We start from the raw sequence: 72,089 nt of genomic DNA, 5'->3' as shown, positions 1-72,089 counted from the left end.
ACCTAATAGCTATTTTTCACTTAAAAATTGCACTGTTGGTTAGGGCCTGTAAGTAAGCATTTCACTGTAAGGTCTACACTGGTTGTATTCAGTGCACGTTACAAATAAACTTTGATTTGATTTAACCTCCTTCCTCTTGGCAGGTCTCTATAGGTGACCAGGGGATTCTCTCTACCACATGTGAATGCCTCCGTGGAGCTAGCCATGCATGCAGCCATGCAGCCTATTTTGGCGGTTCATAATATCGGCCATACGGCTGTGGAATGCGAGTGGAGGGAAGCCAGTCGTGTCCAACCAGTTGCAGTCGGTGGGGGATCTGTACCTGGCCGAAGACTACAACCCTCTGTCCCAAGAGCCCACAGAGGACGATCTTCAGTGCCTAAGGAACTGTGTCCGGGGCAGGTTCAGTGGAATGGCAGTGGAACCTGAGCCAGAACAACTGCTACCCTCCCTGTCATCCCAGTCTGTACCAGACATTGTTAAAAAACAGGGGCACCTCGGGCATGCAGGCATCCTGGCTGGCATGGCGCTGTCAGTGGAGCAGCAGGAGGCTATATGGCTGGCAACAGTTGGACAGCACACCAACCCCAACTGGCACACCATGAGGAGAGGGAGGTTGACAGCCAGCAATTATGGAGCAGTGATTAGGGACAAATGCGTTACTCTGTCGCTGCTAACAGTCGCTGGATGTGGTGTTGTCTGTAAAGTGGGGGACAGATAATGAAGAGGATGGCATCAAGGCATTCAAATGGCTACAGCGATGGATGTGCCGGAGTCAGGGCTTTGGGTCACAAGGTCTGGGATCCTTGGTGCCTCATTGGATGGTCTGGTGGGCACCACAACAGTGGTGGAGATCAAGTGTCCCTATGGTGCAAGGGATCTTACCGTTGAGGAGGCAGTGAAGTCGAATGATTTCAATATCAAGGAGGGAGGTTCTTACAGCCTCCGTGAAGACCATCCTTACTGGCACCAGGTCTGAGGTCAGCTCCGATTCACTGGAAGCGAAACCTGTTTCTTCATTGTGTGGACCATCAAAGCATCCATCACCATCCCTATCCAGCGTGACAACCTCCGACAGACTCATGTCGTGGAAATTCTAATCAAAAGGAAGAGAGACTGCAGATTCTTCAAAACAACAACTTGTTATTATAAGATTTGCAAATCTGGAGCTGGTTAACAATCCACTCAACAACAGTGCAGAGTTAAGAGGTAAACAAACAAGAGTTGGGTCTCAGCCTTTATAGGAAAATACAACCTCTGTCTACTTGGCAGTTTAGCAGTTGTGTGAGATCATGGTGGGAACATAGAGCACAAACCACTGATAATGCCAGTTTTGTCAGTGTTTCTCATCATTCACCATTATTCATTGCATTTTTTTGTCTGCCCTTCTCTGCTTCTCTTTCCCACTTCCTAAAATCATCCCAGTCTATTCTACTTGCCTTTCTTGGTTTATCTCTCAAAGTCCTGTAACTTCTTTGTACATTCTGTTAACAAAACTTCACTTAATGTGCCCTTCAAGGGAAAGTCTGTTCCAGAATGTCCCTGCATCCACCATTACCTTACCAGTCCAGTCAGCAGGTCGGGCATACAGGGTTCCCCTGCTGCTCTTGGCTCCCATTGTGAAACACCATCTATACACACACACTCAGAGATAAACAAAAAAACAACACACAAAACAAACAGTATTTAGTTAGGAACGTCTTCCTTTCTTAAAATGAATTATGGGTTAACGCAAAAATAAATTGATCATGAGTTAACTCAAAAGGGGGCATTTCTTTGCCATGAAAAAATGTTTTAATTTCATTATGTAATCTAGAATTCTGTACCCATACAGTATTTCCCCCTATACAAAATGTTGTATGTGTTTTATGCACGTAAGCAATTATTTCCCAAGTATATCCAAATCTCCTTTTTCCATCTATGTAACATTGCAAAAATCAGAAACTTTCTGTCCACAAATGAAGCAGAAAAATGTATCCATGCTTTTGTTACTTCTAGGTTGGACTACTGCAATGCTCTACTTTCCAGCTACCCGGATAAAGCACTAAATAAACTTCAGTTAGTGCTAAATACGGCTGCTAGAATCCTGACTAGAACCAAAAAACTTGATCATAATACTCCAGTGCTAGCCTCCCTACACTGGCTTCCTGTTAAGGCAAGGGCTGATTTCAAGGTTTTACTGCTAACCTACAAAGCATTACATGGGCTTGCTCCTACCTATCTTTCCGATTTGGTCCTGCTGTACATACCTACACGTACGCTACGGTCACAAGACGCAGGCCTCCTAATTGTCACTAGAATTTCTAAGCAAACAGCTGGAGGCAGGGCTTTCTCCTATAGAGCTCCATTTTTATGGAATGGTCTGCCTACCCATGTGAGAGATGCAGACTCGGTCTCAACCTTTAAGTCTTTACTGAAGACTCATCTCTTCAGTGGGTCCTATGATTGAGTGTAGTCTGGCCCAGGAGTGTGAAGGTGAATGGAAAGGCTCTGGAGCAACGAACCGCCCTTGCTGTCTCTGCCTGGCTGGTTCCCCTCTCTCCACAGGGATTCTCTGCCTCTAACCCTATTACAGGGGCTGAGTCACTGGCTTATTGGTGTTCTTCCATGCCGTCCCTAGGAGGGGTGCGTCACTTGAGTGGGTTGAGTCACTGACGTGGTCTTCCTGTCTGGGTTGCCGCCCCCCCTTGGGTTGTGCCATGGCGGAGATCTTTGTGGGCTATACTCGGCCTTGTCTCAGGATGGTAAGTTGGTGGTTGAAGATATCCCTGTAGTGGTGTGGGGGCTGTGCTTTGGCAAAGTGGGTGGGGTTATATCCTTCCTGTTTGGCCCTGTCCGGGGGTATTGTCGGATGGGGCCACAGTGTCTCCTGACCCCTCCTGTCTCAGCCTCCAGTATTTATGCTGCAGTAGTTTATGTGTTGGGGGGCTAGGGTCAGTCTGTTATATCTGGAGTATTTCTCTTGTCTTATCCGGTGTCCTGTGTGAATTTAAGTATGCTCTCTCTAATTCTCTCTTTTTTTCTTTCTGTCTCTCGGAGGACCTGAGCCCTAGGACCATGCCTCAGGACTACCTGACATGATGACTCCTTGCTGTCCCCAGCCCACCTGGCCGTACTGCTGCTCCAGTTTCAACTGTTCTGCCTGCGGCTTTGGAACCCTGACCTGTTCCAGACCTGCTGTTTTCAACTCTCTAGAAACAGCAGGAGCGGTAGAGATACTCTCAATGATCGGCTATGAAAAGCCAACTGACATTTACTCTTGAGGTGCTGACTTGTTGCACCCTCGACAACTGTGATTATTATTATTTGACCATGCTGGTCATTTATGAACATTTGAACATCTTGGCCATGTTCTGTTATAATCTCCACCCGGCACAGCCAGAAGAGGACTGGCCACCCCTCATAGCCTGGTTCCTCTCTAGGTTTCTTCCTAGGTTTTGGCCTTTCTAGGGAGTTTTTCCTAGCCACCGTGCTTCTACACCTGCATTGCTTGCTGTTTGGGGTTTTAGGCTGGGTTTCTGTACAGCACTTTGTGATATCAGCTGATGTAAGAAGGGCTATATAAACAAATTTGATTTGATTTGATAGTTTATCATATCACAAATACACCTTGGACAACGTGACAACTGGTCCCTCAACTCCCAATCCTCATGCCTCATTGTTTGTTCTTGTTTCCCAATCAACAGTCTGGATCTTCCTTTTCTGCCATGGTGGATGAGCTATCTTTTCTGGTAAATGCAGGGCCCTTTCTCTTTCCCACCGGAAAATGGCAGCTACAGACCCAAGTGTTGTCACTGGGTTTCCGGTTCGCGCATCTGAAAGCCAAAAATAAAAAAGTTACTTTTACTAGCTAGCTAGGTTGATTACTAAAATGGTAACATCTACACTACCGTTCAAAAGTTTGGGGTCACTTAGAAATGTCCTTGTTTTTGAAAGAAAAGCACATTTTATATCTATTAAAATAACATCAAATTGATCAGAAATACAGTGTAGACATTGTTAATGTTGTAAATGACTATTGAAGCTGGAAACAGCAGATTTTTTTATGGAATATCTACATAGGCCCATTATTAGCAACCACCACTCTTGTGTTCCAATGGCACGTTTTGTGTTAGCTAATCCAAGTTTATCATTTTAAAAGGCTAATTGATAATTAGAAAACCCTTTTGCAATTATGTTAGCACAGCTGAAAACTGTTGTTCTGATTTAAAAAAGCAATAAAACTGGCCTTCTGGAGCATCAGCATTTGTGGGTTCGATTACAGGCTCAAAATGGCCAGAAACAAAGACCTTTCTTCTGAAACTCGTCAGTCTATTCTTGTCCTGAGAAATGAAGGCTATTCCATCCGAGAAATTGCCAAGAAAATGAAGATCTCGTACAATGCTGTGTACTACTCCCTTCACAGAACAGCGCAAACTGGCTCTAACCAGAATAAAAAGAGGAGTGGGAGCACAACTGAGCAAGAGGACAAGTACATTAGAGTGTCTAGTTTGAGAAACAGACACCTCACAAGTCCTCAACTGGCAGCTTCATTAAATAGTACCCGCAAAACACCAGTCTCAATGTCAACAGTGAAGAGGCGACTCCGGGATGCTGGCCTTCCAGGCAGAGTTCCTCTGTCCAGTGTCTGTGTTCTTTTGCCCATCTTTTTATTGGCCAGTCTGAGATATGGATTTTTCTTTGCAACTCTGCCTAGAAGGCTCAACATCAGTGCTCGACCTCACTAATGCTCTTGCGGCTGAATGGAAGCAAGTCTCCCCAGCAACATTCCAACATCTAGCGGAAAGCCTTCCCAGAAGAGTGGAAACTGTTCTAGCAGCAAAGGGGGGATCAACTCTATATTAATGGCAATGATTTTGGAATGAAATGTTCGACGAGCAGGTGTCCACATACTTTTGTTCATGTAGTGTAGCATTGCGATAAAGCCGCTCTCACTACACTGGAAATTAATAGGAAAACGACTAAGATTGCAAAAATGTCTATCATACATGTAAGATGTCAATACGGACCCATGTCCAGTGGCGATTTTAGCATGTAAATCTTGGTGGGGCAAAAAATTTAACAATGTGGGATGGATGCCAACAAAGCCACAACACTAAACAATACATGAATTGCACTCTAACGGTGACAAACGGTGCCCACAGACTGTTAGCACCTACATAAAGCTGTCCTAACAACAGAGTCCCAACACCTTACCACTGCTACACATGGCTATCAGCGGAGCCTTGTCTGGCAGCGAAACAGTTTTTCAGCCTGTTAAAAAACATAGCATTTATGTCTGACTTGCTTAAACAGATTTGGTTTCTACTGACAAATGAGATGTACAAACTATTGCATAAGGGGACGAGAAGCGGATAAGAGGCAATCCGTAATTTCGATTAAGACATTAATGAGCGAGCTAAAACGGATGTAGTCAATATAACTATTTCTTCAGCTGGGGGCATATAAACAGAATGAAAGCTCTTACAATATATTTGAAGATTACATTTCTCTAAAACAGGTTATAGGCTACATATGCACCACCAAGTCAGAACATTAGGCGAAATTAAGAGAGGGGAAAATATACCAAATTATTAGGGTCACCTTGTTGTGTGTGCTGTGCTCACTTGAACAGGAAGGTGGCGTAGAGTTCCTTTTTGGGCAAATTTTGTCATCAAAGTCTGTCATTCTCTGGATTTATGGTGCTTTCAGTGATCTTCATGTCGTCGCTCTAGAAAGAGGCCCGAGTTCCCGATTTACAATTCCGAGTTGGATGACCATTCAAAACGTAATTTCCCAGTTGGATGACCATTCAAAACGTATTTTCCCAGTTGGATGACCGTTCAAAACGTATTTTCCCAGTTGGATGACCGTTCAAAACGTATTTTCCCAGTTGGATGACCGTTCAAAACGTATTTTCCCAGTTGGATGACCGTTCAAAACGTATTTTCCCAGTTGGATGACCGTTCAAAACGTATTTTCCCAGTTGGAGCTTCTGAGTTCCCACTTGTCTTGAACTCACTGAAGTCAGATTTCGCAGTTCCGAGTTAAGTTGTTTTGAGCGCGGCACAAATCATGCTTCATTGACAGTATGGCCACATTCAATGTTGAATGTATATCATTTTAAACTTGGAAAAGAGACCCCTAATCTCAGATTTGGGACCACACAGGCACTCCACTGAATAGCAGGCTAGTGAATGCTTTGCGATGCTTGCAGTTAGAAAATGATTCCTTCCAAACCACTCCACGGGCTGATATTGACTTGGGTATTATTGTGTGTAGCTACATTTGCTAGCTAGCTGGCCAGTCAGCCCATAGAAAGAGCATTGCATTGTGGGTTTTGTAGTCGACTTGAACTGCAACAGATTTCCATAACGATTTCACGTTGCTACCAACCTTATTATAATTAAACATTTGTTCACATAAAAACACAAGATAAAACTGCTGATGCACAACCACATTTTTAAATTGCACCTATTCTACTATTATAACTTGCAACAGTAAGTTGAGACCCCAAATGACTTCCTAAATTATTTATTTATAGATTGTTTAATTGATCCGAGGGCCTTCAAATGGAAGGCTGCCAGTTGCCCATCCCTAATATAGACCAATTCCCACAAGTGTAAAGTGTAAACAGATCATGATAAACATATGTATCTTTTGGTAATTTCATTTTGTTTCCTCTCTGTACAGAAACCTGAAAAGAAGATTTCATAAGAACATATTTTGTTGGAGTGTTTTGCACCATTATGCGTAGTTGACAACCACATCAATGAAATATTGATGACCTGGATTATTTGGTAGGGTTTTATCCCTAGCATAGCCGTATAGATTGTTGAAATGTAATTAACCCCAACAATGTATTTACCATGAAGATTCCCCAAATTACATTTTCATTATTGTCAACACAGTTTAATTTGCAAATTTGTCGCATCACATTTAGTCAAAGTAATTTGAGGACATAATCCCCATTCATTGCTACTCTATCTACTGATCTGTATATTCATTTCATCAGGCAGTGAAAGATTGTCACTGCCTATGAACATAAAACAAGTCAAGAACCCAGAACAGTCAATCAACCCATAACTGAATATATCATTCATGCCAGAAACACCTGCTCCAACCCTGAAAGTCACTGAGGAAGGTTGCAGTGGGGTGAATAACACCAAGGTACACAATTGACAGTTCCCTGGCCCAAACGCCTGCTCAAGATCTCATCTATTACAATAGCTGCAATTTTATAGACACAGTTGTAAATTTGAACTGTGACATGATTATTTAACTCTCTCAAATCCTATCTCAACCATGTGAATGTTATTCTATAGTAATGTTTTCTAAAGGTTAAAAGAGCAAAGTTTTTCTTCCCACATTTCAAGTAACTGCCATGCAAATTTCTTCAGATAGATAGGATGTTGGCAAAGACAAAAACAAACAGAAGAGAGTGAGAAGAAGGAGCTCTGTGCCGTTGAGCTCAACTGAGATGATTATTTTTTACGCCATTTGACTCATTGTGATAATGCTGAATGTATGTGGATAGGATTATTTTCCAATTAAAAGTGTAGCTCCATTGCAAGATATGTCTTCATTTTTGCAGACAAGTTCAGTCTGGATATATAGTATTACAATACCAGCCTTTCAGACAATATGAAATGCTTCATAATTCAGTAGGCTACAAAAAACATTCCCAACACACACACACACACACAATCTCCCTCTCACCAGCCTTGAATCTATTATAACAGGAGTCCGTCTGTCATGGTTCCTGTGATTATTGCAGGTGTAAAAGAGCAGGGCTAGTGTGGGTGTGTCAGTTTAACAGTACAAGCACACACCAGGCTCAGTCTCTCTAAAGGCCCCATGCTAGCAGCACTCCCTCTCCCTATCTCACAATTACTCTATTCACACACTGCATGCGTAATGATATCTAACCTTTCTCACAAGTACTTTCACACATGAAACCTAATAATGTTATTTTATCCTATTATCATTTAAACTCAACTCCTCCATAGCTAAGAGAGCAGCATCGAGGTCCGGTCATCCTGATAGCAATTAAATAATGTTTTACAGTGCAAGTACAAAGTAATTAATGGGGGAAAGAAATAAACTACTGTCATTTGGGGGGAGCGTGCATGTTTTATTGCTAAAGGGGAGCACTTCTACATTACGTTCTTTACATTCTAATTGACGGGACATTAGGGCAACATGCTGTTATCTTTTTAGCTCCTGTATTCATAAAGCTTCTTGGAGTAGGAGTGCGGATCTAGAAGCAATGTGTGTGTCCTTGTAATCTTGATCCTTATGATCTAAAAGACGAAACTGATCCTAGATCAGCAACAGCCCTAATCAGCACTCCTACTCTGAGAAACTTTACGAATACGGCTCCAGATCCCATGAAAGGAAGAAAATTATATTTGGTCCAGTTACACACAAGTGTGTAATGTGCGTGCTTAGTCCCCTCTGTACTCTCTGTTCACCCACAACTGCATGGCCAAGCACGATTCCCAACACCATCATTCAGTTTGCCAACAACACAACAGTGGTAGGTCTTATCACCAACAACGATGAGACAGCCAATAGGGATTAGAAAGCAAATTACGGACTCCTCTTTAAATCTGCGAATTCCTTCAAAGCTCAGTTGTCCTGAGTCTGCACAACTCTGCCAGGACCTAGGATCAAGGGAGACACTCAAGTGTTTTAGTACTATATCTCTTGACACAATGATGAAAATAATCATGGCCTCTAAACCTTCAAGCTGCGTACTGGACCCTATTCCAACTAATTACTGAAAGAGCTGCTTCCTGTGCTTGGCACTCCTATTTTGAACATAATAAACGGCTCTCTATCCACCGGATGTGTACCAAACTCACTAAAAGTGGCAGTAATAAAGCCTCTCTTGAAAAAGCCAAACCTTGACCCAGAAAATATAAAAAACTATCGGCCTAAATCGAATCTCCCATTCCTCTCAAAAATATTAGAAAAAGCTGTTGCTTTTTGTAAACGCTTCAGTCTGGTTTTAGACCCCATCATAGCACTGAGACTGCACTTGTGAAGGTGGTAAATTACCTTTTAATGGCGTCAGACCGAGGCTCTGCATCTGTCCTCGTGCTCCTAGACCTTAGTGCTTCTTTTGATACCATCGATCACCACATTCTTTTGGAGAGATTGGAAACCCAAATTTGTCTACACGGACAAGTTCTGGCCTGGTTTAGATCTTATCTGTCGGAAAGATATGTTTGTCTCTGTGGATGGTTTGTCCTCTGACAAATCAACTGTAAATTTCAATGTTCCTCAAGTTTCTGTTTTAGGACCACTATTGTTTTCACTATATATTTTACCTCTTGGTTATGTCATTCAGACACATAATTGTTAACTTTCACTGCTATACGGATGACACACAGCTGTACATTTCGATGAAACATGGTGAAGCCCCAAAATTGCCCTCGCTGGAAGCCTGTGTTTCAGACATAAGGAAGTGGATGGCTGCAGATTTTCTACTTTTAAACTCGGACAAAACAGAGATGCTTGTTTTAGGTCCCAAGAAACAAAGAGATCTTCTGTTGAATCTGACAACTAATCTTGATGGTTGTACAGTGGTCTCAAATGAAACTGTGAAGGACCTCGGCGTTACCCTGGACCCTGATCTCTCTTTTGACGAACATATCAAGACTGTTTCAAGGACAGCTTTTTTACATCTACGTAACATTGCAAAAATCAGAAACTTTCTGTCCAAAAATGATGCAGACAAATTAATCCATGCTTTTCTCACTTCTAGGTTAGACTACTGCAATGCTCTACTTTCCGGCTACCCGGATAAAGCACTAAATAAACTTCAGTTAGTGCTAAACACGGCTGCTAGAATCTTGACTAGAACCCCAAAATTGTATCATATTACTCCAGTGCTAGCCTCTCTACACTGGCTTCCTGGTAAGGCAAGGGCTGATTTCAAGGTTTTACTGCTAACCTACAAAGCATTACATGGGCTTGCTCCTACCTATCTTTCCGATTTGGTCCTGCCGTACATACATACACGTACGTTACGGTCACAAGACGCAGGCCTCCTAACTGTCACTAGAATTTCTAAGCAAACAGCTGGAGGCAGGGCTTTCTCTTACAGAGCTCCATTTTTATGGTCTGCCTACCCATGTGAGAGATGCAGACTCGGTCTCAACCTTTAAGTCTTTATTGAAGACTCATCTCTTCAGTGGGTCCTATGATTGAGTGTAGTCTGGCCCAGGAGTGTGAAGGTGAACGGAAAGGCACTGGAGCAATGAACCGCCCTTGCTGTCTCTGCCTGGCCGGTTCCCCTCTCTCCACTGGGATTCTCTGCCTCTAACCCTATTACAGGGGCTGAGTCACTGGCTTACTGGTGCTCTTCCATGCCGTCTCTAGGAGGGGCGCGTCACTTGAGTGGGTTGAGTCACTGACGTGATCTTCCTGTCTGGGTTGGCGCCCCCCCTTGGGTTTTGCCGTGACGGAGTTCTTTGTGGGCTATACTCGACCTTGTCTCAGGATGGTAAGTTGGTGGTTGAAGATATTCCTGTAGTGGTGTGGGGGCTGTGCTTTGGAAAAGTGGGTGGGGTTATATCCTGCCTGTTTGGCCCTGTCCGGGGGTATTGTCGGATGGGGCCACAGTGTCTCCCGACCCCTCCTGTCTCAGCTTCCAGTATTCATGCTGCAGTAGTTTATGTGTCAGGGGGCTAGGGTCAGTTTGTTATATCTGGAGTATTTCTCTTGTCTTATCCGGTGTCCTGTGTGAATTCAAGTATGCTCTCTCTAATTTTTTCTTTCTTTCTCTCTCTCGGAGGACCTGAGCTCTAGGACCATGCCTCAGGACTACCTGGCCTGATGACTCCTTGCTGGCCCCAGTCCACCTGGGCGTGCTGCTGCGCCAGTTTCAACTGTTCTGCCTGCGGCTATGGAACCCTGACCTGTTCACCGGACGTGCTACCTGTCCCAGACCTGCTGTTTTCAACTCTCTAGAGACAGCAGGAGCGGTAGAGATAGTCTGAATGATAGGCTATGAAAAGCCAACTGACATTTACTCCTGAGGTGCTGACCTGTTGCACCCTCGACAACCACTGTGATTATTATTATTTGACCCTGCTGGTCATCTACGAACATTTGAACATCTTGGCTATGTTCTGTTATAATCTCCACCCGGCACAGCCAGAAGAGGACTGGCCACCCCTCATAGCCTGGTTCCTCTCTAGGTTTCTTCCTAGGTTCTGGCCTTTCTAGGGAGTTTTTCCTAGCCACCGTGCTTCTACACCTGCATTGCTTGCTGTTTGCGGTTTTAGGCTGGGTTTCTGTACAGCACTTTGAGATATCAGCTGATGTAAGAAGGGCTTTATAAATACATTTGATTTTATTTGATTTAGGGATGTAGTCAGAGACCTGGCAGTGTAGGGTCAGGACAACAACCTCTCCCTCCATGTGAGCAAGACAAAAGAGCTGATCGTGGACTACAGGAAAAGGAGGGGCAAGCACGATTCACATCGATGAGGCTGTAGTGGAGCGGGTCGAGAGCTTCAAGTTCCTTGCTGTCCACATCAGTAACAAACCATCATGGTCCAAACACAACAAGACAGTCGTGAAGAGGGTACCTAGTGGTTAGAGTGTTGGGCCTGTAACCGAAAGTTTGCTAGATCGAATCCCCTAGCTTACAAGGTAACAATCTGTCGTTCTGCCCCTGAACAAGGCAGTTAACCCACTATTCTTAGGCTGTCATTGTAAATAACAATTTGTTCTTAACTGACTTGCCTAGTTAAATAAATATTTTAAAAAAGAGGGCATGACAATGTCTATCACCCCTCTCAGGAGACTGAAAAGATTTGGCATGGGTTCTCAGATCCTCAAAAAGTTCTACAGCTTCACCATTGAGAGCATCCTGACTAGTTGCATCACCGCATGGTATAGCAACTGCTCGGCAAGGCGCTACAGAGGGTAATGCGTACGGCCCAGTACATCACTGGGGCCAAGCTTCCTGCCCTCCAGAACCTCTATAACAGGCGGTGTCAGAGGAAGGACCTAAAAATTGTCAAGGACTCCAGCCACCTGTCACGACTTCCGCCGAAGTTGGTGCCTCTCCTTGTTCGGGCAGCATTCGGCGGTCATCGTCACCGGCTTTCTAGCTACCACAGAACCACGTTTCTTTTTCCATTTGTTATGTCTTGATTGTTCACACTTGGTTCCCATCTCGTTATGATTATTTTCCCTATTTAACCCTCTGGTTCTCATTATGTTTGTCACATCCTGACCAGCAGAGGAAGCAATTGGATTAGTTTTGGTCAGGATGTGACAGGGTTTTTGTGTGTGTGTGAATGGTTGTTGGTGATTAGGACTCCCAATTGAAGGCAGGTGTGTTGAGTTTCCCTTTGATTGGGAGTCCTATATAGGAGTTTGTGTTTTTCTTTGGGGTTGTGGGTAATTGTTTCTGTTCAGTGTGATATGCTGTCAGTACTGTTTAGCTGTCGGTATTTTCTTGTTTTTGTAGTGTTCCAGTGATCGTTTTTTAATTAAAATTATGAACACTAACTCTGCTGCACCTTGGTCCACTTCTCTCCATGACGACAGTTGTGACAGAATTACCCACCAAACCAGGACCAAGCAGCAGAGGAACGAGGAGGAAGGATGGACGTGGGCAGAGCTAAGGAGGAGCGTTTCCAGGGCGATGGAGTTTAGTAAACTCGAGAGGCAGCCCCAATAATTTTTTTTGGGGGGGGCACAAAGGCTATTTGGCGGGGCGAGATTGGAGCCCCAGGCCAGCTCCCCATACCCTTGTAGGGCAGACTGGACAGGTCCCGTGCTTTGGGGTTGGGGCTGTGGTGAGGCCTGGGATTTTCAGGCCGGTAGGCACAGTACCAGCGCACCGCATGTGCCAGGGCGAAGTAGGCATCGAGCCTGAAGGGGTGATGCCAACCCTGCGCTCAAGACCGCCGGTGTGCCTCTACGGTCCGGTGTTTCCCGCTGTGCGCACTAGCGTGGAGGTGTGTGTCTCCAGTCTGGCACGTCCACTACCAGCCCCACGCATCAGGCGTCTAGTGTGTCAGCCCAGCCTTGCCAGTCAGGAGTCGCCAGAGCTGCCTGCCAGTCAGGAGTCGCCAGAGCTGCCTGCCAGTCAGGAGTCGCCAGAGCTGCCTGCCAGTCAGGAGTCGCCAGAGCTGCCTGCCAGTCAGGAGTCGCCAGAGCTGCCAGTCAGGAGTTGCCAGAGCGGCCCGACTGCCCGGAGATGCCAGAGCGGCCCGACTGCCCGGGTCTGCCAGAGCGGCCCGACTGCCCGGGTCTGCCAGAGCTGCCCGCCTGTCCTCCGGGTCTGCCAGAGCGGCCCGCCTGTCCTCCGGGTCTGCCAGAGCGGCCCGCCTGTCCTCCGGGTCTGCCAGAGCGGCCCGCCTGTCCTCCGGGTCTGCCAGAGCGGCCCGCCTGTCCTCCGGGTCTACCAGAGCGGCCCGCCTGTCCACCGGGTCTACCAGAGCGGCCCGCCTGTCCAGTGGCCCGCCTGTCCAGTGATCGTTTATGAATTAAAATTATGAACACTAACTCTTCTGCACCTTGGTCCACTTCTCTCCATGACGACAGTTGTGACAATGTTTTGTGCATGATTGTTTGCTTGTCATTGTGTTAGTTGTTTTGTGTCAGGATTATTTATCCCTGCGTGGATTTTGACTTATGAGTTTCTTCGAGAGTAAAGTACGTTATTTTACTCAGTTCTGTGTCCTGCGCTTGACTCTATCCTCACCTCCACATAACTGACACTGACACCACCCTAGTCATAGACTGCTCTCTCTGCTACCACATGGCAAGCGGTACCGGAGCACCATGTCTAGGACCAAATGGCTCCTTAACAGCTTCTACCCCTAAGTTATAAAACTACTAAACGGTACCACTACCCCCTGTATATAGCCTCGTTATTGTTATTTTACTGTGGTACTTTTTTAGCAAATATTTTCTTACTTTCAAAATAATTCTGCCTTGTTGGTTAATGGCTTGTTAGTAAGCATTTCATGGTAAGGTCTACAGCTGTAGTATTCAGCACATGTGACAAATAAAATGTTATTTGATTTAACAGTTAAGTTGCTGCCTAACTACATTCAAGTAAAGAAGACAACTAGATTTTTTAAATGTCAAAATAACTGTCTTTTCAAGTACAATTTACAAAGCAACCTACTGTCTATTTCCCAATGATTTTTCAGTTTACCTTTACAGAATCTGCCAGATTAAATGAGAAGTTGTCATGGACACTCAGACCCCCATTTACTTTGAACTAAGATCAGACGCTGTTGTACTAACAAAGTAGAGAAATGACTGTGTTCTGAAGGGGCTTAGGCATTATTTTAGGAGGAGTGGGCTGGGGTGGCAACAAGGCCCTCAGACAGGGGTCAGCTCACACACACACACACACACACACACACACACACACACACACACACACACACACACACACACACACACACACACACACACACACACACACACACTGTGTGCATAGGTAAACAAGGCTGCCCTAGTATAAATATGACCTGCAGCCAATGGAACTGAAATTCCTTCACACGCTCTTGCTCTCCCTCTGTCACACCCACAGCAGGTATAGTGTCACCAATAGCGTAAGTTAGCCTTGGTGTGCTTTTAGGCTGCACCTTTCAAATCTTTTGAGTGACCTAGTAGAGTCTAGGAGACAGCCTCAGCCCTCAGGTCCCAATGCAGATGATTCTTCATCAGTCTTCTGGGTGACATAGAGGCCTGCCTGCCTGTCCTACCTGGTACCTGCTTGCCTTCCTACCTGGTGCATCTCCTGGCCCATCAGAAAACACCAGACACCTGCAGGCTAACAGAAGAGGAGTCTGGGCTAACTGGACCAGACGTCATCATCACCACTAGTCTACGTTACATCTGTTGCTGTCCTGTCCTGTCTACACTCAGCAATAGTCTCATCCTTGCCAGAGACCACCCAGAGACCAGCACACCTTGGCCCAGGTAAGGAGTTGGACAGGTAGTCAGCATTCACTTTCTGTGGGGTCTGTGTGTAAGAAAGAAAAAAAAGAAACAGAACTGGCTCCAGGGTGTGTTCTTATGGCTGATTTATCAGGTGCTGTTCACTCTGTGTTGGTCTTATTGTATGTTTTCAGAAAGAAAATTACTTTGCAGTTACAGTGCCTTCAGAAAGTACTCACACTCCTTTACTTTTTTCCACATTTGTTGTGTTACAACCTGAATTTAAAATGGATTTAAAAAATAGTTTTATTTTGTCACTGGTCTAAATACAATACCACCATAATGTCAAAGAGGAATTATGTAAAAAAATAGATATGAAAAGCTGAAATGTCATGAGTCAATAAGTCTTCAACCCATTTGTTATGGCAAGCCTAAATAAGTTCAGTAGTAAACATTTTCTGAACAAGTCACATAATAAGATACATGGACTCACTCTGTGTGAAATAGTAGTGTTTAACATGATTTTGAATGACTACCTCATCTCTGTACCCCACACATACAATTATCTGTATGTCACGCCCTGACCTTAGAGAGCCTTTTTATTTCTCTATTTGGTTAGGTCAGGGTGTGATTTGGGGGGGCATTCTAGTTTTCTATTTCTTTGTTTGCCGGGTATGGTTCCCCAATTAGAGGCAGCTGTCTATTGTTGTCTCTGATTGGGGATCATACTTAGGCAGCCTTTTTCCCACCCTAGTTTGTGGGATCTTGTTTTTGTTAGTTGCTGTGTAGCCTGCAGAACTTTTTGTTCGTTTTGTATTTTGTTGTTTTGTCGGTGTTCATTTTTATTAAAAGTAAGATGTTTGCCTACCACGCTGCACCTTGGTCCAATCTTTACGACGAGTGTAACACTGTAAGTGAATTTCAAACACAGATTCAACCACAAAGACCAGGGAGGTTTTCCATTTCCGGCACATATTGGATAACATTTTTAAAAAAGCAGACGTTAAATATCCCTTTGAGCATGGTGAAGTTATTAATTGCACTTTTGATGGTGTATCAATACACCCAGTCACTACAAAGATACAGGCACACTTCAAATTTTCTTTGTCACATGCGCCGAATACAACAGGTGTAGACCTTACCGTGAAATGCTCACTTATAAGCCCTTAACCAACAATGCAGTTTTAAGAAAACTAAATGTGAAGAAAAATATTTACTAAAGTAAATAAAAGAGCAACAATAAAATAATAATGAGGTTATGTACAGGGAGTACCGGTACCGAGTCAATGTGTGGGGGTACAGGTTAGTCGAGGTAATATGTACATGTAGGTAAGGGTAAAGTGACTATGCATAGATAATAAACAGTCAGTAGCAGCGTAAAAAAAATGCAAATAGTCCGGGTAGCCATTTGATTAGCTTTTCAGCAATCTTATGGCTTGGGGGTAGAAGCTGTTTAGAAGCCTTTTGGACCTAGACTTGGTGCTCCGGTACCACTTGCCGTGCAGTAGCAGAGAGAACAGTCTATGACTAGGGTGGCTGGAGTCTTTGGCAATTTTTAGGGCCTTACTCTGACACCGCCTAGTAAAGAGGTCCTGGATGGCAGGAAGCTTGGCCCCAGTGATGTACTGGGCCGTACAAACTACACTCTGTAGCGCCTTACAGTCGGATGCCGAGCAGTTGCCATACCAGGCAGTGATGCAACCAGTCAGGATGCTCTTGATGGTGAAGCTGTAGAACTTTTTGAGGATATGACAAACCATGCCAAATCTTTTCAGTCTCCTGAGGGGGAATCGGCGTTGTTGTGCCCTCTTCACAACTTTCTTGGTGTGTTTACACCATGATAGTTTGTTGGTGATGTGGACACCAAGGAACTTGAAGCTCTCAATCTGCTCCACTACAGCCCCGTCGATGAGAATGGGGCCATGCTCGGCCCTCCTTTTCCTGTAGTGCATGATCATCTCCTTTATCTTGATCACGTTGAGAGAGAGGTTGTTGTCCTGGCACCACACTTCAAGGTGTCTGACCTATAGGCTGTCCCGCTGTTATTGGTGATCAGGCCTACCACCGTTATGTCGTAGGCAAACTTAATGATGGTGTTGGAGTCGTGCTTGACCACGCAGTCATGAGTGAACAGGGAGTACAGGAGGGGACTAAGCACGCACCCCAAAGGGGCCCCCGTGTTGAGGATCAGCGTAGCAGATGTGTTGTCTACCTTTACCACCTGGGGGCGGCCCGTCAGGAAGTCCAGGATCCAGTTGCAGAGGGAGGTGTTTAGTTCCAGGGTCCTTAGCTTAGTGATGAGCTTTGAGGCCACTTTGGGGTTGAAAACTGAGCTGTAGTCAATGAACAGCATTCTCACGTAGGTGTTTCTTTTGCCCAGGTAGGAAAGGGCAGTGTTGAGTGCAATAGAGATTGCGTCATCTGTGGATCTGTTGAGGCAATATGCAAATTGGAGTGGGTCTAGGGTTTCTGGGATGATGGTGTTGTTGTGAGCCATGACCAGCCTTTCAAAACTTAAGGAAGGAAACTGCTCAGGGATTTCACCATGAGGCCAAAGCAGTTACAGAGTTTAATGGCTGTGATAAGAAAAAACTGAGGATGGATTAATAACATTTTAGTTACTCCACAATACTAACCTAATTGACAGAGTGAAAAGAAGGAAACCTGTACAGAATAACAACTATTCTGTAATACTGCAAAAAATGTTGCGAAGCAATTAACATTTTGTCCTGAATACAAAGTGTTATGTTTGGGCCAAATCCAATGCAACACATTACTGAGTACCACTATCCATATTTTCAAGCATTTTCGAGCACAAGCAAAATCTTGAATTCTTGGTTCAGTCTGCTTTCCAACAGACACTGGGAGATGAATTCACCTTTCAGCAGGACAATAACCTAAAACACAAGGCCAAAAACACTGGAGTTGCTTACCAAAACGACATTGAATGTTCCTGAGTGGCCAGGTTTGACTTAAATCTACTTAAAAATCTATGGCAAGACCTGAAAATGGTTGTCTAGCAATGATCAACAACCAATTTGACAGAGCTTTAAGAATTTTGAGAAGAATAATGGGCAAATTTCAGCCGTTGAAAGCTTTTATACACTTACCCAGAAAGGTGCTTCTAAAAAGGATTGAAAAAAATCATCTTAAATCATGTTTTCACTTTGTAATTATGGGGTATTGTGTGTAGAATTTATTTTGAAGTCAGGCTGTAGCACAACAAAATGTGGAATAAGTCAAGGGGTATGAACACTTTATGAAGGCACTGTGTCTTATGGGGTAAAGGTCTATGGGGTTATGTTTTACGAAAAGAGATCAAGCACCATTAGGGAAGCTACTCTGAAAATATAGTTTGCCATGCTACCAATTACTTCACACTGGAAGACGTTAAGCTACACTAAAACTACCCCTAAGAAAAATATAGTTGACTAAAGTTACTTTGAAAAAGAAAACTGACCAAAAATATAAACTCAACATGTGAAGTGTCGGTCCCATGTTTCATGGGCTGAAATAAAAGATCCCAGAAATGTTCCATACTGAATGCACAGAAAGCATATTTCTCAAAAATGTTGTGAAGAAATGCGTTTACATCCCTGTTAGTGAGCATTTCTCCTTTGCCAAGATAATCCATCCACCTGACAGGTGTGCCTTATCAAGAAGCTGTTTAAACACCGTGATCATTACACAGGTGCACTTTGTGCTGGGGACAATAAAAGGCCACTCTAAAATGTGCAGTTTTGTCACACAACACAATGCCACAGATGTCTCAAGTTTTGAGGGAAAGTGCAATTGTCATGCTAACTGCAGGAATGTCCACCAGAGCTGTTGCCAGATAATTGAATGTTAATTTCTCTACCATAATCCGCCTCCAACGTTGTTTTAGAGAATTTGGCAGTATGCCCAACCGACCTCACAACCGCAGACCACATGTAACCACACCAGTCCAAGACCTCCACATCCGGCTTCTTCACCTGCGGGATTGTCTGAGACCAGCCACCCGGACAGCTGATGGAACGGTGGGTTTGCAAAAATCGCCTCAGGGAAGCTGATCTGCGTGCTTGTCATCCTCACCAGGGTCTTGACCTGACTGCAGTTCCAGTGGGCAAATGCTCACCTTCGATGGCCACTGGCATGCTGGAGACTTATGGTATGGGCAGGCATAAGCTATGGACAACGAACACAATTGCATTTTATCGATGGCCATTTGAATGAACAGAGATGCCGTGACGAGATCCTGAGGCCCATTGTCGTGCCATTCATCCGCCACCATCACCTCATGTTTCAGCATGATAATGCATGGCCACATGTTGCAAGGATTTGTACACAATTCCTGGAAGCTGAAAATGGGCCAGTTCTTCCATGGCCTGCATACTCACCAGACATGTCACCCATTGGCCACGTTTGGGATCCTTTGGATTGACGTGTACGACAGTGTGTTTCAGTTCCCGCCAATATCCAGCATCTTTGCGCAGCCATTGAAGAGGAGTGGGACAACATTCCACAGGCTACAATCAACAGCCTGATCAACTATATGAGAAGGAGATGTGTCGCGCTGCATGAAGCAAATGGTGGTCACACCAGATACTGACTGGTTTTCAATTCCATGTCCCTACCTTTTAAAAAAAATTGCTATCTGTGACCAACAGATGCATATCTGGGGCCTAATTAATTTATTTCAACTGACTGATTTCTTCATATGAACTGTAACTCAATAAAATATTTGAAATTATTGCATGTTGCGTTTGTATTTTTGTAGGTCACTACATCCAAAATACTTATTATATGTAAATCTGAAATGTCATAGACTACAAATTGCAAGAAGAGATCACTTTGGGTCATATGTTAACAGAAAGTGTAATTTAGTGTATTAAACACAAAAACAATGTTTCAAGTGAGAATTAGGCAGGTCTGATGCCAAAAAATAAAGGCAATTATTATTACTTGACCCACATTTGATTTTTTTAAAGTAGTGTGTGGTTCCAGTAGTTAGCTGCACCGCTACGAGGTAAAAAACGTATCAAGTACTGACAAACACTACCAAGATTTGAATTTAGTTAAACTACCACCAAGCTACAGCAAAATGTAGTTAAATGACTAGTTTAACTAAATGAAGCTCACTATGACCCAACACTGTCAAACACATACAGTTTGTAGCTCTTATGCTGAAAAATATGTAAATATTCAAATTTCCTGAGTCATACCACACAATTGTGGTATTTTAGTTTATTGCATTTTATTCAACATTAAGATACTTCAGAATCTGTGCTATTGCATCCATCTGTGTATTTTGGATTTATCTGCCATAATATGCAAATTATATTTCAAATAAGAGATACTGAAGGATCCCAACAGTAATACAAATTAGTCCAGAAAAGTACAGGCACCTGATGGATTTAGGTTGTACAGAAAAGTAGCTGTTTTGGTTTGGCTGCTACCCAACCCGTAACACCATAGCACATGAATATGTCTCAAAATAAATAACAAAGTGCATTTCGCCCACATTCTTTTCAGAGATAGAAAAGATAAAGGGTGCAGGGGCTCAATAGCTCTCCACACTAAAAACATCAAATTCAGGGTAATAAATCAGCAATCAAATATTTTAAAAATATAAAACAAGGTAACTGTAGCCAACCCTCTCTGAAGATCCTGGCCTGATGCCATTGCAGGTGGAAATGGTCCTGTCACAAGAATAGCAAAATAGCGTGACACAGAAATAAACCATTCACTCTAATTCATACCAATCCCTTCTAAGCAAGGAAATAAAAACCAACATCCCTCATTCAAATCCAGTCATGTAGATTCAACCACTATTGTTCATTGATTGATTTATACCAGGGGGCATTGTTACCCTGGAAAGGTTAAGGGCATACTGTGCTTCATAACATGCAGTCACCTGCAGTAGGGATATGTCACAATTAATATATTAGAGGTACTTTACATGGTGATGAAATGCTTCTTGATTCTTGCTTACCTTTCTGGGGTCTTTCCAAGTATCCATAAAGAAAGAGGGGAATAACTCAAGAGACTTGCTTGGAAAGTAGTCAATAGGAAATATGTCCAGACATGTGTCCCAGGGACATGCAAATATACAGTATATGTGAATGCTCCTGGGTGATACAGTCATCATGGTTGATTAATATTAATTAGACAGTGAGTCAAGAAGTTATGACGTTTTCAGCTTTTACTGTTTTCTGCAATTACAGTTTGTTTCTGTGTTATTGGTCATCCCCAAAATATTTATGTCCACAAAAGAAATGTCTAGACTAATTATAATTTTATACTTAAAAAAAAAAAGTCACCCTTATTTAACCAGGTAGGCTAGTTGAGAACAAGTTCTTATTTACAACTGCGGCCTGGCCAAGATAAAGCAAAGCAGTTCGACACATACTACAACACAGAGTTACACATGGAATAAACAAACATACAATCAATAATACAGTAGAAAAAGTCTATATACAGTGTGTGCAGGTAATCAAATGGCTACCCGGACTATTTGCATTGTGTGCCCCCCCCCCCCCCCCATTCATGTACATACTACCTCAATTGGGCCGACCAACCAGTGCTCCCACACAGTGGCTAACCAGGCTATCTGCATTGTGTACCACCCACCACCCGCCAACCCCTCTTTTACGCTACTGCTACTCTCTGTTCATCAAATATGCATAGTCACTTTAACCATATCTACATGTACATACTACCTCAATCAGCCTGACTAACCGGTGTCTGTATGTAGCCTCGCTACTTCTATAGCCTCGCTACTGTATATAGCATGTCTTTTTACTGTTGTTTTATTTCTTAACCTACCTATTGTTCACCTAATACATTTTTTGCACTATTGGCTAGAGCCAGTAAGTATGCATTTCACTGTAAGGTCTATTCGGTGCAAGTGACAAATTAACTTTGATTTGATTTGATTTGCAAATGAGGTAGGATAAAGGAGGTAGGATAAAGGAGGTATAGGCAATAAGTAGGCCATGGTGGCGAAGTAATTACAAAATAGCAATTAAACACTGAAATGGTTGATGTGCAGAGGATGAATGTGCAAGTAGAGATACTGGGGTGCAAAGGAGCAAGATAAATAAATAAATAAATACAGTATGGGGATGAGGTAGTTGGATGGGCTATAAACAGATGGGCTATGTACAGGTGCAGTGATCTGTGAGCTGCTCTGACAGCTGGTGCTTAAAGCTAGTGAGGGAGATATGAGTCTCCAGCTTTAGTGATTTTTGTAGTTCGTTCCAGTCATTGGCAGCAGAGAACTGGAAGGAAAGGCGGCCAAAAGAAGAATTGGCTTTGGGGGTGACCAGTGAGATATACCTGCTGGAGCGCGTTCTACGGGTGGGTGCTGCTATGGTGACCAGTGAGCTGAGATAAGGCGGAGCTTTACCTAGCAGAGACTTGTAGATGACCTGGAGCCAGTGGGTTTGGCGGCGAGTATGAAGGGAGGGCCAGCCAACGAGAGCGTACAGGTCGCAGTGGTGGGTAGTATATGGGGCATTGGTGACAAAACGCATGGCATTGTGATAGACTGCATCCAATTTGTTGAGTAGAGTGTTGGAGGCTATGTTGTAAATGACATCGCCAAAGTCGAGGATCGGTAGGATGGTCAGTTTTACGAGGGTATGTTTGGCAGCATGAGTGAAGGATGCTTTGTTGTGAAATAGGAAGCCGATTTCTAGATTTAATTTTGGATTGGAGATGCTTAATGTGAGTCTGGAAGGAGAGTTTACAGTCTAACCAGACACCTAGGTATTTGTAGTTGTCCACATATTCTAAGTCAGAACCGTTCAGAGTAGTGATGCTGGACGGGCGGGCAGGTGCGGGCAGCGATCAGTTGAATAGCATGCATTTAGTTTTACTTGCATTTAAGAGCAGTTGGAGACCACGGAAGGAGAGTTGTATGGCATTGAAGCCCGTCTGGAGGTTGGTTAACACAGTGTCCAAAGAAGGGCCAGAGGTATACAGATATTTGACTAATTCCAGGACTTCACCGTTTGAAGTTTAATAGTGTGAGGTGTATGCCCTCAGTTGGGAAGAGAGCTAGGGGACAGAACATGTTTGTGTCATTGTTATAAAGATTTCAATTGTTACTGAATGACTGATCTAAATAATGACACATTGATCTATTGTGAACTCTCACCACGAATACATAAAATGAGTCCCGATCATTGTATTTTTATCTGCACACATATCGTAATTTTTTAAATGTGTTTTCAATATCTCTTCATTATTGACACAAGCTTCTTTGGTCTTTACTTTTTGAACAGACCTCATATAAAACACCTGGTTATCAGCGTGTTAAAGATTTCCTCTGACCTCAATTGGAGTTCCTGGTTAAATAAAGGTTAAATAAAAACATTATGACAGGGTGTAAGGAGAGTCAAATGGCTGTATTAGGTTATATTTCTCTCAGCAAAGACTATTTCCTGGGAACAGCAGACTTTGCTGGGTATATGTAGCTTCCCAGCATTCTCTTGTTGCGGAAGGAGCCTGCCGTAGAGCGCAATCATTATCTTTTCTTTTCTTTCGTCTCGGAACTGTTCTTTCATTCGTCGGTTCCAAGTTTCCCATGAGAAACAATGACAACGAATCCCTGAGGCTCCAGATCTCTCTTTAAACCGTACACATTTACACACACAGCAAACATGCCTGACTATATATACTTATTTAACCCCAAAATCAAACAAGGGAGCTCTTTGGAGGAGCACAGGGAGAGAACTTAACAAGGGAAATGTGGTGACTGTTGCATTTCCCTATCTCTAGTACTTATGCCAACTTTTGTCTCAAAGAGTCATTTTAAACCAGATACAACAGTCTTGTAAAAGACCAAGCAGTCAGGGTATTCGACTGTTCCTCAGAAAGTCACTAGTCACTAGCATCCTAATATTGAAATGGAAAAACCTTTAGATATACAATACTTAATGTTAAACACATTATTTATATTAAAGAAAGTTTTGCCTTAATGAGCTTCTCATAGGGATAGGACTCAACATAATAACTGATACTTAACCTGACCACCCATCCTACATACTACATGTCTCCATAGAGGACCTGTCATAGTAAAGCTGGTTAGGAACCACAGAGACTCTAGCTGAACATCAAGCTGAGATGCAGAGTAAGCCAAGAAAGCAAAGAAAGAGGAATGAATTTAGTTACCAGGGAGGATGGCTGCCTTCACGGCTATAGTCCCTCTCACTGTGTGTCTAAGGTCTGCCCTGGATGGTTACCAGGGAGGATGGCTGCCTTCACGGCTATAGTCCCTCTGACTGTGTGTCTAAGGCCTGCCCTGGATGGTTACCAGGGAGGATGGCTGCCTTCACGGCTATAGTCCCTCTCACTGTGTGTCTAAGGTCTGCCCTGGATGGTTACCAGGGAGGATGGCTGCCTTCACGGCTATAGTCCCTCTGACTGTGTGTCTAAGGTCTGCCCTGGATGGTTACCAGGGAGGATGGCTGCCTTCACGGCTATAGTCCCTCTCACTGTGTGTCTAAGGTCTGCCCTGGATGGTTACCAGGGAGGATGGCTGCCTTCGCGGCTATAGTCCCTCTGACTGTGTGTCTAAGGTCTGCCCTGGATGGTTACCAGGGAGGATGGCTGCCTTCACGGCTATAGTCCCTCTCACTGTGTGTCTAAGGCCTGCCCTGGATGGTTACCAGGGAGGATGGCTGCCTTCATATCTATAGTCCCTCTGACTGTGTGTCTAAGGTCTGCCCTGGATGGTTACCAGGGAGGATGGCTGCCTTCACGGCTATAGTCCCTCTGACTGTGTGTCTAAGGTCTGCCCTGGATGGTTACCAGGGAGGATGGCTGCCTTCACGGCTATAGTCCCTCTCACTGTGTGTCTAAGGTCTGCCCTGGATGGTTACCAGGGAGGATGGCTGCCTTCGCGGCTATAGTCCCTCTGACTGTGTGTCTAAGGTCTGCCCTGGATGGTTACCAGGGAGGATGGCTGCCTTCACGGCTATAGTCCCTCTGACTGTGTGTCTAAGGCCTGCCCTGGATGGTTACCAGGGAGGATGGCTGCCTTCGCGGCTATAGTCCCTCTGACTGTGTGTCTAAGGTCTGCCCTGGATGGTTACCAGGGAGGATGGCTGCCTTCACGGCTATAGTCCCTCTGACTGTGTGTCTAAGGTCTGCCCTGGATGGTTACCAGGGAGGATGGCTGCCTTCACGGCTATAGTCCCTCTGACTGTGTGTCTAAGGCCTGCCCTGGATGGTTACCAGGGAGGATGGCTGCCTTCACGGCTATAGTCCCTCTGACTGTGTGTCTAAAGCCTGCCCTGGATGGTTACCAGGGAGGATGGCTGCCTTCGCGGCTATAGTCCCTCTGACTGTGTGTCTAAGGCCTGCCCTGGATGGTTACCAGGGAGGATGGCTGCCTTCGCGGCTATAGTCCCTCTGACTGTGTGTCTAAGGCCTGCCCTGGATGGTTACCAGGGAGGATGGCTGCCTTCATATCTATAGTCCCTCTGACTGTGTGTCTAAGGTCTGCCCTGGATGGTTACCAGGGAGGATGGCTGCCTTCATATCTATAGTCCCTCTGACTGTGTGTCTAAGGTCTGCCCTGGATGGTTACCAGGGAGGATGGCTGCCTTCACGGCTATAGTCCCTCTCACTGTGTGTCTAAGGCCTGCCCTGGATGGTTACCAGGGAGGATGGCTGCCTTCGCGGCTATAGTCCCTCTGACTGTGTGTCTAAAGCCTGCCCTGGATGGTTACCAGGGAGGATGGCTGCCTTCATATCTATAGTCCCTCTGACTGTGTGTCTGACCTGACCAGCAAATGGAGCAGAGCCTAATTCTCCTGAAATGAATATCACCGTCTTGACCAAACTCATTTAGAGATCAGGCAGGCCCTTAATCCTTCCCCTGGGGAGCATGTTTGCGCCTCTTTCTCCCGTCCCCTCTCCTTTTGGTAAAAGCTAATATGGCTACATTTGCCGAGCTAATGGGCTTAGCGCAAGCTGTTACAGAGGAGAGTGGACACACAGCAGGCTAGCCGGGACACTGGCGCTTTTTAATCTGACTCCTGATGAAGGGAACACACAGTGGGTTATCCCTAGACCCTTAGCAGGACATTTGGGAGATAAAAGGAGGAATGGGGGAGGGGGTAGACTGGGGGTTGGAGACACAGAGAATAGAGAAATAGAGAGAGAGAGAAGAGAGAGTAGAACTATTTTGGTGAGGATAACTTCATTTCCTTTAGGGTGATTACAGCTCTGGGACTGATAGAGGGCTGTTGTAGGTCTGTCAAGTGTATTCCTGCAAGGATCATTTGGGTAATGCTAAATAAGCCTTTTTCCCACCCCAGGGAATATTCTATGACAACAGTTTCTTTGATAAACAACAATATAACAAGTGTAAAAATGGATCAACGTAAATATATCTTCCTTATTGATGGCTTTGGGGGCTGTTGCTGGGTGTGGCACGGTAGTGTTATAGCTGTTTTATTAATACAGTGGCTAACAGTCTCTTTGGACAAACAAAGCATGCCACTCTTTGAACATGTGCTATGTGAGAGCAGGCATCTTTTAACATAGCACAACTACTGATAACCCTGTCTGTATGACACCTATGCTCCTTCCCTTCTACCACCTGTGGCAGCAGGTAGCCAGGTACACTTAACCATAAGTGAGGTCATCCTGTGATTACACTGGCATCCTCTGATGTTGACTTAGGATGGAACTTTAATGCCAGTAGAAATGCACCTGTGAAGAAAATGTTCTAAAGGCAAGGGGGCGTTTTTCTTGTACAGGTCATGTGTTGAGAAATACCTCTGGGACATTTTACATGAGGCAGGGCAAACTACTGAAACCAACATGTACGTAAATAGAGTGAATTGACACAAGAAATACAAATTCCTCCAAATTCTTCTGAAACTTTTCCTGAGCAGACAACAACACCAGCCCATTGTCATGCCATATTTGAGTTGTCTTCTCCTCCACATTATCCTTCTTTCATTTGATTAAAAACTCCAGCTGACAGTGGAGTCTAAGGACTGCGGAAATGGCACCTTGAAAGGCAAAGGCAGGCAGTCATACTGCTTTAGGCCTCAATACAAGTCACCTACCCCCAAGTCACAACCCATTCTAGGCCAATGACCCACAAGTAAGAGACTCAGTCAAATCCGTTTTGCCCCATGCCTGTCCTGCTGGTGCTGTGCACTGTGCAGTGAATATCTTCAGGGTCATTTCACCTAGTCATTTCTTCACTTGGCTCCAGACACACTTAAAGAGCCCCAGAAAACACTCTCACCTCAGTTTCTGCTCTGGTCTGTGTGCTCTGGAGGAGTCACACCCGGCACCGCAGTCCATCTGGAGGACTCACACCCACAATCCCCTGGAGGACTCACACCTACAATCCCCTGGAGGACTCACACCTAAAATCCCCTGGAGGACTCACACCTAAAATCCCCTGGAGGACTCACACCTAAAATCCCCTGGAGGACTCACACCTAAAATCCCCTGGAGGACTCACACCTAAAATCCCCTGGAGGACTCACACCAACAATCCCCTGGAGGACTCACACCCACAATCCCCTGGAGGACTCACACCCACAATCCCCTGGAGGACTCACACACACAATCCCCTTGAGGAATCACACCCACAATCCCCTTGAGGGCTAACACCCACAATCCCCTGGAGGACTCACACCCACAATCCCTCTGATGGACTTTCTTACAGTTTTGAAACTGATGCATGTTTAGCAGCCGGAGCTTTGGGCACGGATAGTTTCTCGAAGGTACTGTGATTTTGATTTACTGCAGGAATAACACCTACTACATAAAATGATATGTTCATAATACTTTGTTTTGGAATTTCAATCATTTAAATAATTCCAAAACGTTATTACAATTTGGCTATCAGGAAGCTCGTTTAGGTCACTGGCAACATCTTCTTTACAGAGTTTTCAGTGAAAGAGTCTTTTACGTTTTCCTGTCCGACATTGAACTGATTTGAATATGAAATAAGAGAGCTAGTGCGTGCTATTGCTCATTCCCACTTAAATAAAGAAACACTTGCTTACTTTGGGTCAACAAGTATGCTATGTGAAAGTGTCAGAGAATTATCCGCATAGCAGTCAGCTGAAATGGTGTTACAAGATCAAACACCATTTGATGACAAACCGTTGTTTTTCATTATTTCATCATCCAAACTTTATGAATGAGGCCAATGCACTGTATCTCCACACCTACAGTATATAAACATATAAAATAGAAAATACTGATGTACTACTTTGACCTTTGACCTGTAAATCTTCATGACTATTGTAAACCACATGTCCATTCCAGGAGGCAGCAGCTATGTCGAGTCCGGGGGAGAGTCTATCATCAGAGGGCAGCAGCCCATTGTTTCCGCCCCGCCTAGGTCTGCCCGAGAGCAACATGGGACACAGGGCCGGGGCTGCCTGGGAGATGGAGGACATCAAGCCCTGCATGGAGGCTCTGGAGCATCGCGGCTTTCCGGGCCTCTACCTGTCCTGCTTCGATATGCTCTTTACCGAGGACTCCGCCTGGCTGGTGAAGGTGTCCGAGGCCTCCCCGGGTTTGGCCTGCGCCGTGCCTGTCCCTGTACCCAGGACGGCGCACGGAGAGGAGCCTGAGCAGTGCCCCGTCATCGACAGCCAGGCCCTGGGGCTCTCCCCGGGGCTAGAGGGCCAGGAGGAGGAGCGCTCCCTGGAGCAGGTCCAGAGCATGGTGGTCGGAGAGGTTCTGAAGGACATCGAGACGGCCTGCAAGCTGCTCAACATCACCCCAGGTAGGTACTGGTACTGTAGTAAGCTGCCACTCTCATTCTATAATTATTATTAGAGTTTATAGATATTTCTGTTTGAAGCTATGTTCTGTGGTGGATCCTCATTCCATGTCCAATGTACAATTAACTGATGGTTGTTACATCAGCATTCTGTGCATTTCATATCTGATGTGGGGTACAAACCATAGTCCATGCACTTTCTCCTAATTGTTATTCTATGGCTGCCATCGCTGCATGATCCTGTCTCCTTTTCAAGAGCATTAAAAGAAGGTCGACTGACTGAAAGCTCAGCCATAATTAAAGAAATCAAATGAAAAATCAAATCAAATTGTATTTGTCACATGCGCCAAACACAACAGGTGTAGACCTTACCGTGAAATGCTTACTTACAAGCCCTTAACGAACAATGCAGTTCAAGAAATAGAGTTAAAAAAATATTTACAAAATAAACTAAAGTAAAAAATTTAATTAAATGAAAAGTAACACAAGAAAATAACAATAACGAGGCATAAGAGACAGTAGCAGCAACATTATGTACAAAATAAGTTACAAACAATGCGGAAAAACAAACAAAATAGCATAGAATGTGCATCTGACTGGAAGTGTACTTTTTCCGGTTTCTCCAGTTTTGCCTTTTGCCTCCAGCACCTTCACTAATCAGCTGTGGGTGTGCAGTAGATTCTGCTTATTATCTAATAGCATTAAGAACACCATGGCCGATCATTCTAGCGTATTCATGCATTACTGTCCAGGTATTGACAGAGGTATTGATATATTGATTGAGAGCAGACACGTCTCCCTGAGACAAAAGATACTCCTGCTGCTAGATGATAATGGCTGGATGACAGCTCGATGAAGAATATCTCTCTGACGCAAGTCATGTTTGTCTGCTCCAGGATCTGTATAATCCCAACCTTTGCATGCGTTTAACAAATACCCAACATGACTTTATGGGAATGACGTTGTTGCTCGCCTGCCAACAGCCGTGTACACAGTACTTGGGTGAGGTCTGTTCAACTGGCAAAGCAAACAGCAGGTTGAAGGAATACAGTACTGCATGTGTACTGTAAGATGTCTTCAGTCAGTCACACCCTGACATCTCAGAGCCCCTCATCCTGCTGCTGCTGTTGTATCAAAAATGTGGTGTCATGGTGCGTTCAACTGATGAAAATGATTGTAGAGTACACAACAGAACAGTACCGTACCTTATGCAAACCACCATTCTCCCCAGCTCATGCCTGTGATTAGAGTTTACCCAGAGTGAACCTCACAGAGCAAATACTAGTCAAATAAACAGCTTGAGATGAAGACAGTGATAGGCCTCTGACTGACAGCATTTGTGTCTGTATATGTCTGCGTACATACACATACATAGATACATATAGGGAGGGAGCTATTCAGGGTAGTTAAAGAGGGTTACCAAAACAACCATGAACACAGTGGAGACACTAGATGTGTGTGTGGTCCCTATACTACAGTGTCACTTGATCTTTGGTCTCACACACACACACACACACACACACACACACACACACACACACACACACACACACACACACACACATGTTTTTTTTTACCCTGAAAAGATCCTTCCCTATTGAAGGTCAACAGACATGAAGTTGACAGTTATTGAAAAATGTTAATAGTTTCTATAGATGTATAGGGGACTAACCCCCCAAAAAGTTATATTTTTATTGTTTTTATCTGTTATCCCCAGACCCCATGGAGTGGAGCTCGGGGAACGTTCAGAAGTGGTTGCTGTGGACAGAGCATCTGTACAGACTGCCTCAGGCTGGAAAGACCTTCCAGGAGCTGACTGGGAAAGACCTGTGTGCCATGAGTGAAGAGGACTTCAGGCAGAGGGTCCCTCAGTGTGGAGACACTCTGCATGCCCACCTGGACATCTGGAAGTCAGGTGTGTTATAATAACTGTATGACTGGTGTGGAGACACAGGCTTCCCTGTGGCTCAGTTGGTAGAGCATGGTGTTTGCAACGCCAGCATGGTGTGTGCAATGCCAGGGTTGTGGGTTTGATTCCCACGGGGGGCCAGTACAAAAAAAGAAAAAGAAAGGTATGAAATGTATGCATTCACTACTGTAAGTTGCTCTGGATAAGAGCGTCTGCTAAATGACTAAAATGTAAATGTAAATGAGACAAATAACTGGAAACACTGGACACAAATACAAATGCAACATGTAAAGTGTTGGTCCCATATTTCATGAGCTGAAATATACTATACCAGAAATGTTCCATATGCACAAAAAGCATTGTGCACAAATGTGTTTACATCCATGTTAGTGAGCATTACTCCTTTGCCAAGATAACCCATCTACCTGACAGGTGTGGCATATCAAGAAGCTGATTCAACAGCATGATCATTACACAGGTGCACCTTGTGCTGGGGAAAATAGAACACTAAAATGTGCAGTTTTGTCAAACAACACAATGCAACAGTGGTCTCAAGTTTTGAGGGAGCGTGCAAATGACATGGTGACTGCAGGAATGTCCACCAGAGCTGCTGCCAGATAATGGAATGTTAATTTCTCTACCATAAGCCGCCTCCAATGTTGTTTTAGAGAATTAGTGCAGTATTTCCAACCGACCTCACAACTGCAGACCACATGTTACAATGCCAGCCCAGGACCTCCACATCCGGCTTCTTCACCTGTGGGATCGTCTGAGACCAGCCACCCGGACAGCTGATGAAACTGTGGGTTTGCACAACCGTAACATTTCTGCACAAACTGTCAGAAACCATCTCAGGGAAGCTTACCTGCGTACTCGTCAGTCAGGATCTTGACCTGACTGCAGTTCGGCGTTGCAACCGACTTCAATGGGAAAATGCTCACCTTCGATGGCCGCTTGCACGCTGGAGAAGTGTGCTCCTCACAGATGAATCCCATTTTGAACTGTACCAGGCAGATTGCAGACATTGTGTATGGCGTTGTGTGGGCGAGCAGTTTGCTGTCAATATTGTGAATAGAGTGCCCCATGGTGGTGGTGGGGTTATGGTTTGGCATATGGCTTCCCATTGTATCAATGCTAATTTGAATGCACAGAGATTCTGTTACGAGATCCTGAGGCCATTTGTCATGCCTTTCATCCACCCCCATCACCTCATGTTTCAACATGATAATGCACAGCCCCATGTCGCAAGGATCTGTACGCAATTCCTGGAACCTGAAAATGTTCCAGTTCTTCCACGGCCTGCATACCAACCAGACATATCACACATTGAACACGTTTGGATGCTCTGAATCGACGTGAACGACAGCGTGTTCTAATTTACGCCAATATCCAGCCACTTCACACAGCCATTGAGGAGGAGTGGGACAACATTCCACAGGCCACAATCAACAGCCTTATCAACTCTATGCGAAGGAGATGTGTCGCACTGCATAATGCAAATGGTGTGGTTTTCTGATCCACACCCCTATATTTTAAAGGGTATCTGTGACCAACAGATGCATATCTGTATTCCCAGTCCATAGAATAGGGCCTAATGAATTCATTTTGATTGACCTATTTCCTTACATGAACTGTAACTCAGTAAAATCTTTGACATTGTTCCATGTTGCGTTTATATTTTTTCTCAGTGTAGCTGTATGACTGGCGTAGACATTCAGCTGTGTTATAATACTGTAGCTGTATGACTGGCGTAGACATTCAGCTGTGTTATAATACTGTAGCTGTATGACTGTCATAGACATTCAGCTGTGTTATAATACTGTAGCTGTATGACTGTCATAGACATTCAGCTGTGTTATAATACTGTAGCTGTATGACTAGCGTAGGCAGTCTGCACATACTGTACTACTGTTTTCTATAGTGAAGCTTGTATTATTCTGTTGAAACAATACAACAATTCATCTCTCTCTTTTTATATCCACTTCTTTCTCTCCCCACAGCTGCCTGGATGAAAGAGAGGTGTTCAGTTGGAGACAGCAAAATCACAGGTAGGTTTAGCCTCTTCTCCAGTAGCTTTGTTAGGACAGAAAGTGACATGAATCTCATTTCTCCAGCACCAGAGTGTTGTTGGCCCTTGGGAAGGAGTAGCGACAGTTGTGTTCATAGCCCCTAGGTAGAAGAGCAGAGGGTCATGTATAGTGCAGTCTTGTTAGCAAATATGTGTGTGTGCGTGCTCATCCCTCCCCCATCTTTGCAGGCGGAGAGGAGCTGTGGTTGGAGGCAGACTCGTCGTGCTCAGGCCAGCCCATCCACCTGTGGCAGTTCCTCAGAGAGCTGCTCCTCAAGCCCCACAACTACGGACGCTGCATCCGCTGGCTCAACAAGGAGAAAGGTGAGCCAGGCAGGCTGTGTGACTGCCAAGAACTGGGATGGGATAAGTTCAGAAGTATTTTCAACTCTGCAATAATCCATCCTCTTCTCTCTTATAATTTTTCTTATAATTTTTTAATTTCATCAAAAAGACAGTAAATGACAATGGAATGGAGTGACAATGTATTCCATATCTAATCCCACTCTGCTGTCTGCCAGGTATTTTCAAAATCGAGGACTCTGCTCATGTGGCGAGACTCTGGGGACGGAGGAAGAACCGTCCAGCGATGAACTATGACAAGCTGAGCCGCTCAATACGGCAGTATTACAAGAAGGGCATCATCCGCAAGCCTGACGTCTCCCAGAGACTGGTCTACCAGTTTGTCCACCCAGTATAAGGGGAAGGAGGAGGACAAAGGCCTACAAAGAAAGGGCCACACGATCACACCTTGGTCTTGAACATTACACAACCAAGCTGAAAAGGGGTAAAACACATGCACTGGCCAACCCCTGTCAGTACACATACCCTTTGCCAGTACTGAAGTGTCAGCTGCCAAAGCTGGCAAATTAAGATTTTATTTTTTAACGCAGAGAAGAAATTTGAGACAAAACTTTTAAGTGATATTTCTCTGGACTGCCCCCCCCCCCCCCCCCCCCCCCCCCCCTCCCTGCCATTTCAACTGCCTTTTTAATTTGCATGATCTGCCTGTCCTTGTTTTCCTATTGTGTCATTTAACCAATAATCGGTATCTTAAAACAACACTGTAGAATGAAGAACAGTTTGTTGTTTGTTAATTTATCAGATCTGGTCCCCGTTCTTCGTCTGGGAATGTATTTAGGAGTTTTGCTTCAGTAGCGTCAGTTCTGGCTGTTATCCAGAGGGGCAAACAGCTCCCTCTTTTTTTCTTAATCACATGGCACACTTCGGAATTCTCCCGAAAGGCATTTACAATAGAGAACTAGAGCAGTTCACTGAACCTGAATGTGAGTGCATCAACAACTCCATGACAATAAACTCATACAGCTACCACAGTCATCCGACCCTCTCCTATATGCACGCTCCATTAACTTACAGTGGCAAGGAAAAGTATGTGAACCCTTTGGAATTACCTGGATTTCTGAATAAATTGGTAATACAATTAGACAGCCTGCTTAAACTAATAACACACAAACAATTATATGTTTTCATGTCTTTATTGAACACAACATGTACACATTCACAGTGTAGATTGTAAAAAGTATGTGAACCCTTGCATTTAATAACTGGTTGACCCTCCTTTGGCAGCAATAAACTCAACCAAACATTTTCTGTAGTTGCGGATCAGACCTGCACAACGGTCAGGAGAAATTCTGGACCATTCCTCTTTACAAAACTGTTTCAGTTCAGCAATATTCTTAAGATGTCTGGTGTGAACCATTCTCGAGGTCATGCCACAGCATTTTAAATTGGGATGAGGTCAGAACTCTGACTGGGCCACTCCAGAAGACGTATTTTCTTCTGTTGAAGCCATTCTGTTGTTGATTTACTTCTGTGTTTTGGGTCATTGTCCTGTTGCATCACCCAACTTCTGTTGAGCTTCAATTGGCGGACAGATAGCCTTACAGTCTCCTGCAAAATGTCTTGATAAACTTGGGAATTCATTTTTCCGTCGATGATAGCAGGCTGTCCAGGCCCTGAGGCTGCAACGCAGCCCCAAACCATGATGCTCCCTCCACCATACTTTACAGTTGGGATGAGACTTTGTTGTTGGTGTGCTGTGCCTTTTTTTCTCCACACATAGTGTTGTGTGTTCCTTCCAAACAACTCAACTTTAGTTTAATATGTCCACAGAATATTTTGCCAGTAGCGCTGTGGAACATCCAGGTGCTCTTTTGCGAACTTCAGACATGCAGCAATGTTTTTTTTTGGCCAGAAGTGGCTTCTTCTGTGGTGTCTTCCCATGAACACCATTATTGTTTAGTATTTAACGTATCGTAGACTCGTCAACAGAGATGTTAGCATGTTCCAGAGATTTCTGTAAGTCTTTAGCTGACACTCTAGGATTCTTCTTAAAACCGCATTGAGCATTCTGCACTGTGCTCTTGCAGTCATCTTTGCAGGACAGCCACTCCTAGTGAGAGTAGCAACAGTGCTGAACTTTATACATTTATAGACAATTTGTCTTACTGTGGACTGATGAACATCAAGGCTTTTAGAGATACTTTTGTAACCCTTTCCAGCTAAATGCAAGTCAATAATTCCCTCTTGAGGATACCCTAGGATAGGGGGCGCCACAGCGCATTTTGATAAAAAATCGTTCCCATTTTCAACGGCCTACTAATCAAACTCAGAAGCTAGGGCATGCATATACGTATTATATATGGATAGAAAACACCCTAAAGTTTCTAAAACTGTTTGAATGGTGTCTGTGAGTATAACAGAACTCAAATGGCAGTCAAAACCCCGAGACCGATTGAAACAGGAAGTGGAATTCAGAATTGTGGACTCGACTTCTCATCTTTCCCTATAAATCACACCGTTAACCATGGTTCAGTGAGCACTTCCTATTGCTTCCACTAGATGTCGCCAGTCTTTTCACAGTGGTTTGAGCCTTATACAGTCGAAACTCAGTGAATGAGAGTCATTGGAAATTGGTCACAGTGGATGGGCCATCACCATTATGACTCCGGCGGCCATGTCTACCCCCACCTTTGGAAACGGTTTTAAAGGCAATGAAATCATCCCCCTCGAATCTTATTGGCTCTCTTGGTGTTACAGGCCCTGAAGATGAATGTTTTACAACGTTTGACATGTTTGAACGAACCTACAGGCGGGAGAATCTCATTTTATCCGGAACTTCAGCCCTGCGCTTGGAGAGAGCCCTAGGACGCGTTACCAACAGCAGGCTAATGGAACGTGAAGTATGGACTTTTTCGACCGAAAATACATCTGTTGTGGACCTGGGATGCTTTCTGATGAAGACAACTAAAGGTAGGCGATTATTGACAATATTATACAAGATCAGATGTGACTTGCGATTGTGCCAAGATGGCGCGGCGCTAGTTTTCCAGGCTCATTTTCTGAGTATCGCATCTCCTTTTATCGCAAAGTGTGATTACCCAGTAAAGTTAATTTAAAATCTGGTATGACAGGTGTTCTCAAGAGATATTCATCTATAAATGTTAGATTGACAATATAAATTTAAAAAATCGTTATAGGATAGTAATTTAGGGAATTGTAGCATTGTTTCCCGGGACGCATTTGAGGGGAAATTCGTTAGTCAACGTCAGACGCCGATGTAAAATGCTGTTTTTATATATAAATATGGCCTTTATTGAACAAAAGAATGCATGCATTGTGTAACATGATGTCTTAGGAGTGTCATCTGATGAAGTTTGTAAAAGGTTAGTGCTGCATTTAGCTGTTTTTTGGTTATATGTGATGCAAGTGGTTGGTCGGAAAATGGCTATGAAGCTGCTTTTTACGATGGACTCATCTAACATAATCTAATGATTTGCTTTTCCTGTAAAACCTTTTTGAAATCGGACGACGTGGGTCGATTCAGGAGAGGTGTATCTATAAATTATGATTTTTTTTAATTTTAATTGGCGATATGATTTTTCGCTGGATTTTGATCCCGCTGACGGGATGAGACGCTGGAGAGGTTAATCTTAGGTCTACTGAGATATCTTTTGTTCGAGGCATGGTTCACATCAGGCAATGCTTCTTGTGAATAGCAAACTCAAATTTTGTGAGGGTTTTTTATAGGGCAAAGCAGCTCTAACCAACATCTCCAATCTTGTCTCATTGATTGGACTCCAGGTTAGCTGACTCCTGACTCCAATTAGCTTTTGGAAAAGTCATTAGCCTAGGGCTTCACATACTTATTCCAACCTACACTGGACATTTTTAAATTATGTATTCAATATAGACAAGAAAAATACAATAATGTGTGTGTTATTAGTTTAAGCACACTGTGTTTGTCTATTGTTGTGACTAAGATGAAGATCAGATCAAATTTTCTGACTAATTTATGCAGAAATCCAGGTAATTCCAAAGGGCTCACATACTTTTTCTTGCCACTGTAACTGGCTGGTAAAGTCTGATCTATCATTGCAGTGTAACTCACAAAGCCATTGGATGTTCACTATGCTGTAGGAAACCTACAGTAGAATATACCACACCACTGTAAATTACCATATTACAGTTGAAGTCGGAAGTTTACATACACCTTAACCAAATACATTTAAACTCAGTTTTTCACAATTCCTGACATTTAAACCTAGTAAAAATTCCTTGTCTTAGGTCAGTTAGGATCACCAATTTATTTTAAGAATGTGAAATGTCAGAATAATAGTAGTGAGAACAATTTATTTCAGCTTTTATTTTTTTCATCACATTCCCAGTGGGTCAGAAGTTTACATACACTCAATTAGTATTTGGTAGCATTGCCTAAAAATGGTTTAACTTGGGTCAAACGTTTCGGGTACCTTGAACTGAACTTGACTTTGTTGTTGAAAAAGCGTGTGCGAGCAAGGAGGCCTACAAACCTGACTCAGTTACACCAGCTCTGTCAGGAGGAATGGGCCAAAATTCACCCAACTTATTGTGGGAAGCTTGTGGAAGGCTACCCAAAATGTTTGACCCAAGTAAAACATTTTTTTGGCAATGCTACCAAATACTAATTGAGTGTATGTAAACTTCTGACCCACTGGGAATGTGATGAAAGAAATAAAAGCTGAAATTAATTATTCTCTCTGCTATTATTCTGACATTTCACATTCTTAAATAAAGTGGTGATCCTAACTGAACTAAGACAGGGAATTTTTACTAGGATTAAATGTCAGAAATTGTGAAAAACTGAGTTTAAATGTATTTGGCTAAGGTGTATGTAAACTTCCGACTTCAACTTATATATATTTTATTATTATATATTTTTTAAATGGCTGTATATAATGAAAATCGAGGTGAGGGCGATGGAAATGCATTTGGCGGTTCATCTGCTTCTGTTCTGTGGGTGGCACTGTGTGCTCTTTTTGAAGGATGGGTCCCGGTCTCTCCGGGGCTATGGGATCCGGGGGGTCGGGGGTGGTCTGCCGGGCATTGGGATGACAACCCAACTCGGGATGAGGAGGGCTTTTAGCGGGTGGAATAGTGGGGACCAATTGGAGGTTTACTTAATATCAATGCAAATATCATGGTACAGCTATATAGACACTCAATCATTACTTTTTAATGGTACGTTTACAAACATATATTTTGATAAATAGAATTGAAACTTGTGTCTCATTATGGTAAGTGGTGAAATAAGTATAGCCAGTTATAGTTGTAATGGCTTAGCAGATAATAAGAAAAGTCGATCAGTATTTACCTGGCTAAAAGAGAAGGAATATCATATCTATTGTTTACAGGAAACTCATTCAACAATTTTAAATTAAGTTTTGTGTAAAAAGGACTGGGGGGGTGAAATGTATTTCTCCCATGGGCAAAGAAATTCAAAAGGTGTGATGATATTAATTAACCTGTTATGGATAGGGGGCAGTATTTTCACGGCCGGATAAAAAACGTACCCGATTTAATCTGATTATTACTCCTGCCCAGAAACTAGAATATGCATATAATTATTAGCTTTGGATAGAAAACACTCCAAAGTTTCTAAAACTGTTTGAATGGTGTCTGTGAGTATAACAGAACTCATTTGGCAGGCCAAAACCTGAGAAGATTCTGTACAGGAAGTACCCTGTCTGACCATTTCTTGGCCTTCTTGATAATCTCTATCTATTACAAGGGATCTCTGCTGTTACGTGACACTTCCTACGGCTCCCATAGGCTCTCAGAAGGCGGCAAAAAGCTGAATCGTGGCTTTGCAGGCCCTGGCTGAAAAACAGTAGCGCATTTTGATAGTGGTCGATCAGAGTACAGAGACTGGCGCGCGCGTGCACGAGGCGACCCCATGTTTTTATTCTTTCGTCTTTGAACGTAAACAACGACTCCCGGTCGGAATATTATCGCTTTTTTACGAGAAAAATAGCATAAAAATTGATTTTAAACAGCGGTTGACATGCTTCGAAGTACGGTAATGGAATATTTAGAAATTTTTTGTCACGAAACGCGTCGGGCGCGTAACCCTTCGTCACCCTTGGATAGTGTCTTGAACGCACGAACAAAACGCCGCTATTTGGATATAACTATGGATTATTTTGAACCAAACCAACATTTGTTATTGAAGTAGCAGTCCTGGGAGTGCATTCTGACGAAGAACAGGAAAGGTAATCAAACTTTTCTAATAGTAAATCGGAGTTTGGTGAGGGTCAAACTTGGTGGGAGTCAAAATAGCTAGCCGTGATGGCTGGGCTATCTACTCAGAATATTGCAAAATGTGCTTTCACCGAAAAGCTATTTTAAAATCGGACATAGCGAGTGCATAAAGGAGTTCTGTATCTATAATTCTTAAAATAATTGTTATGCTTTTTGTGAACGTTTATCGTGAGTAATTTAGTAAATTCACCGGAAGTGTTCGGTGGGAATGCTAGTTCTGAACGTCACATGCTAATGTAAAAAGCTGGTTTTTGATATAAATATGAACTTGAATGAACAAAACATGCATGTATTGTATAACATAATGTCCTAGGCGTGTCATCTGATGAAGATCATCAAAGGTTAGTGCTGCATTTAGCTGTGGTTTTGTTTTTTGTGACATTATATGCTAGCTTGAAAAATGGGTGTCTGATTATTTCTGGCTGGGTACTCTGCTGACATAACCTAATGTTTTGCTTTCGCTGTAAAGCCTTTTTGAAATCGGACAGTGTGGTTAGATAAAGGAGAGTCTTGTCTTTAAAATGGTGTAAAATAGTCATATGTTTGAAAAATGGAAGTTTGGGGATTTTTGAGGAATTTGTAATTCACGCCACGCCCATCATTGGATATTGGAGCAGGTGTTTCGCTAGCGGAACGTCTAGATGTAAGAGGTTTTAACAGTAATTTTGATCCAAATGTGCAAATTGTCCAAACAGATCATCAAGGTAGATGAATTATTTTAAATATGTTATTGGACAATAAACTGATATGGCTTACTAACCTATACGGTCCAAATAATGATGATCCAAGCTTCTTTGTGTAATGGCTGTTGAAGGGAGTAGACCAAGGCGCAGCGTGGTTAGTGCTCATCTTTGTAATTTAATGTGAAAAATGAACACTTTACAAATACACAAAAGACGACAGCCAAACAGTTCTGTCAGGTAAGATAACTAAACAGAAATAAACCACCCACAAAACCCAAAGGAAAACAGGCTACCTAAGTATGGCTCCCAATCAGCGAGTTTATATATAAATGGCAGGAATATTTACATTTTGTAGAATCTCTTATAAATAGGGTTAAAGATATGTATAGTAACCCTAGGTGTAAAATATTTGTAATGAACACGAGGGACAGAGAGCTGGTTTGAAGCACAGAGCGCAGCAGGTGTTTAATGAAAGGGACCATAGGAGGAGGCAGGTAGCTGGGTCCAGGGGCAGGCAGAAGGTCATACACAGTAGGTCCAAAAATGGCAACAGTACAGGCAGGGAATAGGCAAAAGGCGTCGTGAGTGAGGCAGGCAAAAACTATCATACACGGGAAAAGAGAAGGACGGGACAAAAAAAGAGCTCCCAAAAAGGAAGGGGGATGGGTCGGCACATCTTGGAGAACCGGTCCAATACAACTAAAATAGTCATGAAGCCCGAAGTGTCCGGCAGATTCGTGAGGAAATCCATGGCAATGTGAGACCATGGTCTGTGTGGTGTAGGTAAAGGCTTGAGGGCTCTTTGCCCATGCAAAGAGGTTGGCGAGGACTCTTTTGCCCATGCACAGACGGGACAGGAGAGAACGTAATCTCTGACGTCTGCTGTTAGGGATGACCATCAGAACTTGCGTGTTAGTAGCTCCGTGGTCCGGGTGATTCCGGGATGGCCAGAACTCAGCGAGGTATGGCACCACTGCATTAGTTGGGATCTGACGTACGCCGGAACGTAGGTCTTGTCTGCAGGGGTGTCGGGAGGTGCTGGGTCGTGGCATAGGGCCTCTTGGACGGCTGATTGAATTTACAACTGTATGGGTCCCACGACCCAAGACGGAAACAGGATGGGCTCGGGAGCTGGGTTAGAGGAAGGGGAGTCAAATAGATGGGATAAGAATTCCGGTGAATGGGTTTGGAGAGTGAGCTGGAAAGTGGGCTGCATTTCGGGGATCTAAGTGTTTGGGAGTGTGAGTTGGATGCAGACGTTACAATAGTAAATAAAGGCTACATCTCAGAAGGTTTTAAACTGTCAAGAGGAGTAAAACAAGGTTGTCCATTATCGGCATATCTATTTATTATTACCATCGAAATGTTAGTTGTTAAAATTAGATCCAACAATAATATTAAGGGATTCAAAATCTGTGGCTTAAAAACAAAGATGTCATTGTACGCTGATGATTCATGTTTTCTTTTAAAACCACAATTAGAATCCCTCCACAGCCTCATAGAGGATCGAGATACTTTTGCTAACCTCTCTGGATTAAAACCAAATGTTGATAAGTGTACTATATTACGTATTGGATCACAAAAAAATGCAACTTTTACATTACCGTGTAGATTTCCAGTAAAATGGTCTGACAGGGATGTGGACATACTCGGTATACAAATCCCGAAAGAAAGAAATTATCTCACTCCAATAAATGTTTATAGAAAGTTAGCAAAAATAGATACGATCTTGCTACCATGGAAAGGAAAATACCTGTCTACTTGTGGAAAAATCACCCTGATTAACTCTTCAGTCATATTACAGTTTACCTATTTGCTTAAGGTTTTGCCTACACCTAGTGACCTTCTTTTTAAATTATACGAACAAAAATATTCCATTTTATTTGGACTGGCAAGCCAGACAAAATTAAAAGGCCTATTTATATAACGAATATGAATTCGGACGGCAGAAATTATTAAATATTAAAGCATTAGATCTCTCACTAAAGGCACTAAAGGCATTAGTCACACAAAAGTTATACTTAACCTCTCTAGTATCATTGGGACGCTAGAGTCCCACCTCAACAACAGCCAGTGAAATTGCAGGGCGCCAAATTCAAACAACAGAAATCCCATAATTAAAATTCCTCAAACATACAAGTTTTATACACCATTTTAAAGATACACTTCTTGTTAATCCAACCACAGTGTCCGATTTCAAAAAGGCTTTACGGCGAAAGCACACCATGCGATTATGTTAGGACAGTGCCTAGCCACAAAACACCATACAGACATTTTCCAGCCAAGGAGAGGACTCACAAAAGTCAGAAATAGCGATTAAATTAATCGCTTACCTTTGATCTTCATCTGGTGGCACTCCCAGGACTCCATGTTACACAATAAATGTTAGTTTTGTTCAATAATGTCCCTCTTTATGTCCAAAAACCTCTGTTTTGTTGGTGCGTTTAGTTCAGTAATCCAAAGGCACAAGCGCGCTCTCAACATCCAGACGAAAAAGTCAAAAAAGGACAATAAAAGTTCATAGAAACATGTCAAACAATGTTTAAAATCAATCCTCAGGTTGTTTTTGTCATAAATAATCAATAATATTTCAACCGGACAAAAGCTTCGTCAATAGAAAAGGAGAAACAAGAAAGGCACGCTCCCGATCACACGCTGGACTCATGTCTGGAAATTTCCAGCTTTTGTCCTGTCCACTCATTGAAAGTGCTGTATCTCCCTCATTTTTCAGAGTAAAAGCCTGAAACAATGCCTAAAGACTGGCCACATGTAGGAGAAGCCATAGAGATCGTGAACTTGGTCCTAAGTTTTTGTATGGTGGATAGGCTTTCAATGGAAAAACAGCCTTTCAAAATAATAGTACTTCCTGGATGGATTTTTCTCGGGTTTTCACCTGCCATATCAGTTGTGTTATACTCACATACATTATTTTAACAGTTTTGGAAACTTTAGAGTGTTTTCTATCCAAATCTACCAATTATATGCATATCCTAGCTTCTGGGCCTGAGTAGCAGGCAGTTTAATTTGGGCACGCTTTTCATCCAAAATTCCGAATGCTGCCCCCTACCCTAGTGAAGTTAAATCCGAAATTGTTCTCTAGTAAATTAGTAAGAATGTCTCACCCCATGTTCAAGAATGGCCTTTTTCCCTTTATTCAGATTACAACTGCTCACTTTTGGTTATTTGAAAACGAAATAATCTCCAAAATTACGTTATTTTTTTAAACAAGGCTTAGAAAGTTGGTTGCAATTTCAGTTTAATCCACCTGAAAAGGCAGAACAAATAATACAACAAATATTGTGGTTAAACTCAAATATACTAAATCATTAAAAAAAAGTATTTTTCAATAAAATGTTTAAAAAAGTTATAATTTTTGTAAATGATATCATAAATAGGACTGGTGGAGTTATATCAGACATGCAGTTAACATATGGAAATGTCTGCTCTACCCTAAATTACAACCAACTAATTGCAGCATTACCACAAAAATGGAAGAGGAACTTGTCTGTCGGCCCTGCATTAAAACTTTATTCTAGAGCTGGCTGAATATGTTTTGATGTATAATTATTTCAGGTTTGATGATGTATACTACCTCCAAACTAATGGAACATCGATGGGCTCCACATTCGCTCCGAGCTATGCTAACCTCTATGTGGGTCTTTTTGAAGAACGTTTTGTTAATAATGAAAACGAAAATCCATTTTTGAATAAAGTCCTGAAGTGGTATCGATATATCGACGACATGTTTTGCATATGGGAAGGAACGGAAAAAGAGCTGTCAGACTTTATGGCACTACTGAATGACATTGACCCCAATCTCAAATTCACTATTGAATGTGACACGCAACATGTTCATTACCTCGATATATGGATTGAGAAATCAAAAGGAACCCTGTTAACAACTCTGTATAGAAAAGAAACAGACATAAATTCTCTATTAAAGGGGGACAGCTTCCATCCTGAGCCATTAAAAAGAGGACTTCCAAGAAGCCAGTTTTTCAGACTGCGCCGTATATGCCACTCCACAGAGGATTACTTAGAAATAGCAGCAAAGATGCACACTAGGTTTCTAAGAAGAGGCTATTCGCCACAATGTGTGGATGAAGCTCTTAATTTGGCATTGGTAAAAACACGAGATGAACTGCTACAAAAAAAGACCCGCTAAAGCTATAGAACACTCCGTAATGTTCACAACCACATATACTTTGAACTCGCGAAAAGTGGGAGATGCGGACAAGAAACACTGGCATATTTTTATCATCGGACCCAGCTTTGCCGGCTGAATTTAAAAACCCACCACTTATTGTGTATAGGAGAGGTCGCAATTTACGTGATAAATTGGTTCATGCCAACTGCCAGCCACAAAAGAAAATCAGCCAGGCTCTTTTACGCCCTCTTCCAAACGGTAGCTATAAATGCAGAGGATGGGCACAGTGCAACAATATGATGAAGTGTGAATATTTCTGCCACCCACATACAGGAAAACGGTTCCAAATAAATGACCTTATTACGTGTTCCACCACCCATGTTATTTACATTATTAAATGTCCATGTGGGCTGTGCTATGTAGGTAAAACCTCTTGTTCTCTCAAACAGAGAATCAGTGAACATAAAAGTTCAATCAGGAGAAATAACAGGGATTATCCAGTCGCAGTACATTTTAATGACCTAAAGCATGACATTTCTACCTTTAGATTTTGTGGCATAGAGAAAGTTAAGATATCAGACAGGGGAGGTGACATTAATAACACTGAGTAAAAGAGAATGTTTCTGGATTTTCACCCTCCAGACATTATTTCCTAAAGGTCTTAATGATGAAATGCCTATGTATGTTATGTTGTGAATTTCAACATGAATTATGCTCCTATTTAAGATTACTCTGCTTTTCGTACGATGTACCCAATGATTAATGAACACTTACTCTGTAGGTCTATGTCCTCATTGTGGTTTTACAGACGTGTTTAATACGTGTTATTTACACACTTTATTTGAATATTTATGAAATGTATATTGTTATACACTGCTCAAAAAAATAAAGGGAACACTAAAATAACACATCCTAGATCTGAATGAATTAAATAATCTTATTAAATACTTTTTTCTATACATAGTTGAATGTGCTGACAACAAAATCACACAAAAATAATCAATGGAAATCCAATTTATCAACCCATGGAGGTCTGGATTTGGGGTCACACTCAAAATTAAAGTGGAAAACCACACTACAGGCTGATCCAACTTCGATGTAATGTCCTTAAAACAAGTCAAAATGAGGCTCAGTAGTGTGTGTGGCCTCCACGTGCCTGTATGACCTCCCTACAACGCCTGGGCATGCTCCTGATGAGGTGGCGGATGGTCTCCTGAGGGATCTCCTCCCAGACCTGGACTAAAGCATCCGCCAACTCCTGGACAGTCTGTGGTGCAACGTGGCGTTGGTGGATGGAGCGAGACATGATGTCCCAGATGTGCTCAATTGGATTCAGGTCTGGGGAACAGGCGGGCCAGTCCATAGCATTAATGCCTTCCTCTTGCAGGAACTGCTGACACACTCCAACCACATGAGGTCTAGCATTGTCTTGCATTAGGAGGAACCCAGGGCCAACCGCACCAGCATATGGTCTCACAAGGGGTCTGAGGATCTCATCTCGGTACCTAATGGCAGTCAGGCTACCTCTGGCGAGCACATGGAGGGCTGTGCGGCCCCCCAAAGAAATGCCACCCCACACCATGACTGACCCACTGCCAAACCGGTCATGCTGGAGGATGTTGCAGGCAGCAGAACGTTCTCCATGGCATCTCCAGACTCTGTCACGTCTGTCACATGTGCTCAGTGTGAACCTGCTTTCATCTGTGAAGAGCACAGGGCGCCAGTGGCGAATTTGCCAATCTTGGTGTTCTCTGGCAAATGCCAAACGTCCTGCACGGTGTTGGGCTGTAAGCACAACCCCCACCTGTGGACGTCGGGCCCTCATACCACCCTCATGGAGTCTGTTTCTGACCGTTTGAGCAGACACATGGACATTTGTGGCCTGCTGGAGGTCATTTTGCAGGGCTCTGGCAGTGCTCCTCCTGCTCCTCCTTGCACAAAGGCGGAGGTAGCGGTCCTCCTGCTGGGTTGTTGCCCTCCTACGGCCTCCTCCACGTCTCCTGATGTACTGGCCTGTCTCCTGGTAGCGCCTCCATGCTCTGGACACTACGCTGACAGACACAGCAAACCTACTTGCCACAGCTCGCATTGATGTGCCATCCTGGATGAGCTGCACTACCTGAGCCACTTGTGTGGGTTGTAGACTTTTTTTTTAAATCACAAAAGCTCTGACAAAGGCCATGAGGCCGATACGTAAGCTTATTAAAGATCAGTGACACTATCAAGAGCAGTGTGCGGTTTGCTTTTTTTTTTGTTCAATTGTTACCATGCACCTGCAAAAAGATTGCTCAGATGTGCGAGTGCCTTTTGAATTTTAGCCTTGCGTAAAGACCATAAATGGTTAAAGAAAATTGTGATTAATAAAAACATCTACCAATTTCATTTAAGGACCAAATAATTGACAGCTGTGCCATATAAATGGCAAAATAGTTGGGAAGAGATTTTCGATGTACCTATTCCATGGCACATGGTTTATGAATTGACAAGCAAAACAACGCCGGATTCAAAACTTTGAATTTTTCAATTTAAAATTCTTGCAACCAATAGAATGTTATATATATGGGGGATACAATCTTCCCAGCTCTGCAGATTTTGCTATGAGGAGGCAGAGTCATTAGATAATTTATTTTGGTACTGTCCATATGATTTTGGTCACAGATCCAGGAATGGCTGAAGAATTGCAACATTTACCTAGAACTAACGCAGCAGAGAGCAACACGGGGCGATTTGAAAAGTCATAATCAATCAATAATATAATAATTATTTGAGCAAAAAATTGTATCTTTAATATACAATCTGTAGAAGCTATGAGAATAGAAAGGTTCAGTACTTTTGTGAAGCATCACAGCACAGTTAAAAAATATATGGCAAAGAGAAATCCAAAATGGATGGTGTTAAGAGATAGATGGGAGGGGTTGAATGGAGCTGAAGGGTGGGACTAATAACAACAAGATAACCAATGTAAAATATACGGGGTCTGTAAAATGTATATACTGTAGGTTCAGAAATGTTGTGAAATAGCACAGTTACAAATAGAAATCAGAAATAGAGGAAGGACTAAAAACATACAAAATATAACTATTGTAAAATAGATTGTGTCTGTAAAATGTGTATAATATGTATAAACTGAAGGTAGAAGCCTAAATGTTATTGTTTATTAGTTTACTCCAATTGGGGGAGGGGTGGTATGGTTTGCGGGGAATAATAAAGGTATATTCTAAAAAAAGTATGTATATAAACTCCCTTTTCCAGGACCCTGTCTTTCAAAGATAATTCGTAAAAATCCAAATAACTTCACAGATCTTTATTGTAAAGGGTTAAAACACTGTTTCCCATGCTTGTTCAATGACCATCAACAATTAATGAACATGCACCTGTGGAACTGTCTTTAAGACACTACCAGCTTACAGACGGTAGGCAATTACGGTCACCGTTATGAAAACTTAGGACACTAAAGAGGCCTTTCTACTGACTCTGAAAAACACGAAAAGAAAGATGCCCAGGGTCCCTGCTCATCTGCGTGAACGTGCCTTAGGCATGCAGCAAGGAGGCATGATCCCTCCTGTCTCAGCCTCCAGTATTTATGCTGCAGTAGTTTATGTGTCGGGGGGGCTAGGGTCAGTCTGTTACATCTGGAGTATTTCTCTTGTCTTATCCGGTGTCCTGTGTGAATTTAAATATGCTCTCTCTAATTCTCTCTTTCTCTCTTTCTGTCTTTCTCTCGGAGGACCTGAGCCCTAGGACCATGCCTCAGGACTACCTGGTATGATGACTCCTTGCTGTCCCCAGTCCACCTGGCCGTGCTGCTGCTCCAGTCTCAACTGTTCTGCCTGCGGCTATGGAACCCTGACCTGTTCACCGGACATGCTTGTTGCACCCTCGACAACTACTATGATTATTATTATTTGACCATGCTGGTCATTTATGAACATTCTAACATCTTGACCATGTTCTGTTATAATATCCACCCTGCACAGCCAGAAGAGGACTGGCCACCCCTCATAGCCTGGTTCCTCTCTAGGTTTCTTCCTAGGTTTTTGGCCTATCTAGGGAGTTTTTCCTAGGGAGTTTTTCCTAGCCACCGTGCTTCTTTCACATGCATTGCTTGCTGTTTGGGGTTTTAGGCTGGGTTTCTGTACAGCACTTTGAGATATCAGCTGATGTACGAAGGGCTATATAAATACATTTGATTTGATTTGATGAGGACTGCAGATGTGGCCAGGGCAATACATTTCAATGTCCGCACTGTGAGACGCCTAAGACAGCGCTACAGGGAGACAGGACGGACAGCTGATCGCCCTCGCAGTGGCAGACCACGTGTAACAACACCTGCACAGGATCTATACATCTGAACATCACACCTGCGTGACAGGTACAGGATGGCAACAACAACTGCCCGAGTTACACCAGGAACGCACAATCCCTCCATCAGAGCTCAGAATGTCCGCAATAGGCTGAGAGAGGCTGGACTGAGGGCTTGTAGGCCTGTTGTAAGGCAGGTCCTCACCAGACATCACCGGCAACGTTGCCTATGGATGTTGCCAACGTTGCCTATGGGCATAAACCAACCGTCGCTGGACCAGATAGGACTGGCAAAAAGTGCTCTTCACTGACGAGTCGCGGTTTTGTCTCACCAGGAGTGATGGTCGGATTCACGTTTATCGTCGAAGGAATGAGCGTTACACCGAGGCCTGTACTCTGGAGCGGGATCGATTTGGAGGTGGAGGGTCCGTCATGGTCTGGGGCGGTGTGTTACAGCATCATCGGACTGAACTTGTTGTCATTGCAGGCAATCTCAACGCTGTCTGTTACAGGAAAGACATCATCCTCCCTAATGTGGTACCATTCCTGCAGGCTCATCCTGACATGACCCTCCAGCATGACAATGCCACCAGCCATATTGCTCATTCTGTGCGTGATTTCCTGCAAGACAGGAATGTCAGTGTTCTGCCATGGCCAGCGAAGAGCCCGGATCTCAATCCCATTGAGCACGTCTAGGACCTGTTGGATCGGAGGGTGAGGGCTAGGGCCATTCCCCCCAGAAATGTCCGGGAACTTGCAGGTGCCTTGGTGGAAGAGTGAGGTAACATCTCACAGCAAGAACTGGCAAATCAAGGTGCAGTCCATGAGGAGGAAATGCACTGCAGTACTTAATGCAGCTGGTGGCCACACCAGATACTGACTGTTACTTTTGAATTTGACCCCCCTTTGTTCAGGGACACATTAATCCATTTATGTTAGTCACATGTCTGTGGTACTTGTTCAGTTTATGTCTCAGTTGTAGAATGTTGTTATGGTCATACAAATATTTACACGTTAAATTTGCTGAAAATATACACAGTTGACAGTGAGAGGACGTTTCTTTTATTGCTGAGTTCATATATGTGAATGTATGTATATACACTGCTCAAAAAAATAAAGGGAACACTTAAACAACACAATGTAACTCCAAGTCAATCACACTTCGGTGAAATCAAACTGTCCACTTAGGAAGCAACATTGATTGACAATAAATTTCACATGCTGTTGTGCAAATGGAATAGACAACAGGTGGAAATTATAGGCAATAAGTAAGACACCCCCAATAAAGGAGTGGTTCTGCAGGTGGTAACCACAGACCACTTCTCAGTTCCTATGCTTCCTGGCTGATGTTTTGGTCACTTTTGAATGCTGTCGGTGCTTTCACTCTAGTGGTAGCATGAGACGGAGTCTACAACCCACACAAGTGGCTCAGGTAGTGCAGCTCATCCAGGATGGCACATCAATGCGAGCTGTGGCAAGAAGGTTTGCTGTGTCTGTCAGCGTAGTGTCCAGAGCATGGAGGCGCTACCAGGAGACAGGCCAGTACATCAGGAGACGTGGAGGAGGCCGTAGGAAGGCAACAACCCAGCAGCAGGACCTCTACCTCCGCCTTTGTGCAAGGAGGAGCAGGAGAAGCACTGCCAGAGCCCTGCAAAATGACCTCCAGCAGGCCACAAATGTGCATGTGTCTGCTCAAACGGTCAGAAACAGACTCCATGAGGGTGGTATGAGGGCCCGACGTCCACAGGTGGGGGTTGTGCTTACAGCCCAACACCGTGCAGGACGTTTGGCATTTGCCAGAGAACACCAAGATTGGCAAATTCGCCACTGGCGCCCTGTGCTCTTCACAGATGAAAGCAGGTTCACACTGAGCACGTGACAGACGTGACAGAGCCTGGAGACGCCGTGGAGAATGTTCTGCTGCCTGCAACATCCTCCAGCATGACCGGTTTGGCGGTGGGTCAGTCATGGTGTGGGGTGGCATTTCTTTGGGGGGCCGCACAGCCCTCCATGTGCTCGCCAGAGGTAGCCTGACTGCCATTAGGTACCGAGATGAGATCCTTAGACCCCTTGTGTGACCATATGCTGGTGCGGTTGGCCCTGGGTTCCTCCTAATGCAAGACAATGCTAGACCTCATGTGGTTGGAGTGTGTCAGCAGTTCCTGCAAGAGGAAGGCATTGATGCTATGGACTGGCCCGCCCGTTCCCCAGACCTGAATCCAATTGAGCACATCTGGGACATCATGTCTCGCTCCATCCACCAACGCCACGTTGCACCACAGACTGTCCAGGAGTTGGCGGATGCTTTAGTCCAGGTCTGGGAGGAGATCCCTCAGGAAACCATCCGCCACCTCATCAGGAGCATGCCCAGGCGTTGTAGGGAGGTCATACAGGCACGTGGAGGCCACACACACTACTGAGCGTCATTTTGACTTGTTTTAAGGACATTACATCAAAGTTGGATCAGCCTGTAGTGTGGTTTTCCACTTTAGTTTTGAGTGTGACTCCAAATCCAAACCTCCGTGGGTTGATAAATTGGATTTCCATTGATTATTTTTGTGTGATTTTGTTGTCAGCACATTCAACTATGTAAAGAAAAAAGTATTTAATAAGATTATTTCTTTCATTCAGATCTAGGATGTGTTGTTTAAGTGTTCCCTTTATTTTTTTGAGCAGTATATGTGTATATGTATGAATGTTTATGTATACATATGAGTAAGTATGTGTACAGTCGTGGCCAAAAGTTTTGAGAATGACACAAATATTAATTTTCACAAATTCTGCTGCCTCAGTTTGTATGATGGCAATTTGCATATATTACAGAATGTTATGAAGAGTGATCAGATGAATTGCAATTAATTGCAAAGTCCCTCTTTGCCATGCAAATGACCTGAATCCCCCAAAAAACATTTCCACTGCATTTCAGCCCTGCCACAAAAGGACCAGCTGACATCATGTCAGTGATTCTCTCGTTATCACAGGTGTGAGTGTTGACAAGGACAAGGCTGGAGGTCACTCTGTCATGCTGATACTGTTCGATTTACAGACAGGAAGCTTCAACCGGAGGTTGCTTGGAATCATTGTTCTTCCTCTGTCAAGCATGGTTACCTGCAAGGAAGCACGTGCCGTCATCATTGCTTTGCACAAAAAGGTCTTCACAGGAAAGGATATTGCTGCCAGTAAGATTGCACCTAAATCAACCATTTATTGGATCATCAAGAACTTCAAGGAGAGCGGTTAAATTGTTGTGAAGAAGGCTTCAGGGCGCCCGAGAAAGTCCAGCAAGCGCCAGGACCGTCTCCTAAAGTTGATTCAGCTGCGGGATCGGGGCACCACCAGTACAGAGCTTGCTCAGGAATGGCAGGCAGGTGTGAGTGCATCTGCACGCACAGTGAGGCGAAGACTTTTGGAGGATGGCCTGGTGTCAAGAAGGGCAGCAAAGAAGCCACTTCTCTCCAGGAAAAACATCAGGGACAGACTGATAATCTGCAAAAGGTACAGGGATTGGACTGCTGAGGACTGGGGTAAAGTCATTTTCTCTGATGAATCCCCTTTCCGACTGTTTGGGGCATCCGGAAAAAAGCTTGTCCGGAGAAGACAAGGTGAGCGCTACCATCAGTCCTGTGTCATGCCAACAGTAAAGCATCCTGAGACCATTCATGTGTGGGGTTGCTTCTCAGCCAAGGGAGTGGGTACACTCACAATTTTGCCTAAGAACACAGCCATGAATAAAGAATGGTCCCAACATATCCTCCGAGAGCAACTTCTCCCAACCATCCAGGAACAGTTTGGTGACGAACAATGCCTTTTCCAGCATGATGGAGCACCTTGCCATAAGGCAAAAGTGATAACTAAGTAGCTCAGGGAACAAAACATCAATATTTTGGGTCCATGGCCAGGAAACTCCCCAGACCTTAATCCCATTGAGAATTTGTGGTCAATCCTCAAGAGGCGGATGGACAAACAAAAAAACCCAAATTCTGACAAACTCCAAACATTGATTATGCAAGAATGGGCTGCCATCAGTCAGGATGTGGCCCAGAAGTTAATTGACAGCATGCCAGGGTGGATTGCAGAGGTCTTGAAAAAGAAGGGTCAACACTGCAAATATTGACTCTTTGGATTAACTTCATGAAATTGTCAATAAAAGATTATGACACTTATGAAATGCTTGTAATTATACTTCAGCATTCTATAGTAACATCTGACAAAATTATCTAAAGACACTGAAGCAGCAAAATTTGTGGAAGTTAATATTTGTGTCATTCTCAAAACTTGTATATGATTATATACAGTGGGGAGAACAAGTATTTGATACACTGCCGATTTTGCAGGTTTTCCTACTTACAAAGCATGTAGAGGTCTGTAATTTTTTTTTATCATAGGTACACTTCAACTGTGAGAGACGGAATCTAAAACAAAAATCCAGAAAATCACATTGTATGATTTTTAAGTAATTAATTTGCATTTTACTGTATGCCATAGGTATTTGATCACCTACCAACCAGTAAGAATTCCGGCTCTCACAGACCTGTTAGTTTTTCTTTAAGAAGCCCTCCTGTTCTCCACTCATTACCTGTATTAACTGCACCTGTTTGAACTCGTTACCTGTATAAAAGACACCTGTCCACACACTCAATGAAACAGACTCCAACCTCTCCACAATGGGCAAGACCAGAGAGCTGTGTAAGGACATCAGGGATAAAATTGTAGACCTGCACAAGGCTGGGATGGGCTACAGGACAATAGGCAAGCAGCTTGGTGAGAAGGCAACAACTGATGGCGCAATTATTAGAAAATGGCAGTTCAACATGACGGTCAATCACCCTCGGTCAGGGGCTCCATGCAAGATCTCACCTCGTGGGGCATCAATGATCATGAGGAAGGTGAGGGATCAGCCCAGAACTACACGGCAGGACCTGGTCAATGACCTGAAGAGAGCTGGGTACAACCCCAAGAATACCATCCCAACCGTGAAGCATGGAGGTGGAAACATCATTATTTGGGGATGCTTTTCTGCAAAGGGGACAGGACGACTGCACCGTATTGAGGGGAGGATGGATGGGGCCATGTATCATGAGATCTTGACCAACAACCTCCTTCCCTCAGTAAGAGCATTGAAGATGGGTCGTGGCTGGGTCTTCCAACATGACAACGACCCGAAACGCACAGCCAGGGCAACTAAGGAGTGGCTCCGTAAGAAGCATCTCAAGGTCCTGGAGTGGCCTAGCCAGTCTCCAGACCTGAACCCAATAGAAAATCTTTGGAGGGAGCTGAAAGTCCGTATTGCCCAGCGACAGCCCCGAAACCTGAAGGATCTGAAGAAGGTCTGTATGGAGGAGTGGGCTAAAATCCCTGCTGCAGTGTGTGCAAACCTGGTCAAGAACTACAGGAAACGTATGATCTCTGTAATTGCAAACAAAGGTTTCTGTGTCAAATATTAAGTTCTGCTTTTCTGATGTATCAAATAATTATGTCATGCAATAAAATGCTAATGAATTACAAAAAAATCATACAATGTGATTTTCTGTATTTTTGTTTTAGATTCCGTCTCTCACAGTTGAAGTGTACCTATGATAAAAATTACAGACCTCTACATGGTTTGTAAGTAGGAAAACCTGCAAAATCGGCAGTGTATCAAATACTTTTTCTCCCCACTGTATATTTACCCAAAAGATATGTGGCAGAGGTAACTCTGGGTCTTCTTTTCCTGTGGCGGTCCTCATGAGAGCCAGTTTCATCATAGCGCTTGATGGTTTTTGCGACTGTACTTGAAGAAACTTTCCAGATTGACTGATCTTAATGTCTTAAAGTGATGATGGATTGTCATTTTTCTTTGCTTATTTGAGCTGTTCTTGCCATAATATGGACTTGGTCTTTTACCAAATAGGGCTATTTTCTGTATACCACCTCTACCTTGCCACAACACAACTGATTGGCTCAAACGCATTTAGAAGGAAAGAAGTTCCACAAATTAACAAGGCACACCTGTTAATTTAAATGCATTCCAGGTGACTACCTCATGAAGCTGGTTGCGAGAATGCCAGGAGTGTGCAAAGCTGTCATCAAGGCAAAGGGTGGCTATTTGAAGAATATAAAATATAAAATATATTTTGATTTGTTTAACACGTTTTTGGTTACTACATGATTCCATATGTGTTATTTTATAGTTTTGATGTCTTCACTATTATTCTACAATGTAGAAAATAGTAAAATAAATAAAAACCCTTAAAATGAGCAGGTGTTCTATAACTTTTGACCAGTAGTGTAAGTATTCAGACCCTTTACTCAGCCGGAGCTTGCCACTGAGTCTTGTTCTGTGCGCACACAGTGCAGGCGGCGATGAATGTGGAGACGTCAGGAACCATGGTGGGCCACCAAAAACCTTGTCGGATGAAAGCCAGGGTCCGACTGGAGCCGGGATGACAGGTAAGTTTAGCGGAATGAGCCCATTCCAGGGCCGGGGACCAGGCTGAATCAGGGACGAACATCCGGCTGGGAATGCTGCACCTTGCGGACCAGGCTCTCGATACCCCAGACAAGTGTAGCTGCAAGACAGGCGGTAAGGAGGATGGTCTCTGGGTCAGAGGGTGTAGCTATAGAACTATACAGGTGAGAGAGGGCATCGGGCTTAATATTATTGGACACAGGATGGTAGGATATGTTAAAATTGAACCAAGTGAAAAACAGAGCCCAACGAGTCTGTCTTGGGTTGAGGCGTTTGGCGGTGCGAAGATATTCTAGATTCTTATGGTCGGTCCACACTAAGAATGGGTGGTCTGCCCCTTCAAGCCAGTGCCTCCACTCCTCCAGGGACATCTTGACCACGAGAAGTTCCCGATTACCAACGTCATAGTTCCTCTCAGCGGGATTAAGGCAATGGGACAGGAAGGTGCAAGGAAGCAAATTTTGGTCCTGGGCACAACGGGAGAGAATGGCCCCCACTTCAACGTCCGAGGCGTTGACCACCACCAATTGATGGGACGGTCCGGATGAATTAGGATGGGGGCAGTGGTCCCCAAAACGCCTGATCCAAAAACACCTGGTCAGCAACTGGGGGCCACGTGAACAGAACCTTGGGATGGTGAGTGCAGAGAGGGGGGAACCCAGGGTGCTGTAGCCTCGAATGAAGCGCCGGTAGAAATGTGCAAATACCAGGAAACGTTGCAGCTGCACTCTGAATGTGGGTTGGGGACAATCCACCACCGCTCTCACCTTGTCAGGATCCATCGGAACGTTCCCTGCAGCGATGACGTATCCCAAAAAGGAGATAGTTTAGCGATGGAATTTATATTTTTCCCCTTTAACAAACAGCTGGTTCTCCAGGAGATGCTTTGATGCACCTGTGGCTCGGGTGGTTGTTGTCCTTGATGATCTTCTTGGCCTTCCTGTGACATCGGGTAGTGTAGGTGTCATGGAGGGCAGGTAGTTTGTTCCCGGTGATGCGTTGTGCAGACCTCACTACCCTCTGGAGAGCCTTGCTGTTGTGGGCGGAGCAGTTGCAGGCGGTGATACAGCCCGACAGGATGGTGTTTTTGGTGACAAGCCAAATTTCTTCAGCCTCCTGAGGTTGAAGAGGCACTGTTGCGCCTTCTTCACCATGCTGTCTGTGTGCGTGGACCATTTCAGTTTGTCTATGATGTGTACGCCGAGGAACTTAAAACTTTCCACCTTCTCCACTACTGTCCCGTGGATGTGGATAGGGAGGTGCTCCCTCTGCTGTTTCCTGAAGTCCATGATAATCTCCTTTGTTTTGTTGACGTCGAGTGTGAGGTTGTTTTCCTGACACCACACTCCAAGGGCCCTCACCTCCTCCCTGTAGACCGTCTCGTCGTTGTTGGTAGTCAAGCCGACCACTGTAGTGTCGTCTGCAAACTTGATAATTGAGTTGGACGCATACATGGCCACGCAGTCATGGGGGAACAAGGAGTACAGGAGAGGGCTGAGAACGCACCCTTGTGGGGCCCCAGTGTTGAGGATCAGCGGGGTGGAAATGTTGTTTCCTACCCTCACCACCTGGGGGTGGCCCATCAGAAAGTCCAGGACCCAGTTGCACAGGGCGGGGTCGAGACCCAGGGTCTCGAGCTTAATGATGAGTTTGGAGGGCACTATGGTGTTAAATGCTGAGCTGTAGTCGACGAACAGCATTCTTACATAGGTATTCATCTTGTCCAGATGGGTTAGGGCAGTGTGCAGTGTGATTGCGTTGTCTGTGGACCTATTGGGGCGGTAAGCAAATTGGAGTGGGTCTAGGGTTTCAGGTAGGGTGGAGGTGATATGATCCTTGACTAGTCTCTCAAAGCACTTCATGATGACGGAAGGGAGTGCTACGGGGCGATAGATATTTAGTTCAGTTACCTTAGCTATCTTGGGAACAGGAACAATGGTGGCCCTCTTGAAGCATGTGGGAACAGCAGACTGGGATAGGGATTGATTGAATATGTCTGTAAACACACCAGCCAGCTGATCTGCGCATGCTCTGAGGACGCGGCTAGGGATGCCGTCTGGGCCGGCAGCCTTGCGAGGGTTAACACGTTTAAATGTTTTACTCATGTTGGCTGCGGTGAAGGAGAGTCCGCAGGTTTTGGTAGCGGGCCATGTCAGTGGCACTGTATTGTTCTCAAAGTGAGCGAAGAAGTTGTTCAGTTTGTCTGGGAGCAAGACATCGGGTCCGCGACGGCAGTTTTTTTTGTAGTCCATGATTGACTTTAGACCCTTCCACATTCCTCTCATGCCTGAGCCGTTTAATTGCGACTTTACTTTGTCTCTATACTGACGCTTAGCTTGTTTGATTGCCTTGCGGAGGGAATAGCTACACTGTTTGTATTCGGTCATGTTTCCGGTCGCCTTGCCCTGATTAAAAGCAGTGGTTCGCGCTTTCAGTTTTGCGCAAATGCTGCCATCAATCCACGTTTTCTGGTTGGGGAAGGTTTTAATAGTCGCTGTTGGTACATCATCACCGATGCACTTGCTAATAAACTCGCTCACCGAATCAGTGTATACATCAATGTTGTTGTTCGACGCTATCCGGAACATATCCCAGTCCACGTGATCGAAGCAATCTTGAAGCGTGGAATCAGATTGGTCGGACCAGCGTTGAACAGACCTGAGCACGTGCGTTTCCTGTTTTAGTTTCTGTCTATAGGCTGGGAGCAACAAAATGGAGTCGTGGTCAGATTTGCCAAAAGGAGGGCGAGGGATAGCTTTGTATGCGTCGTGGAAGTTAGAGTAACAATGATCCAGAATTTTCACAGCCCGGCTCGCACATTCGATATGCTGATAAAATTTAGGGAGCCTTGTTTTCAGATTAGCCTTGTTAAAATCCCCAGCTACAATAAATGCAGCCTCAGGATATGTGGTTTCCACTTTGCATAGAGTCCCATGAAGTTCTTTCAGGGCCGTCGAGGTGTCTGCTTAGGGGGGATGTACACGACTGGGATTATAATCAAAGAGAATTCTCTTGGTAGATAATGCGGTCGGCATTTGATTGTAAGGAATTCTAGGTCAGGTGAACAAAAGGACTTCAGTCCCTGAATGTTGTTATGATCACACCAAGACTCGTTAATCATAAGGCAGACACCCCCGCCCTTCTTCTTAGCAGAGAGATGTTTGTTTCTGTCGGCGCGATGCATGAAGAAACCAGGTGGCTGTACCGACTCTGATAACGTATCCCGAGTGAGCCATGTTTCCGTGAAACAGAGAATGTTACAATCTCTGATGTCTCTCTGGAAGGCAACCCTTGCTCGGATTTCGTCTACCTTGTTGTCAAGAGACTGGACATTGGCTAGTAGTATACTCTGGAGCGTTGGGCGATGTGCCCGTCTACGGAGCCTGACCAGAAGACCGCTCCGTCTGCCCCTTCTGCGGCGCCGTTGTTTTGGTTCGCCTGCTGGGATCCGATCCATTGTCCTGGGTAGTGGACCAAACAGAGCATCCGCTTCGGAAAAGTCGTATTCCTGGTCGTAATGTCGGTAAGGACATTGCTCTTATATCCAATAGTTCCTCCCGACTGTACGTAATGAGACTTAAGATTTCCTGGGGTAACAGTTTAAGAAATAATACATGAAAAAACGAAATACTGCATAGTTTCCTAAGAACGCGAAGCGAGGCGGCCATCTCTGATTTGCAATATCGCTCAAACAGATTCACAGATGATGCAATCTCTATTGCACTCCACACTGCCCTTTCACACCTGGGCAAAAGTAACACCTATGTGAGAATGCTATTCATTGACTACAGCTCAGCGTTCAACACCATAATGCCTTCAAAGCTCATCACTAAGCTAAGGACCCTGGGACTAAACACCTCCCTCTGCAACTGGATCCTTGACTTCCTGACGGGCCGCTCCCAGGTGGTAAGGGAAGGTAACAATACATCCTCCATGCTGATCCTCAACATGGGGGCCCCTCCGTGGTGCGTGTTTTGTCCTCTCCTGTAGTCCCTTTTCACTCATGACTGCATTGCCAGGCACGACTCCAACACCATCATTAAGTTTGCCGATGACACAACAGTGGTAGGCCTGATCACCAACAACGACGAGACAGCCTATAGGGTGGAGGTCAGAGACCTGGCTGTGTGGTGCCAGGACAACAACCTCTCCCTCAACGTGATCAAGACAAAGGAGATGATTGTGGACTACAGGAAAAGGAGGACCGAGCACGTCCCCATTCTCATCGACAGGGCTGTAGTGGAGCAGGTTGTGAGCTTCAAGTTCCTTGGTGTCCACATCACCAACAAACTAACATGGTCCAAGCACACAAAGACAGTCGTGAAGAGGGCACGACAAAACCTATTCCCCCTCAGGAGACTAAAAAGATTTGGCATGGGTCCTCAGATCTTCAAAAGGTTCAACAGCTACACCAGAGAGCATCTTGACTGGTTGCATCGCTGCCTAGTATGGCAACTGCTCAGCCTCTGACCGCAAGGCACTACAGAGGGTAGTGCATACGGCCCAGTACATCACTGGGGCCAAGCTTCCTGCCATCCAGGGCCTCTATACCAGGCGGTGTCAGAGTAAGGCCCTAAAAATTACCAAAGACTCCAGCCACCCTAGTCATAGACTGTTCTCTTTGCTACCGCACCGCAAGTGATATCGGAGCACCAAGTCTAGGTCCAAGAAGCTTTTAAACAATTTCTACCCCCAAGCCATAAGACTCCTGAACATCTAATCAAATGGCTACCCAGACTATTTGCATTACCCCCCTTCCCTCCCTCTTTTACGCTGCTGCTACTCTCTGTTTATTATATATGCATAGTCACTTTAATAACTCTACCTACATGTACATATTACTTCAATTACCTCGACTAACTGGTGCCCCTGCACATTTACTCTGTATTTTACAGCTGCTCTTTAATTATTTGTTACTTTTATTTATATATTTGTTTTCTTATTAAAACTGCATTGTTGGTTAAGGACTTTTTAGTAAGCATTTCACTGTAAGGTCTACACCTGTTGTATTCTCTCCACGCAGACACACTGTTGGCTTTTGTTGTGGCAACTTGGGGCTTCTATGTGTTCGTTTGTTTTGGCACCTCTCAACAGCCCTCAATATCACCATCTATGCACGCATCCACTCACTTACACTACTGACTACTGACTACACACACCATTGTTACTTGGATATAGTTTACTTTGTTTAATAAATATATTTTTGTTATTTCTTCATCTCCTCGTCTCCCTCTTTGTTACGGACTATGAGCCGGTTCGTAACAATTGGGGGCTCGTCCGGGATGTAAGGTTGGTTCCTAGACATTTTGGTGTGTAGTATTTTGTTGCATTATGATGGGTTGATGCTAATTGGGATGTGCTTTGGTTGGTATTCACTGCCTAATCTTATAAGTGTTCGGTATAGTGCCTTTGAGACTTATCAGTGACTTTTGTTGTCTGGTGATGTCATCAAACCTGGAAAAGTATGCCAGTAGGCCTAATACTATTGTTGTTAAGCTAACTGGTATGATTATTTTGTTTGGGAGAAAATGAGGAGTTAGTGTTTTGATCAACTCTGTTGGTGCTTTGTTTGCATCTTTTGTACCAGCTTTGTTGAGTTGCGGTGTTTGGTAGCACCAGGGTTGGTGTCCTTTGTTAATGTTTGTTTGGTAGGCCCAGTGTTTGTTGTCTTTGTTTGTTTGTTTGGTAGGCCCAGTGTTTGTTGTCTTTGTTTGTTTGTTTGGTAGGCCCAGTGTTTGTTGTCTTTGTTTGTTTGTTTGGTAGGCCCAGGGTTTGTTGTCTTTGTTTATGTTTGTTTGGTAGGCCCAGGGTTGGTTGTCTTTGTTTATGTTTGTTTGGTGAACTTGCCACTGCGGTGGATTGTGTGCTGCATTGGAGAGAGGAACATTGGTTCGTTTTCAGCCCCGTGCCCAGGCTGGAAACTCTTGCTCTACTTGCTGTTGGGACATTGGTCCGAGGAGGTGAGTACAATCGGCTGTGTACCACAGTGGGAAATGTGGGTAGGGAAGTGCCATTTGCTACTCAGAGCTATAGCCTTTTTTTTCCCCTGTTAGGCTTAGCGACATTTTCCACTTTGGAATATGTTGGGCATGGTTATTTTGTTGGTTATTTTTGTGTGGTGTCCGTGGGTGGAGCAGTTGTCTCGGGGGCACATCCGTGGTTAGGGGGGAATCGGGCAGCGTGCAGGGGGGGGGTTCCGTGCCAGCGGGCTACAGCGCGTAATTACCCACTGTGAATCCACACGAAGACTACGGTTGAGCTATGGTAGGATTTGGGAAAGCTTTTAATTTATCTAATCTCTCTCCTGTGGTGCCCAGTGTGATTGGCGTTTCTCTTGCTGTGATCCGGTCTGGTGTGCTCAGCAGAGGGGAAGAGATTTTGTCTTAGCAGTTACTTCTGGCTATGACGTCTAATGTAGACGAGTTCATTCGCGTTCCATCAGAGGAACTGTTAGAATGATGTACTAAAAACAGATGTTGAAGATCGCTGAACAATACCAGGTTGAAATTAGTGATAAACTTCAAAAATTATGTTAGGTTGATATTGAAGGCCAATCTGCTGGAGTGGTATACTCGTAGTTACCACTGGGGCAGCCTCTGCCGAGGACTTGCCACCCCCCAGCCGTCTCCCGGTTTCGCTACAAAGGCCGCTCTGTCTGTTGCCCTAGTAGTCCTTCTTTTGAACAGCACCAAGAACTGTTTCTGTTACAGCTAGAGTATGATTTTGTTAACCTAGAACATGATTGCGTTAAGCTAGAGCATGATCGTGTTCAGCATGAAAAGGAATTTGAATTTAATCAGGATTTGGAACGCAGTAAAATCATGCTGTAACAAGAGTGGCTGGAACTGGTTTGGCATGGAAAGCTCTCGGGGGAGAGTTTGCTTAGGGAAGGTGACCTGATTCACCTAGGGGTAGCTCCTCTGTCGGTCGTGCCCCGGACACATTTGATATTGTTGGAAAATTACAGCTGGTGGTGGGGATGGGGGGGGGTGACGAGTTGGGAGGGTCGTCAGTGAAATGGGACATACCCGAGCCTAGGTGTGTCCCATTTCGCTGACGACCCTCACAGCTCCACCCACTGACATCCTATTAAGGAAAACAAGAGCAGAGAGAAAGAATTTGGCAGACAGAGTGGGAGGGTCATCACAAGTTCAATCTTGGTTTCATCAGACCAGAGAATCTTGTTTCTCATGATCAGAGACTTGTATGTGCCTTTTGGCAAACTCCAAGCGGGCTGTCATGTGCCTTTTACTGAGGAGTGGCTTCTGTCTGGCCACTACCATAAAGGCCTGATTGGTGGAGCACTGCAGAGAAGGTTCTTTCATCTCCACAGAGGAACTCTGGAACTCTGTCAGAGTGACCATCGGGATCTTGGTCCCGATTGCCAAGTTTGCCTGGGCGGCCAGCTCTAGGAAGAGTCTTGGTGGTTTCAAACTTCTTCCATTTAAGAATGATGGAGGCTGCTGTGTTCTTGGGGACCTTCAATGCTTCAGATTTCTTTTGCACCTGAGCTCAATTTTGAGTATCATAGCAAAGGGTCTGAATACTTAGGTAAATAAGGTATTTCTGTTTTTATTTTTTATAAATGAGCTAATTTCTAAAAACATGTTTTCACTTTGTCATTATGGGGTATTGTGTGTAGATTGATGTGGATTTTTATTTATTTAATACATTTCAAATATGGCTGTAAGTAACAAAACGTGGAAAAAGTCAAGGAGTCTGAATACTTTCCCGAATGTACTGTAAACACTCTAAATAGGTCAGGAGCCAGACAGGGGGCCTAGGAATGAACAAAAATGTACATTTACATTTACATTTAAGTCATTTAGCAGACGCTCTTATCCAGAGCGACTTACAAATTGGTGCATTCACCTTATAATATCCAGTGGAACAACCACTTTACAATAATGCATCTAAATCTTTTAAGGGGGGTTAGAAGGATTACTTTATCCTATCCCAGGTATTCCTTAAAGAGGTGGGGTTTCAGGTGTCTCCGGAAGGTGGTGATTGACTCCGCTGTCCTGGCGTCGTGAGGGAGCTTGTTCCACCATTGGGGTGCCAGAGCAGCGAACAGTTTTGACTGGGCTGAGGGGGAACTGTGCTTCCTCAGAGGTAGGGAGGCGAGCAGGCCAGAGGTGGATGAACGCAGTGCCCTTGTTTGGGTGTAGGGCCTGATCAGAGCCTGAAGGTACGGAGGTGCCGTTCCCCTCACAGCTCCATAGGCAAGCACCATGGTCTTGTAGCGGATGCGAGCTTCAACTGGAAGCCAGTGGAGAGAGCGGAGGAGTGGGGTGACGTGAGAGAACTTGGGAAGGTTGAACACCAGACGGGCTGCGGCGTTCTGGATGAGTTGTAGGGGTTTAATGGCACAGGCAGGGAGCCCAGCCAACAACGAGTTGCAGTAATCCAGACGGGAGATGACAAGTGCCTGGATTAGGACCTGCGCCGCTTCCTGTGTGAGGCAGGGTCGTACTCTGCGAATGTTGTAGAGCATGAACCTACAGGATAATTATTTAGGCTATATTATTTAAATTGTTTCAAGGCTATAGCCTACAAAGAAATGCATTTTGATGTATTTGCAAGTGCGACACAATAGGCTGGTATGGACATAAAGCGTGGAGCATTTAGACAACATTTCGTTCTGTTAAACCATTGTAGTCCATAAATTGTAAATAAATACAAAGTAAACGAAACATGCCTTTAAATGAATTTATAGAAACAGTTTGGCCAGTCTGTGGCTTGAAGCTCATGCGATGGTGCCTGGAGAGCAGGCCAGCAGCGGAGAATATTCCCTAAACACTTGCAGAGCCACTGGGGATGCTAAACACCCTTTTGGTCACTCTTGCCAGGCTGGGTAAAGATGCAGAGTTAAAAAATAAATAATCTATAGGTAAGCCTAAAAGGTTTTTAGGCAAAATAACCCAATCAAAACGGAAAGGTCCTTGAATGTGGGAATAAGCCAGGCCTATTGGGCTAGAATCAATTATGGCCTGTTGTAAAGATAATAGATAAAAAATGAACGAAACGTTTAAGAGAAAATAATTTTTTGTTTATAAATACTTTGCTACAATGAAACACTTAGTTATCTACCCACCTCGTTCCTTTCTTTTAGCATGTGCACGTAGTTGTAAGGCTCTGGGTGTAGTGGGTGTGAAGTCAGGCGCAGGAAGCAGAGAGTACCGGGTAGTGCTTTAATAGGCACACAAAACAAATGCCCCAAACACTGGGGACTGAAACAGTCCGGAGAAAAGCCCACGACCGAACACACAAAAAACTCAAGCGTGCATAGTAGCCACACACAAACAATCCCGCACACAGAGCAGGCGGGCCTATAACCCAACTAATCAGCAAAACAGGTGAGACCAATAAACAGAAAGGGGGAAAGGAATCAGTGGCAGCTAGTAGGTCGTTGACGACGAACGCCGAGCACCACCCGAGCAGGAAGGGGAGCTACCTTCGGTAGGAGTCGTGACAGTACCCCCCCTGACGCGCGGATCCCGCAGCGCGCCGACACCGGCCTCAAGGGCGACCCGGAGGGCGAGGCGCAGGTCGATCCGGGTGGAGGCGATGAAAATCCCTCAACAGTGACGGGTCCAAGATGTCCCCCACCGGTACCCAGCACCTCTCCTCCAGGCCGTACCCCTCCCAGTCCACAAGGTACTGCAGGCCCCTCACCCGGCGTCTCGAGTCCAGAATGGCCCGTATAGTGTACGCCGGAGACCCCCTGATGTCCAGAAGGGGCGGAGGGACCTCCAGCACCTCACCTTCTTGCAGGGGACCAGCTACCACTGGCCTGAGGAGAGACACATGAAACGAGGGGTTAATGCGGTAATAGGAAGGGAGTTGTAATCTATAACACACCTCGTTTATCCTCCTTAGGACTTTGAAGGGCCCCACACACTGCGGCCCCAGCTTCCGGCAGGGCAAGCGGAGGGGTAGGTTTCGGGTCGAGAGCCAGACTCTGTCCCCCGGTACAAACATTGGGGCCTCACTGCGGTGGCGGTCAGCACTCCTCTTCTGCCATCCACTGGCTTGCTTGAGGGATTCCTGGACGGCTCTCCAGGTCTCCTTGGAGCGCTGCACCCACTCCTCCACCGTAGGAGCCTCGGTCTGACTCTGGTGCCAGGACCGGCTGGTAGCCCAAGACACCCTGAAATGGTGATAGGTTCGTAGAGGAGTGACGGAGTGAGTTCTGGGCCAACCAGTACAAAAAAAAAAAATATGCATGAAAGGTATGCATTCGCTCTGGATAAGAGCGTCTGCTAAATGACAAAATAATAATAATAATAATAATAAAAATTAAAAACTCCGCCCATGGAATGTACCTAGACCACTCCCCTGGCCGGCCCTGGCAATACGACCTACCCACCTCCTGGTTCACGCTTTCCGCCTGCCCATTATTCTCGGAGTGATCACTGGAGGTCAAACTGACCGAGACCTCCAGATGCTCCATAAACGCCCTCCACACCCTGGACGTGAACTGGGAACCTCGATCAGAGACGATGTCCTCCAGCACCCCGTAGTGCCGGAAGACGTTGGTAAATAGCGCCTCAGCAGTCTGTAGTGCCATAGGAAGACCGGGCAACGGGAGGAGACGGCAGTACTTAGAAAACCGATCAACAACAACCAGGACAGTAGCGTTCCCCTGAGATGGGGGGAGATCGGTCAGGAAGTCCACTGACAGGTGAGACCATGGCCGTTGTGGAACGGGGAGGGGCTGTAGCTTCCCTCTAGGAAGGTGCCTAGGAGCCTTACTCTGGACACATACCGAACAGGAAGAGACGTAGAACCTAACGTCCTTAGCCAAGGTGGGCCACCAGTACTTCCCCCTGAGACCCCGCACTGTCCTCGCCACACCAGGATGACCCGAAGAGGGTAGTATGTGAGCCCACCGAATCAATTGACCATGGCCCACCTTGCCTGACGCGGATTCAGTCTCCTAGCTGCCCGGATATACTCCAGATTCTGGTGGTCGGCGGTCCAGATGAGAAAAGGGTGCCTAGCCCCCTCAAGCCAGTGTCTCCACACCTTCAGGGCCTTTACCACCGCTAACAACTCCCGGTCCCCCACATCATAGTTACGCTCCGCTGGGCCAAGCTTCTTCGAAAAGAAAGCGCAGGGGCAGAGTTTCGGTGGCGTACCCGAGCGCTGTGATAGCACGGCACCCACCCCAGCCTCGGAAGCGTCCACCTCCACTATGAATGCTAGAGAGGGGTCCGGGTGCGCCAACACGGGTGCATCGGTGAACAGCGCCTTCAACCTATTGAAGGCTCTAGCCCACCGCATATGCACCGCCCCCCCCTTCAGCAGTGAGGAAATGGGGGCCACTACCTGGCCAAAACCCCGGATAAACCTCCGGTAGTAATTGGCAAAGCCTAAGAACTGCTGCATTTCCTTCACCGTGGTTGAAGTCGGCCAATTACGCACGGCCTTAACGCGGTCACACTCCATCACCACCCCCGAGGTGGAAATGCGATAACCCAGGAAGGAGACAGCTCGTTTGGAGAACACACACTTCTCAGCCTTGACGTATAGGTCATGCTCCAGCAGTCTACCAAGCACCTTGTGCACCAGAGACACATGCGCGGCGCGGGTGGCGGAATAGATCAGAATATCATCGATATAGACAACCACGCCCTGCCCATGCAGGTCCCTGAGAATCTCGTCTACAAAGGATTGAAAGACGGCTGGAGCATTCTTTAACCCATACGGCATGACGAGGTACTCATAATGACCCGATGTGGTACTAAACGCGGTTTTCCACTCGTCTCCATCCCGAATACGCACCAGATTATACGCGCTCTTGAGTCCAGTTTTGTGAAAAACCTTGCTCCGTGAAATGATTCCACCGCCGTAGCGATGAGAGGTAGCGGGTAACTAAACATCACCGTGATGGCATTTAGGCCTCTATAATCAATGCACGGACACAGACCTCCCTCCTTTCCCCCCCCCAAAAAAACTCGAGGAGACGGGTGAAATGGAGGGCCGAATGTACCCGTCCCAGAGATTCCGTGACATATGTCTCCATAGCCAACGTCTCCTCCTGTGAAAATGGGTACACGTGACTCTTGGGAAGCGCAGCGTTTACCTGGAGATTTATCGCACAATCCCCCTGTCGATGAGGTGGTAATTTAGTCGCCATCTTCTTACAGAAAGCTATAGCCAAATCGGCATATTCAGGGGGAATGCGCACAGTGGAAACTTGGTCTGGACTCTCCACCGACGTGGCACTGATGGAAACTCTCATACACCTCCCTGAACACTCCTCTGACCACCCCTGGAGAACCCCCTGTCTCCACGAAATCCTGGGATTGTGACTAGTCAGCCAGGGAACCCCCAGCGCCACCGGAAACGCAGGCGAATCGATAAGGAAGAGACTAATCCGCTCCCTGTGATTCCCCTGCGTTACCATGTCCAGTGGAACCGTGGCCTCCCTGACCAACCCTGACCCTAATGGCCGGTTATCTAAGAAGTGCACGGGGAAGGGGGGATCTATCGGCACTAGCGGAATTCCCAGCTTGATGGCGAGTCCGCGATCCATAAAGTTCCCAGCTGCGCCTGAATCGACTAGCGCCCTATGCTGGGAAGAGGGAGAAAAGTCACGAAAACAAATACATACAAACATGTGACCAACAGGGGGTTCTGGGTGAGTTTGGTGCTGACTCACCTGGGGTGACCGAGAAGTGTTCTGCCTGCCCTCTCGACACCCAAACTGTCTCCCCCAGCACCGGTCGGCCGTGTGTCCTCTCCGACCACAGCTGGTGCAGGAGGAGCCTCTTCCTCCGGTGCTCCTCGGCACGGTGCCCCCTAACTCCATAGGAATAGGAGCGGGAGTGCTAGGAGGTGGAACAGACAGGACCCTTTCCGAATGCCCGCGGTCAGCCAGCAGATTGTCCAGCCAGATAGACATGTCTATCAGTTCGTCGAGGGAGAGAGCGGTGTCCCGACACGATAGCTCCCTGCGGACGTCCTCCCGGAGACCACACCAGTAATGGTCTATCAAGGCCCTGTCGTTCCACCCAGCCCCAGCGGCCAAGGTCCGGAACTCCAACGTGAAGTCCTGCGCGCTCCTCGTCTCCTGCCTAAGATGGAATAGTCGTTCCCCCGCCGCTCGGCCCTCCGGAGGGTGGTCGAATATGGCCCGAAAGCGGCGGGTGAACTCTGGATAATGATCCCTTGCCGAGTCTGGGCCATTCCAGACCACGTTGGCCCACTCCAGAGCTCGACCCATCAGGCAGGAGACGAGGACACTCACACTCTCCTCCCCCGAGGGAGTAGGTCTCACGGTAGCCAGGTACAGCTCGAGCTGGAGCAGAAACCCCTGGCACCCAGCCGCCGCTCCGTCGTACTCCCTCGGGAGGGCAAGACAAAGCGCGCCGGAGCCGGACACAGTGGGAGGAGGAGGTGGATTCGTTGGAGGAACCGGCGGTGGAGAGAGGAGACCACTCCTCTCCCATCGGTCCATTCTCTCCATCATCTGATCCATCGCTGATCCTATCCGATGGAGAATGGTAGTATGATGGAGGACGCGTTCCTCCATCGAGGGAGGGGGTGGCAGCTGCTCCTGCTGACTCCATTCAGAAGGTACAGGATTCTGTAAGGCTCTGGGTGTAGTGGGTGCGAAGTCAGGCGCAGGAAGCAGAGAGTACCGGGTAGTGCTTTAATAGGCACACAAAACAAATGCCCCAAACACTGGGGACTGAAACAGTCCGGAGAAAAGCCCACGACCGAACACACAAAAAACTCAAGCGTGCATAGTAGCCACACACAAACAATCCCGCACATAGAGCAGGCGGGCCTACTGGCTAAAATAACCCAACTAATCAGCAAAACAGGTGAGACAGAAAGGGGGAAAGGAATCAGTGGCAGCTAGTAGGCCAGTGACGACGACCGCCGAGCACCACCCGAGCAGGAAGGGGAGCTACCTTCGGTAGGAATCGTGACAGTAGTACGTACACCATCACCATCTTTTCAGATTCCACAGTGATTCTTTAGTTGTGGATGTTTCATGTAGCCAGCGTGTAACAACTGCCATATCCCGCGGGTAGAACAATGGCATCCGGTCTATAACCTAACAGTTTAGTACCATACCAGCAGGTGGTATCCAAGCTTTACACATAACAGTGGCCACTACATCACCACACTCCCTCTCTTGCTCTTGGTCCTCATATTTGTAAGTCACCTTGATTTGGCACCTGTGCTTTTTATCGTTTTTTTTTTTTTTTATGAAAACATTTAGCGAATTCCATGACAGTAGCTAAAGCAAGGGACTATTAGCAGCATACTAGTAGACTACAAATGCATGCTGGAGCGGGCATGCCCTGATCTCGTGGAGTGAGCGCTACTGGAGCGAAATTGGAGTGTGCGAGAAGGCCGAAGCTCCAGCTTTTGGGAATCTTGCTCCAAGTTCCAATCTTGACAAGCTCCGGTTCCAGGTCCGCACGACTCACATACTCTGGTAGGAGCTGAAGTTTACTGATGACCTCTAGTGGTGAGTTGGGTAACACTTTACTTACTACCTGCAGGTATAACAATGATTAGACTTGTCATAAGACGTTATAAAGGCTCATATATGACAATGATAAGCTGTAGAGTGCTATATCTCCAGGCTTTAAGTAAAGTGTTTTAACGCCGGTTCCATATTAAATGGGGTCCTCCACATAGACTAGAGCCCTCAAACTCAACTCGGGACCTGAAGCCAGTTCCACTGCATTTTTTTCATTGTCCCCCTCTAATTAGGGACTGATTTAGACCTGGGATACCAGATGTGTGCATTTAATTATCAGGTAGAACACAAAACCAGCAGGCTCCGGACCTAGTAGGGTAGGCGTTGAATACCCCGGGTCTAGAGTATACTTAAATGGACACTACACTCTTAGAAAAAAATTGCCATCTAGAACCAAAAACGGTTCTTCGACTGTCCCCATAGAATAACCCTTTGAAGAAACTTTTGGTTCCGGGTAGAATATTTGGGGTTTCCATGTAGAACCCTTTCCAAAACAGTTCTAACTGGAACCCAAAAGGGTTCTACATGGAACCAAAAAGGGTTCACCTATGGGGACAACCGCATAACCTTTTTTTCTAAGAGTGTACGTTTACATGTCCACAGAGTGCATATTTTTGGAGCATCATACCAGGGTGCAGATTTACTTTTTTGTTTTACGTTATCCTCTTGGATCCAGCACCGGGGAAACATTTTTTTATAGATGTATACCACCCCTCTATCCACAGAATGCATGTACCTCTCATCATCACAATAGTCATATCAATGTTTTGATGAAGCATTTTATTTTGTTGTATGCAGATGAACGGGCACTACAGTTGGTAGAGTAAATAGCTATTATTCTAAACAGACAGACTTCTAGACCACTAGGGCTTTCCCACATGTCCGACCACTGGTTCCCCTACATACAGTACGCAAAATGAGGTAAAATACAAGGTAAATGCATCGTTAAATATGCATGCTCTCTTTCTCTCCCTGTTAGAGTGTGTGTTGTGAGTATGAGTGGTGGCTCAGGTAAAGCATTCACGGAGTTAGCTAGGCTTGCGTTTCAGAGCTTGCGCTGCCACAACACTCATTTTGAGAGCTGATGGTTAAAGTGTTTTATCCCACAATCGGATGTGTGCAGTCCCAAAATTTCCCCCGACAGCCATATATCCCAGATCTCCAGAATAAACTTCTAGCAGCAGAAAATTCAGTTTCCTCATCAATATTTCAGTGGAGGCTCCGCTTTCTGCCTTTTTTTGCAGTGCACTTTGTACTGTAGCTCTTTGTCCCCATGTCAGTAAGAGTACACACCTCTTGTGTTGAGAGAGCAGTCAGGGTATTATAGCCTTCACTACCTCCCAGGGTTGCTAAGGAAACAAACACTACAGCTGTGTCATATAACAGTCATACATATTACAAGTATAATCTCTGCTGAAGATTCTGTTTGATTCACTAGCTCAAAATACAAGGATTAAGATTTAACAGGATTGTGTGTTGTATAGATTCAAATTCTCCCAATTATTTGGAGATGTTAAAAAACATTGAATATACTGATTTGTCTAAATTTTGCCAGTTAAGTGACCAAAATCATTGGCATCAGATTTCATAAGATTATGTTTAGGATTCAACTGACAGGATAAAAACATAAACAAAGTTTGGTCAATTTGTACAGTAATCTCACAGTAGAATTCAATGCTTATTTATGGTGATCGAGCATGCAATGACTGTTAGATAAGAGATAGCAAGGTGGAGACAGCTGGGACACAGTAAAGGTGACATTCATAAAAAAGACAGGACATAGAAGTCGTATAATAAACTGAAGCCATGGCAACAAAAACAGTTGTTATGGTTACAGTGTTGAGCCAGAGGAGACAGGATCTAGTATCTCCCATGGGGAAGTGGTGCTCTCGTTGGGTTGTTACTGTAAATGTGATCATCCATACAGCAAATTCCCAGAATTCGCTCATATTCCCAAATGTCTTTGTCTCCTTTAATTTGGTCACCGACAGTCCATTTATGATGACAAGCCTATTCCCGTTTCACCATTGATGGAGTAGGGTGGTGTTGGATCAATTTTGTATTTGTGCTGAACCTTTGTGGAGGCCCACGTAGGCTAATTAATGTTTGAACCCTGACCCTTCGAAAAAGCCACTGCTGTAAACATGTAGCCAGAAAAAAGGAAGGGGGTGTTGTTCACATGCTCTCACACCTAAACCCAACACATGGTCAGAGGTACTAGAAGTGATGAGTCCAGAAAGCAGTGGGGTCAGGAAATTACAGACACATGAGGGACATGGTCAGAGGTACTACAAGTACACTCAATGCTGCCTTGGGGAAAGCATGTATTCTATACCAGTGTTTCTCATTCCCAGGATCCATGGTCCGGCGGGCACCGGTCCCTGGGACATTGCTGAGTGGTCCATCAGATGGTTATCTGACTGACACCGATTTCATCTGATCTTGAGAGCAGGTTTTCAACATAAACAGTCATCCAAGGAACCATATCTTACCAGTCCCTGGTACAACGGTGGGTAGAGAAACACTGTTGTATACCGTTTTACTGAACAAGGCTCAACAGTGTAGTACTGCTCTGCTCCGCTCGACAGTGATTTGTCAAGGATCTTGCAGCTAAATGTCATTATTGTGATCCAGTAGGACATGCTGCTGCTGTTGCTCAGGGGGACTTCAGGGGGAAAACACCAAACACTGCATAACACTCAAAACAGGAGCAACTCACATAGAAAAGATAGAAAAACAGTGAGAATCTGTTGTACTGTACAG

At 44.9% G+C, this 72,089-nt stretch overlaps 2 protein-coding genes across 5 annotated transcripts in view; one reads left to right on the top strand and one right to left on the bottom strand.

The window, feature by feature from the left end:
- The first annotated feature begins 14,529 nt into the window (after nucleotides 1-14,529).
- LOC106566011 (SAM pointed domain-containing Ets transcription factor) lies at nucleotides 14,530-33,596 on the top strand. The gene is made up of 6 exons (XM_014133778.3): nucleotides 14,530-14,949; nucleotides 28,201-28,666; nucleotides 30,381-30,578; nucleotides 32,573-32,620; nucleotides 32,830-32,964; nucleotides 33,162-33,596. The coding sequence occupies exons 2-6, from the start codon at nucleotides 28,213-28,215 to the stop codon at nucleotides 33,338-33,340; spliced, it is 1,014 nt and encodes a 337-aa protein (XP_013989253.1). The 5' UTR covers nucleotides 14,530-14,949; nucleotides 28,201-28,212; the 3' UTR covers nucleotides 33,341-33,596.
- Nucleotides 33,597-70,087: 36,491 nt separating this feature from the next.
- The window catches only part of LOC106566012 (protein kinase C and casein kinase substrate in neurons protein 1), a 32,060-nt gene continuing 30,058 nt past the window's right edge, over nucleotides 70,088-72,089 (bottom strand). For all 4 annotated transcript variants that reach the window (XM_014133780.2, XM_045691896.2, XM_014133782.3 and 1 more), the window contains one exon: nucleotides 70,088-72,089. This exon is cut by the window's right edge and continues 712 nt beyond it. The gene's annotated coding sequence lies outside the window, so the exon portion shown is untranslated.

Source organism: Salmo salar, chromosome 12, assembly GCF_965601325.2.
Source record: "Salmo salar chromosome 12, fSalSal1, whole genome shotgun sequence".
NCBI lineage: Eukaryota > Metazoa > Chordata > Actinopteri > Salmoniformes > Salmonidae > Salmo > Salmo salar.
Note: the sequence above shows the minus strand (reverse complement) of the source record. Positions and strands in the feature narration are given on the sequence as shown.

Excerpts from the sequence above, each read along its gene's own strand:
- LOC106566011 (XM_014133778.3), top strand. The coding sequence starts at position 28,213 with ATGTCGAGTCCGGGGGAGAGTCTATCATCAGAGGGCAGCAGCCCATTG. Across the intron at positions 28,667-30,380 it reads GCTGCTCAACATCACCCCAG|ACCCCATGGAGTGGAGCTCG; the intron begins GTAGGTACTGGT and ends TGTTATCCCCAG. Across the intron at positions 32,621-32,829 it reads TGGAGACAGCAAAATCACAG|GCGGAGAGGAGCTGTGGTTG; the intron begins GTAGGTTTAGCC and ends CCATCTTTGCAG.